The sequence below is a fragment of the Betta splendens genome, chromosome 15 (genome assembly GCF_900634795.4).
Source record: "Betta splendens chromosome 15, fBetSpl5.4, whole genome shotgun sequence".
Classification (NCBI taxonomy): domain Eukaryota; kingdom Metazoa; phylum Chordata; class Actinopteri; order Anabantiformes; family Osphronemidae; genus Betta; species Betta splendens.
In genome coordinates this window covers 7,036,722-7,108,810 of record NC_040895.2, presented here as the reverse complement: position 1 = coordinate 7,108,810, position 72,089 = coordinate 7,036,722, and the positions used below count along the sequence as shown (strand labels likewise).

The window sequence follows — 72,089 nt, the reverse complement described above, 5'->3', positions numbered from 1 at the left end:
TAAGTGTGTGGCCCTCCAGGATCAGTCAGAGCCATAATCCCCTCTTCATTCCCACTGAGGCCCAGAAGGTGCGTAAGTGGACATGGGTGATGGCAGACAGGGAACGGCTCAGCAGCCCACCCATTCACATCAGCCACGACCGAACACACACACACACACACACACACACACACACACACACACACACACACACACACACACACACACACACACGCACGCACGCACGCACGCACGCACGCACGCACGCACGCACGCACGCACGCACGCACGCACACACACACACACAAAGCACATGCAAAAGGTTCCACTCTTTGTTCCTCTATATTACCTCCTCCGTCTCTGTTCTGCCTGCGTTTTTATGTCATGTCACCTTGTAAAAGAGCCTTTATGGTTTCCCCAGACCTCATGGCTATGAGAGCGGTGAGGTCGACTGTGGGAGCTTTAAAGAGCCCCTTCAGGAACAGGACAGTGATAGGGGAGCATCTCCAGACAGCGTTGCCTTGCGAACTGGGAATAGCTTTTATCTGACTTCCCCCTGTGTTTGTCGTCATCACTGGAGGCATAAGCTGACAGCATGGTGAGGTCAGACAGCTGCTCTAGCTGCACTTTGCTTACTAAAAATCCAAAGTAGAGCCACTGCAGGAAAAAGGACCAGTAACCAGTCAATTTTGTATTGGTCTGCATGAGCAGCTACTGTAGATGGACAATCCACATGGCATAAAAAAGAAGAAACCTCTGCTGTCCGTCAATCAGGTGGGTGCTATTTATTAGCACGGTGGAATTACTGTATATGAAGAGGAGCTAACTTCTTGATGCCTCCAGCTTCACTGCCAGTCCCTGTGTAGGCCTGCCTCTATAATGTCTTCACAGAGTCAGCGAGGGGCCTCTGCACGCATTAAATCATGCAATTAGTGCTCAGATGGGGGATTTATACTTTCTGGCAACAGCACTTCTTTAGTTTATATATGGCCGAGGGGATACGAGACTATTAAAGGAATGCAACAATAAAAACACACTGAAAATCACATAATTCATTCAAGGTTTTTAAAGAATCCAAACAAGGCTGTTTTTGTAACTCTTGAAGAGCTTTGGAGCCTCATGGTTTTAACACAGCAGCAGTAATGTGCTGTGTCAGTCCAACCAGCCTAATGTCTTCAAGGACAAACAAACAAGGGCAAATGGACACAATGAACAGAAAGACGTGACCCCCCACCGCTTCTTTCAATTGCGTTTGCACCACGGACGTCTGCACACACACTCGGAACAGAGCTAAATAAACAGCAGCGAGTACAAACACACTGAGGCTCGCCACCGCTGCCTCGCAGTGGAAACGCTGAGGCTGACCACAAATTCCACTGAGTGCCCAGCCATCGCTCACTGCCTCAAAGCCTGAACCGCAAAACATGCAAGCCCACAGAGAATGCACTCTTCTGACACGGATACTACTGGCGTCTGCGTTGGACACGGAGGAGACAGTCACACGAGCATAGGCAGACGAAGACACATTCAGACCTAATTGAATCCTCATAATGACTCTCATCAATCACAGGGAGCATAAATATGAGTTTGTGTTGGAGATGAGCAGCGTCTGATGAATTGGGTAGAATTAATTTGGCACACGTCCTAAAGATGAGTAAAACACATTTGATTTGATTTGATATTAGCTGGATGAAGGTAAGAGAAATGATTGATACGATGTTTAATCTCATAGGGTCAAATTCAGTCTGGAATTAAATAAACCATAGTTCTCAATTAAATGGGTAGTGTAATTACCATGGAATTAAATAAATCCTGTTAATCAGATCAGATTGTTTTTCAGTCACTGCATGATTAGAAGCTGCGGTTTGAGGAGGTGTTAAAATGGAAAATACTTTCTGTTGAAATCTTCATTTAAACCCATGATATATGATGCTCTGCCCCCTCCCTTTCTATGTGTGTGTGTGTGTGTGTGTGTGTGGTTTCCTGTGTGGCATGCTCTCCAGGTTGTACTCTGGGAGAAAAATTTACGGCGGAGGATGTTTGGTCTTCCTCTAGCCACAGGGCAGGAAAGGTTGTGAAATATGTGTATGCAATAAAAAGAACAGCACCGGCGCGTTTGCGTTTAAACATATGCACGGAGTCGATTCAGATGTGTGAGGAGAGAGAGAGAGAGATGAGCCTCAGCAGCGCGGTGAGAGGTGAGAAAGAGAAGGAGTCACTGGGAGATGGAGCCGGTGTCATTGTTGGCGCCGTGCTTCGCACCCTGTTACATTCCTTCCATGAAAGAATGCACTAAAAGTCATTAACTGTGGAGGTTGGCCGACAACAGCCCAGCCCAATCTACCGCCTCGGTCGTAAAATACACCATATTGACCCAAACCGGGCCTGATTTTATTTGTGCGCTGTCGTTTTCCCACTGGCCAGGAGCACATTCCTCTCTCAGGCGTGCGGTTTCGCCTTGTTTTGCTTGTCATCTTACGCCGAGGAGCCGTCGGAGGGCTCAGTCGCCGCCGCCCCGGCGTGTTTCCGTCCGCGGGTGTCGCTGGACGGCCGACGTGTCAGAGTGTGAAACGTAGACGCGTGCGCAAACATCCAGCCCCGCGGCCGCCCGCCTGCAGCGGCGCTCGCACACTGGACGCATTGTTTGCTGCGGTAATGAGCCAGCTGGACGGGCTCCAGTGAAAACAATATGAGGGATGAGATGCTAATCTATTTACCCACAGCTTTAGGTTCTGGCTCACCTCGGCGCGCCGCTGTGAGGGGGGGGTCCATCTCAAAACCGGACCCTCGGCGCTTGTGTGGTGGTTGAGCAGCTCTGCGACGTCTGAACGCACGGAGGAACGCCGGCCGGCACCGAGGCACAGAATGCGAGTCAACGAGTGATGGGAAAGCTCCCGAAATCCTTTAATGGGACTTTTGGAACCGGTGTTGAACCCGGGTTGCCCCCCGCCCCCTCCCCTCCGCCTCCCCCCCAACCCGCGCTGGCGTGCAGCGAAATTATGGCCTCATTAAGTGGGTGGGAGAGAGGAGGGGGCGCTGGTGGTTGGGTTTCAGGGTCTGGCACGACCCTATCTTCTCAGCAGGGATCAGCATCTCGCCCTCGGCCTCCTACCAGACGTGGGTGCAGACTGTTTGGTGCCACGAGGTCCGGAACTGGTGAACGGCCGGAGCAGCTGATGCTTCGCAACGCGCAGACGTCTCCCCGAGTCTGAGAAACCACCAGGTCCAGGAGCCATTCACTGTGTCAGCGGCACCCACAACAAACCGGTTCCTTCATCCTCGGCTCCCTGTCAGTGGATGTTTGCCACAACCCCAAACACATCAGTTCACTTCTGACACAGTCGTGACAAATTACAAACGCTCGCTGTGCTCGGGGTCGCTGGGAACGCCGCACGCAGCGTGTTTGGAGACGAAGGGCTGATGGGAGCCAAGCAGTGACACACACACACACACACACACACACACACACACACACACACACGCACGCACGCACGCAAGCACGCACGCACGCACGCACGCACGCACGCACGCACGCACGCACGCACGCACGCACACGCACACGCACGCACGCACGCACGCACGCACGCACGCACACACACACACACACACACGCAAACAATGCACCATTGACCATATGGTGGCACTTAGTTGAACTCTTTGTCAGCATTATATTGTTTAATTTCTGAATACTGAATACGCTTGCTTAAGAAAGAAATATATTTATGTTTACTCCCGTAATGGAATTTGGATTTGTGCGGTGGATAAATATTTACAATGAAATGTAATTTGTCAGCTTTATGATGGCTTCTTAGGGCGAGCTGGTCTGGATGAGGAGAGTTGGTGGGATTTCTTAAACAAAGTGGTTTATGAAACTGGGTTTTCCTCGAGTAAACCGTGCTTGCTTCATTCTCCTCGTTTATTTCCAGGTGATGTCACCGCGTCTTTATTGCTTTTGCTGAGACGATGACTCCTCGCTGCCGCCCTTCTCCCCTCGAACGCGTCGCACACGCATGGGTGCACTTCAAATGAAATGCGACGTCTCATTCTATTCGCAGCTGAACCGGATCCGCTTTGCAGACGCTGCGGAACATGAATGGAGGCCCGGTGAACCTGAAGCAGCAGCGCAGCAACGGGCTGGTTTTGGATTTCCACCTGGATGCTTCTCCACTGCACTAACAGAGCGCCGATTCACAGCAGGGGGTAAAAGGTGACCAATGGTCCGTTGCATCAGATAAGCGCCCGGCTGGGTGGCTGGATGCTCTCCTCTCAGGAGTTGAGGGTAAACAATACAGTCCTAGTGTCACCGGACGGCACCTGAAAACTCAGGCACAATCGGGGCTTTTCAGGGTGGGCAGCGGGGTGCGCGGGCGGGTCGGCCGGGGGTGAGGAGGGCAGCAGAGGCAATAAAGGCGGCGTGATTAACATGGAAAAAAGCTCCACTGACGGATCTGGCGAGGGCGATGAAGTTGGCTTGTGCGTGTGCAGCGAGGATGTCAGCGGATAAACGGACGCCGCTTAGCGCTGCTGTTGACGGACGATGAAGTAATTGAGAGAAGGTGGGATGCAGATTGAGGTCCAGATGGGAGAAGAGAGGGATGAGGCATGAGAGCTGAGATCGGGACTCTCAAAAGTCCCGGTGTCAGGCGTGAGCGGGGCCGAGGTGATGCTGTATGAAACATCTGCTCAGCTGGAGGCGGTGGAACACAGAGCCAGCGATGTGAGGTGGCATTAAAATGACAGACATGGATGGAGCTGAGCTGGCACAGCAACTGAAGCCTACAGGGAAAGGATCAATAATTTCAGCTCACATTGAAAGAGCTCTCTGCTGAAAAATGGAGGAGCTTTTGTAGCTCCAGTCCTCTCATACCCACATGGTTACGCCTCAGCTCCAGCTGGGAAACTGCAGCTCACTCGTCGGCTCCAACCGTCCGATCCAAGAAAAGGAGAAAAGTGTGTCCTGCTTGTGTTGGACACGGGGTTCGCAGCGGGCGTGAACTCGCCGGGGTGAAAGTGGAAACCCAAAACCACGGCGGCGGCGGCGCCAGCAAGCTGTGAGGTCACACGCGGACGCGGGGACACATTTGCAGGACTCTGCACATCTGGATCAGCGTCTTTAGGTGGCCAGGTGTGCGTCACCGCCGTGCACCCGACGTGGACAGATGTTGGCGCTCAGGCTTTTTTTGGAGATCGTTACCTCATGCTGTGAAATCGCACAGACGGTCACAGTCAAAGCTAAGCTCAACTTTCTCCCTTGTCTCGTTCATAATCAGGATGAAATCACCAGTTTTTTTTTTTTTAATGCCCAGTGAATGTTGTGCTTGGACCAGCAGTTCCACCACCCGCCCTGGGCTGGCCTCCAGACAGCGGTGTGTGTCATAGTGAGGCCTATCATGGCATTCTGTCCCATTATGTCTTTTTGGGCCTCAGGCAAACAGCTCCGCGCCCAGTGACACACACAGCGCTTCCAGAGCGTGTCTTCACGTGAACTTGAAATGTCCTGCTGTCGTGTGAGGATAAGGTCACCGACAATGAGCTGCTGGTTCTCGGGCGCACGAGGAGAAGGAGGTCAGGTTCCCTGCGAACGTGGGAACCCGATCTTCTGTTTTAATAGATGTGAAGGGTGGTCTGAGTCAAGAGAGGGAGAAAAGCCTTTCCCATCCTCACTTTATAAGCTTCAGCGGTTCCTCCTCCATCTCAGGACGCATCTTGGCTTGGCAGCCTCTCCGTGAGCCTTTTAGCTCTAACCAGAGCCCCGATGTTTCCACTTGACCCACAGTGGAAGTCTCTCATTTGGCCGACGGCAGCTCTGGGACACAAGGAGAGCGCCTATCCACATGAAGGCACAGACTTTTACTGATGCCACAAAACACGCGCGCTCTCTCTCGAACACAGGCCGCGTGATTTACGTCCGCCCGTGTTGTCAAGATGCTCCGAACCCGCTGTGCTAATTGATAACAGGGTCGTTTTGGAGAAAAAATGTTTTAGCAAATCGCAGCATGAGTGCATTCGTAAACACACAGGCTTGACATTTTTAATACAAATCCACTTTGTGTTTTCCCACAACACTCTTGGCTGAGTCTAGAGCATCTGATGGGAGCAGCTTCAGAAGCAAAGAGGCAATGAAGAGCAAAGATGGAGGTGAGGGGTGCGTTTCAGCTGTGCTGCGTTGGAAGCTATCATTTAGATTCCACAGCCTGCCGTCGCAGCACACGTCAGGATCAAAACCCACTGCATCCACTACACGCCGGACGGCCTTGATGAAGCGGTGGAGGGCACCTGGCTGATGATGATAGCAGACGCGAGGAGGCGAGGGAGGGAGGGAGGGAGGGGGACAGAAAAACATTTTCACTCGCTTGCACAGTAGATCACTCTCCCCCAGGGGTGTAGTCAGCGAAGGTTAAGCTGCTTTATTGAGTGTCCGGCAGCGCTGTGGGGGGGGGGACACCGATCGCATCCAGTGAGGACTCGTGGAGCATTCATCATCACTTACAGAGCAACTTATTACGTGCAATAAGTAGAATCCTAAATAGAATGATCCCACTTTGTCGAACTTTACTTGACAAAACAAGCAAAGTATGATGTACATGTTTGAGGAGCAGAGCGGACCCCCTCCCTGCTGCAGCCTGCTTCCCACTTTATGTTTCACCTACATGAACGCTTGATGTCACGTCGTTGCTGTTTCCTCTTACATTACCTCACAGCTTTCATGTTGTTTCTCAACAAGCGGCCGCGTGACAGCTCACCTTCCCACCTCTAACTTCACAAGAAATAACAAAAAAAACCCCCGCCACAAATCAAAAACGAAGCAGGTAACCGCACATATTTCACGGAGACGGCGACACGTGGCCTCGTTCCCGCACCCCAACGTTTTTGTTTGTCGATCGCGACAAAAGGCCGACATGAAGCGCCGCGGCGGTGCGGCGTCTGTGAGAAACCCGCTCACACGCGAGCGAGACGCTGGGCTGTTCCAGCTTGCTCAGGGATAAACCCAACAACATGAACGCTGAACAGCGCACGTGCGTCGACTGCAGGGGGAAGAAGCCTGCGAGGCCGGGACGCCGCTAAAAAAAGGAGCAGCTTGAGTGAAGCTGCTATAAGTGGTTTATTTATGATGTGTAATTCTGCCCCGCAGCCACTGCGTCTTCCTGGGAGCAGAGGTCTGGGTCCCTGTCTGTCGACCGCGTCTCAACAGCCCGCCAGGCTTTTCCAGCAGTTAATGAGAACACCCAGTTATGGCATGAAGTCATGCTACAAGTCACAGCACGCGCACACACCAGGGTTTTTTTCTCCTCTGCCTTAATGAAAACTTATGCATCATATGCATTTTAAACAATGGGCATAAATACGTACAGTAGAACTATGACTATGTTTTCATTGCAGGGCCACATTAAATATTACACGTATCATTACAACCCTGCAGAGCGGTTAGTGCCACTTGAAATAAAACTTTTTGTTTGTTTATTTGTATCAAACAAGTGAGTGATGAGGAGAAGACACAAACAATTATTATCAGGAAGCGATTCACTGAGAGAAATGAATGAGGTAAAGCCTGTGGAACCGATCAAAGCTTTGACACGTGTAATAATCAGAGAAAAAGTGATGTGATCTATGTTTATTATAAGGGTAAAGTGTGATACCTGTGCTCAGTGTACATGTAGGTCATGATGATGTAGGGGAGGAGGCGTCTGCTTTATTGCTTTATAGCCAGGTGATGACAGTCATTCTGGACGATGGAGTCACAAGAGAGAGCGCCACACGCACACACACACACACACACACACACACACACACACACACACACACACACACACACACAGACACACACACACACACACACACACACACACGCACACACACACACACACACGCACACACGCACACACGCACACACACACGCACACACGCACACACACACACACGCACACACACACACACACGCACACACACACACACACACACACACACACACACACACACACACACACACACACACACACACACACACACACACTTTTCCACTCAAGGAAACACATTTCACACCAATCTAGCGCCCTGAGATTGTGCCAGACGCTGACGTGGAGATTCAGGTAAAAGAACGGAGAACAAAGACTGAGACGCATTCTTTTAAGGAATGAGGCCACCTCAGCAGCACTGCAGAGTGAAACGAGCACACACTCACCTTACTGTTGGCTCACACCAACGATACATGACAACACAAACAAGAACGCCTTCCAGTGGAGCCTGTAATGATAGACAAATAGGTCTCCAAGCCAAAAAAGTAACAAAGCTGAAGGTCCAGGACTGTACATTAGATACATATTCACCAGGGTCTGTGTTTCACCCTGGATGAGAAATGTTTCTCTGTTCATCCACACAGGAAGCTAAAGTTACGCTGTGACTGATGCACTGTCCCGTTTCCTTCACCGCTTCCAACCCTCTTCATTTCATCTCATCTATTTTCCTGCACTTTTAATCTTTGCTTGGACCACAGCCTCCTCCAATCTTCTATTTCTATCTTGCGAAGCTTTCGAGCTTATCTCTGTCGACCTTGTGGCTAGATTTGAGTTATTCTTGACGTTATCTGCTACAACATCACACCTCCAGTTGGAAATAAGCAGAGCTCGGCAGCTGGTTGGCAAAGGGCTAGTTTACAGTGAGGCTCAGGAGTCACAGAGGGGGGTTATTTGCTGTTCAAACGTGGGGCAGTGGGAATGAGTGATGAGGTGAACTGGAGCGGTGAAACTGATTCCAGACAGAATCAAATCTGACTCCAAATCCCTGCGTGTTCAGATCCATCAATGTTGGGTAGCCTGGAGACATCCAAAGCGTTAGGATGCTGCTGGTTTGCAGACTCTCTATTCGACCTCGGCTCAGTTTTGTCTCCTCCCTTCGTTTCAACATACTGATTAACTGAATACCAAAAGCTTGTGTCTGTGAATCAACACATGCTGGTAGTGGACGGTATTTTATTCCAGGAGGACTGTTAAGAGGCAGACGGAGAAAAGGCGCCTCCACAGCAGCAGCAGCAGCAGCAGTCACCGTGGCCGCGTTCCCCTCCTGACAGAGTGCATCGCTTCCATACGCCCAACGTGTGCTGCTAATGTCACGTAATCGCTAGCATGTGCGAACGAGTAGGTTTTTCTCCTTTAAAGGAGGAGACGTGTGCCGTCACATCAAAACGTTCCATTTGACTCCGCAGGACGTTCCACAGCCGAGGGGCCTCAGGATTAACAGCCCGAGATTCCCACCTGAGGAAGTTCTCAGAAAGAAATAAAAGCATGATGATTTACATTTGACTAAATATGGAGCGAGCTTAAAAAGTGATTTACGTCCTTCACTTCAGAACAAACAGGCAACAATTGGAACCATTCTTATCTCCGACTGTCTATCTGTCATTCCTGAGCAGTTAATCTCGGCTGAACCAAGGTCTGGCAGCGGGCTGCGGATAATTATCTGTGTCTCCAGGTGATACAGGCCAGACTGGGCAGACAGACCTAATGAAGTTCCCTCCGATATAATAATAGATGGCGGGGGCACAAACACACGTCTTGCCTGGTTCTGATGTTAAACCAATACACCGGCGAGGGGAGAGCGAGGCGCTCCATCGGGCGTGAGACTGAGAGTCAAGAATAATTACAGCAAACGCTTTCTACAGCTGATGTGATGGAAAGCAGGTTTCTTTTTGTTTTTTTTTTAAATACATCCACTGGGTGAAGGAGCCGCATACTGAGCCTAAACCGCCTCCAACGAACCTACGTGTGTGAGGTGAGGCGACCTGTTGTTGGAAGCGCTAATCCAAGTGTTTATTTCAGGGAGCGCGTGGGCCGGTGCGACGGGCGCCTCGAGAGGGAAACGCGACTCCACGGCAGCGGCTTAAGTGACAGTGTCCGTTTCGCTGCGCCGACGCCGTCAGCGGCCTGGAAGCGGAACGTCCCCGCGCTCAACGGCATCACTAGGGTTTCCAGCAGTCAGCGCCCTGAGCGCCTACGAGCAGCGAATGCACCGCGAGGCGGCCGCGTTCCCCAACGAGGTGCATTTGCTGCGGACGTGCGGGTTCTGAAGCCGCCGGGCCGGTCCTGGGGGGAGCCACAGAATCGGGCCGGGTAAGCCGATCCACCTGAGAACTGCCCAGGGAATTGTGGGTCATTGTGCGGAGGAGAAAGGCTGGGCCCTCCAGCGTGTGTCTGCTGAATAAGAGCCACTTGTGCCATTTTACGCGAAACACAATAACGCCACCGCAGAGCGAGCCAATCACGTTCAACAGCCCATTCTTCTCCCACTGTGCTGTGACCATGCGAACAAATACCTGTGACTATCACTTCCCAACCTCGGCAGTGGACAATGCAGCGGAGGCACATGAGCACCGCACGCTGTTGTGTGGCTGACCTCAAAAATGTTTCTTCTGGCTCGTCGTGTGGTTGCGAGTGCTGCTGTGTGTGACTGTGTATGCAGATGCTGCAGACTACGACGAGGGCGCACTAATCTAGCAGAGATGCAATTAAGTTGTTTCCTTCAATTTAAATCTTTAGCATTTTTAATTGGTCTCATTTTCAGCTTGCTGCTGTGGGTGGCCCCGTTTCAATCAGACTAATGTTCACCTTCGCGCAAAATGTGATCGCAAGTGGGACAATTAGACAAAGACACGCTTTGCTGAAGGTAAAAAAAAAAACTCCAGCTTGTTCTTTTCTTTTTTGCTGCACAGCCACGGGCAGAAACACCCCCTGCTTTTTTGCATTTCACATGTTTCCATTTCAACCTCCATGCATGTCCCAGTGTCTTGTTGAGACACTTTCAGACGTCAGGGGTCGATTTACAACCAGTCTATAACTGGCAGGCGGGTTCTATGATGGGCCGTTCGGGAGCAGAGGGTCTGAGGGCAAGACCAGACACATGGGTGGGGGTGGGGGAGGAATCCTGGTAGAACAGCATCACACTTTAACATGCTTCAGAGAGATCATACAGTAACAGAGCACCCACTCCACCTTTTATTCAGCGTTTCTTCATGTGTAAAACGCACAGCACTGAGGCAGAAAGTGGAGGAGGGGCCGTCAGCCCCCTGAACATTCCTCCCCTCCTCAGCTTATTAGTCGCATATTAGCCCCGCCATTCGTCTCCGCTCGGCAGAGCCCCCGTGGGCTGCGCGTTGTCACCCGTCGGTGCTGGCGGCCACATGAAACGGGCACAAAGCTGACTCTGTTCCTGCACACGCGAGGCGGGAGCCCGGCGGCGAGCGGCGCCGTGGGCCGCGGCCGCCAGCGGGACGTGTGTGCTACGCCAAGCAGTCACTCACTCCGCTCCCCGCGAGCAGCTCAGCCCCCTCCGAGCCCGAAGCGAGGCCCGCCAACACCTGAAGCTTATTAAACATAAATCTCCACAGCGCCATAGATGTAACTCGAAACCCATATTGACTTTTAGGGGGAGCTTCATAAATCTCTCTTGGTTCACCCCTCCACCTCATGTCAGCATTCCCTATATGTCTCACAGAGCATTGTTTCAAAACGAAAAACATTCGCCGCTCTGCTGATTCATTAATTAATGTTTAATCGTCACGGGCGTCCTCGACCAGCTTGAGAGGGGAACGCATACATAGAAATTCTTCTGTGAAACTGAAGGCGTCTTCGCTGACTGGATGGGACAGATGTCACGGGTTCTCGCATATGGAGAAAATATGAAACTGTTCATTTTGAAGGAATGTGCGAACTGTTCTTATTGTAGTGATGAAAGAGACTTTGGTGTTAAAGGGGAATTGCCATAAAATTACCATATGTTGCTGCTTTGCAGACGTTGATTATTCTGGCTGCAGTCGGAGGGTATCAGTTGTCAACAAAAGGATCCTGTGTTGCCCAAACAAAAAGGAAGACGTTGTTACTTGACAGAAAAACCCAGAAACTATTTCTATACACTACTGTAACATAATATTTATGTGGCACAGCTTTGTTGACACAAATGAAACAGTGCAGTATGTATGAAAGCAGCAGCAGGATGTCCAGGAAGTGGTGCTTAGTGGGGGCCTATAGGTGAATTCAGGGTGCTTTTAAGTTGAATATATGAGCAAGGAAAGGGGGAAAATGGATACCATGACTTGCGAGTAGTCCAAAAGCATTATAAAACATCTGAACATCTGGGTGCTATTCTCATCTAAGCAAGAGACAAAGCAGCAGGATGTTCCAGACCAGGGGGACCCGGTTTGAATTTGTGGCTCCATCGCAGCCTGTCTCTGCCAGAGCGCTGGGCCCGGAGCCGCAGAGTTCACGACACGCTTCCCTCCCTGGAAAGAATGAGCGATCGCTGCCTGCCGTAAAAAAACACGGGCAGCGGTTCCACGCGCGTTTGTACGCGCGTATACTCCGACGCGTCAGCGAGCGGGGTCGGCGGCGAGAAGAGGGCGCAGCGACGAGAAAAAGAGGGGGGCGGAGGTGTTACAAACCCGAGAGCTGCACAAAGGGCCCTGTGTGCGAGGGCGGCCGGCGGGTCGCACGCAGAAACACGGCCCCCTGGACCCCCCCCCACACACACACACACACACACACACCCAGGGGAGCCTGCCATTCTGAGGGCTGAGCTCATAACAAATACCACGACAAATAAGGAAAAAATCATCAGAGTGGAGGAAAGACGTGAGAGGGATGAAGGGGAAAAAATGCAGCGACGGCAGCAGCGACCTGTTGAGCGGAGGTTTGTCTCAGAGGAGGCGTGAAGGGAAAACCGCTGGAGTCTCGTGAGTCAAACCTTTGAAAATGCTGTATACGCGCATTTCAGCCATGGTTTTCACTCCTGCGGAACCCAGAGCCCCAAACTGGTCGTCGCTCCGTGTTCCCGTCCATGCTCAACTGCGCAAACAAACAGGACACGGGACAAACCGCGGGAGAGCGCGAGGCAGACGTGGAGCTGATGTTTTCCGACTCTGCCTGTCAGGACAAGCCGAGCTGCGCCTGTTGCTCTGCCAGACAATTTTTCCATATGGAGCTCCACTAACCCATAAAGATTAACTATCTGATTCTCTCACGAGAATTCCGATGGAGCGCTTTGTGATGGGAAACACACACGAGAGGCGAGATTAATGAAGCATTATCCGGGGACTGTGGCAGCCTCACTAGCGCCTCATTTACCTTCGCTCTTCCTGCTCCCTCTCTTTCCGACACAGTAGGCCTCCATTCAAGAGCGGCGGACGTAAATATTTACAGTAATTAGACGTATGCATGTAAAGACAGGACCTCCATTTGCTAAACTCAGAGGGAACCATCACACTTTGAGAGTGATGTCAGTCTGGAAACCCAACTTTACATCAAAGTGAGCTCCTGCAAAACTCCTGCAACTTATTTCCAGCTGTGATGTGTCAGTCAAATGGCGTTAATTCTTTTTCTTCACAGTTTCTTTGATATTTAATTGTAGTGAGGAATTAATTTTGTTACCCGTTCACAATAGAAGCAGGTGTAAAACCTCAGTTTCCTGCAGGTGAAGACATGCTTGTGGCTCCTGGTTTAATCTCTTTTCTTTCTGGATGAATACACCTCAGACTCGCTGGGTATGCCTCAGAGCTAAATGGGTGCATTGAACTGTTAATTGAAGGTCGGCCTTTGACCTTTGATGGTGCGAGACATGTTCCCCAAGCGCCGCTCGGACTGAGATCGTCATCATCTTCAGATCAGAAGATGTGAACTAGCCGCGGATGCTACACCTGTGAGGTCACTATGGCTGTGTCTCAAAGGCTGACATGAGCGGAGGAGACAGACGCCTTGTAGTCGACCTCCTGGGGAACTGCTCGGCCTTCTGCGTCGGGCAAAGCGCGATCTGCTGTGGTAGCGAAACACGTGTTCCTGGGCTGATGCATGCCTCTGTGCCTCCGTCGCTTTCCTGTTGCCAGGACTGAGAGGAAGCGATGTGGTAGCGCATCCCCAGCAACCAGTGCAGGGCCTCTAACTGACTCTGACATGATCTGGGAGTGTAATGCTCCCAGGTTTCATCTGAGACTGCATGCTTCAACTAAAGATCAAACCGATCTTTCAACATTCAACCTATTTAGAACATACTGTTACTAAATCACATTCTTGGTTGAACACATTATTTATTTTTCCCCGTTATCTTACATTAGTGTCTCTATAGAAACCTGCCTCACGCACTGCCAGAGCACAGGGAACTATCTCTAAGCCCATAAATCAGCTTGTGTTGTTGCAGACACCTATGTCACGAGCTATAACTCTTTTCAATGAGTCTGGCCGGGCTGCTTAAGGAAGACGCTCATAATCAGGCAATGTGTGTCGTCTCCCTTTCACACCTGGACCGGCTCCAGGGCCTGTGCTTCGAGGACCTGTCAGTCCCGGCGATTAAGCTCTCCTCTGCACCTGACCGAGCTTGTGCCGGGTTGTCGCCTCACCCCGGGCCAAACAGCGCGGCACGGACCCGCCCCGCGCCCGCCGGCGCGCGCCAACCGCCGTCTCGGGGCGGGAGGTGGAAAGGGGTGACGACTCAGCTCGCTGAGACGGAGAGCTGGACGTCGGAGCGGGAAAGCGCTCGGACTCGGAGACGCCCGGCAGACGTCTCCGTGCACTCCCGCTGCCCTCGCGGATCTTGGCAGGCTGCGGTGGAGTGAGATACTGTGAGAAAATAAAACATAGGCCTCGCGGTGCTGGACTCAAGCCGCTCTGACATACTCTGCACACGGAGCGCTGCCAGAGCAAACATGGTGGCTGTTATTGTAGAGGACAATTACGCCCAGTTAAAAGTAGACTCATCAGCCAGCACCAACCTGTTAAAAAAACCCACTGTGATGATAGAGGAACAAACACTCTCACTCTCTCTCTCTCTCTCTCTCTCTCTCTCTCTTACACACACGCCGCCACACAGACGCACACGTGCATGTGTGCATTTAGCCCAAGCCAACCGTGAACTCCCAGGCATCCACTTTCACCCGAGCACGAGCGTTCGTCTAGCGACCCCGCTGTCCGGCGTCCAAATGGCACAATTATCTGCAATTTATGCTCAGACAAAACGGATCACTTCCCCAGTAAATGAAATTCCCCATTAGGAACAGCAACAAGAGGGAGGAGATAAGGCTAGTAATACTTTCTGTGCTATGAGACAGGAGGCCGGAGTGCGTGGCCGCGCTCACCCCCCACTCCCAGAATTAAAGTCGTACAGACGAGTGAATGATCAGGTGTTGTTGAAGGGTTGTTGATGTTGGATTTGAAAGAAGAGCAGGGACAAATGCGTTCCAGTCTTCAATGAGATGAACGCCGCTCGCTCTCACACTCGGAGAGTCACTGCCATTACACTAATACCCCAGCAGGAGAGCTGAATGACTTCCTCATAATGAATAATGAGAAATTAAAAAGCGGTGGAAACCCAATGCTTGGAACCGGCTGCAGTTCCATTAAGCTTTCAGTTATCCATTAATCATCTTAATGAGTCTGAAGGAGTCAGTGGCGAAAACAAGAGATCATTGAGACGCTGTTTTGCAAAAGCCAGTGTTATAAGGAGGTTTGGCTCGTCTCCAGCTCTGCCGTATCTGGTTGATTCAATCTGCATCATGTTGACATTGCAGACTTCGCTGGAGCAATTGTTGGTGCAATAGTACAAATGAAAGTATAGTGTATTGGACGAGTTCCCACTGCGAGGCCTGGTTAAAGTGTTATGTATGACAAATAAAACCGGTTCCACTTAAAGGTTGTTATTTTACAAGGCTAAGTGAGGTTGCTCAATTCTTCCCGGAGGCTTAACTAAACTCAAAGACGGCCATTCTCCAACTCTGACATGCAGGACTCTCTCCCTTGCCCTTGCTATGAATGTATGGATCTAAAGACACTTGTCTTTGGGATGCACACCTGAGAAAATCAACATCTTCACGGAGGGAATGTTTGATGAAGACAGATTTATTATAAACCAAAACAGCAGGAGTGATGCCAGCGGCGCATTAGCCAGGAGAGGATACGCTTTCCCTAATGTGAACAAATGACAGATCATCTGCTTTAGCGTTTCTGACCAGGAAGGCTAAAGCAACCTTCTGTCTTGAAAAAGGCAGCGCTTTCATTTTTTCAATACTACACTAACTGGTTCTTTTTGTTGTTAATCCGACACTGACGTACGGTTTCAACACCTGCAGCTGATGTGGAAAGCTTGCTGGCCAGCGTTGGACTCTAACGCACCGTGTAGATATGGATTTGAAGCTGTGTGACACTGAACTGCTGGGACTAGACGCTGGTGTAGGAGTGGGACAGAGTCGAGCGAGATGAATGTGGAACGGTCAGAAAATCAAAGCAAACCCAGTCTGGCCCTTGTTACTTTGCAGATTGTTACTGAATGTGACCTCCCTCACATATCAGAGTCATTAGAAGTAATTGAAGTGAGGTCATTTTCAAGGTCCAGAAGAATAAGACCTACAGTTCATTATATGAAAACAACCAAAATGGTCACATGGGTAATTTGATTTTTGGTAAATACAAGTTAATGGTTTTCATAGAAACTCACACTCGTCCACTCTGCCCTGCTAAAAACACACGTACAGTAGATCCCAAGGTCACCTGTGTTTGACAGACCAGGAGAATGCGTGTGCCGTGTGCAGGTTTAATGACTGATCTGTCATCAGTTTTCACTGGGTGCCCTGGTTTACCAAGGTGAGAGCGTTCTGACTAAGCAGCGCGGAGTCTAATCAAGAACCGCAGATTGTGAACAGGAACAGGGAGAAACTCCGCGAGTGACCTCAGTGAAATTGTGCAGCAGCAGGAAAGAAACCGGTTCCATGTTTAGGGAACGTGCCAAAGCTGCATGTACGCGCACGCCTGGGAAGTCATCGAATCCAGGAGTGTTTTACAAGATGTGTTGCCCGGGCAATCGGGAGGAAGCGATTGTACGTGTAAACGGCGTTTATGCGCCGAAAAAACCCACAGCGAATCGAAAACGAACAGCGGCCTTGGCTGCGGGACGTCAGCGGGAGATGGTGAAGAGCCAGAGCAGGGATCCAGGACAGGAACCAGAGCCTGCAGTCTGTAACCTCAGACGGAACACAAAGCACCGTGAGGAGATCTGTCTCTCCAGCGCAGGAACACGGCTGACAGTGTTTAGACAAGTGCTTAAGTATCCGTTTCCCGCCGCGACGCCGCCTGCCTCCGCTCTCCTCCGTCTCCTTCACCCCCAGGAGGCACTGGAGGGAGATGCTGAGGCCACGGTCACACACTGACCAAGGACAATAGACAGACATGCAGACGTCTTCTCCGTCTCTGGATGGTGCTGGAACCAGCAGCTCAGGTCCGCGCCGCTGTGAACGTTATTTAACACCACTTCCTGTAGCTTTAAAGGAGAAGGTCCTGTAGTAAGTCAAGGGCATCTATGGATTATCACGGCTGAAAATCTGTTTTTCCCACAGCACTGGAAGATAACGTTGGGTACGCTGAGATTAAGTGAGATTCGAGGAGGGCTAGTTCCTTTTTAATTAAACATTAATATCGCACACAAAAAGTCAACAGAAATGATTGATCCGGTTTATCACAGTCAAACAAACACGGAGAGCCATCGGGAACAAAGACTATCCTAAAATGCCCTTTCACAACAGCATTTATTTTAAATAGCTTTAAATCAAATCCCCAGAAACAGACAAAAGAAAAAACACCCCAAGAATAGGCTGCTCCATAAGGTCCAGGCCTGGGCTCCGTGATTAACCGGCCATATGAGTTGCATTCTCTCGCTGCTCTGACCCGGCTGTGTGTGAGCCACAATAACAAAGGCGCTTAGTCGTGGGCCCCAGGGTTCGTTTACACAGTGGCGTAATGTTTATGCTCTCATGGCCCTCGCAGCAGCCGACCACAGCCCTTATCAGGGGCCCCGGCCTGGCCTGGCCTGCCACGGCCCTCTGCGAGGGCTGCTCTGGGCCGCTCTGCACTGTGTGTTCCACCACTGCAAACAACCCGCACACAAAAGGGGAGGAAAAAAGAGCAAAGGGTGAGGAGGTAAAGAGGAGGATGAAAAACAGAGGGATCTGCTGCCTGCCTGGGGTCTTGGTTGCTTTCCATGAAGGGGCCTCCATCCCTGCTCCTCTGGAGGGAAGGAGGAGAGGAGGGCGGAGGGCAGGAGCGCATTCCTCTCTCCCCGTGCCCTGGAGGGGAGTCGGCATTGGCTGCAGAAGGGAATGGAGGCTAGCTAAGCCCCTGCAGACACGCAGGCCTCGGCCGGCAGCGAGCAGGGCCGACGGGGTCTCTGGGTCCGACGCCGGGCCGGGGCCCAAAGACCCAGCGAGCTGAGGGGCTCTCGGCCGTTATGCTTGGACGTACAGCCGTGATTGTGAGAAGAAGTGTTATGGTAAGATCAGCAGGAAAACAGCAGAGGGGGGGTTGATAGAAAACATGTCCTGCTGTGGACTGAGCTGAACCGGTGAGTCACGGTGCCAGTCCGGCCAGGGGGAAAGGACTGCTCCATACTTTCCGTGGCTGCAGCTTTCAGACTGGCACGGTCCCGTCGTTTCCAACTCTGTCCTCCGTCAAAACGCCACGGGGACCAGTGCTTAATGTCACTCCTAAGCTAATTCTGCTAATTGGAAGTATAGTTTCTGGGAAAATCTTCAGACCACACCAGAAAGACAAAAACAATGGGTCTCGAAAAACAAGCAATCCCTGCAGACACAGAGAAAGTCAATCATCATGAAGTGAAGATGATGGCGCTTTGAAAAGGAGCAGCTTTTCACATCCAAACTGAAAATTTTTCCCTTCCTCTGAAGATTAGCCTCAGTTGCGAGATGCCAGTGATTGATGCGGAAATCTCCCCCCAAACCCACCAAAAAAGCCTCTTCCACGCTGTAACCACAAGAGGCCGACCCACAGCTCTCTGACTCACTCGCCAGCGTATTGTTTTCTTTTTTGTTTTTTTTTTGCCCCAAAACCGACAGTAAAATCGGATGCAGGCCTTCAGACTGTTTCGAATTGCACCCATAAAAAGGACAGATGGAGAGACACGGTGCTGCTTTCGAACCCAAAGGACGAGGAATGTTAAGCGTATCCCCTAAGAAGATTAGGGCTCCTCCTGGTATAGACACAGCTCTCCCTCCATGTGCCAAAGGACCCGTGCAGATCAAAGCTGCCCCCGTCATTAGCCGCGGCTTAGGCCCGAACGCTTTCACCCACCGATACGCCCCCCCCCCCACGCGGCCTTCCACCGCCTCAAACACCCCACTCGGTTCGAGCGCAGGCCGCCTTCCTGTCCCATTGAGAAAGTCCCAATCAGTCACACGCCGACGTAAACAGCCCAGACAGAGGAGGCAAAGCACCGGCATCGGTCACGAGGCTGAAATTTACCGTTTCACGTCATTCCGTTTCAGCCGCCGACGCTGATTTATGTAAAATACGTGACGTGCTCAAAGGCACAAAAAGTTTAAACGGAAACTGGTCGGGAATTGTTTGTTTTGATATCACTGCTCATTCTTTCTTTCCCTATTTCTCTTCCTTTGTTTATTCAAGTAAATGTGAATTTGTTAACATTCCTCTTTTGGTCCTTCGCCGGTCTGGAAGCCATTAATATCAGGCTTTGCTTGCCAAGAAGATTATAGGCATATTTATACACTTATAGCTTGCAATCAAAACAAAGCTCAGCCATTTGAGCAGTATATGCTGTTTGAGACTGTTTCAGGGGCTGCAGATGGAATTTATAATCAGTATTCAGATCATTCGCAGAAAAGACACTTCTCAGATTAGATTCATTTATTAGACGGCTCTGTGCTGTGTTAAACCTGCCAACATCCGCCTACCGGGCTCCTATCGCTAAAGTCAATACAGCTTGATTGGGCATGAAGAAGCAGGTTAAGAGTGTCTTTGTTCCACTATTTATGTATACATTCCTCCAAGCTGTAGATCGTTCAGCCATAACGCGAGAACAAGCCTGTCACACTCACATGGAGGGATTTTTTTTTCGCCTCCTCGAAGCATAAAAGCATATAGAGCAAAGCAATCCAAGCATTCAGTGTGTTTGCTGAGGGTGTGTGAGACCCGCCGAGGTCCAGCTCCCTCCCGGTTACTGGGAAGGCCACCTGAGCATGAGCGAGCTTGCACACCTGTTCCTCTGTTTGGTCAGCGGCGCAATCGTGGCCCGGTCACGCATACGATGCTATCGCTAGCAATCTGGAGAGCGACCCGGCGCCTATCTCCCATTGGCTCTGATTGCAGCCATTCGGGCCAATTAGGAGCTTAGGAACAGGCAACAAGTGCATTGTCAATTCCCACATGTGGATGAGTTCTTAGAGGGGGGGGGGGGTGAAGATGAAGCAGAGAAAACCCAGTCATAGCAATGAAGTTATAATGTTTTCAAAATAAAAGCTTCTAATGAGTGGTTTGTTCCTGGATCCCGGGAGGAAACGGAGACCAGGGGGTAAAGCGAAACCTTTTTGAGTCCTGGTAAAAAAAAAAAAAAACAGCAAAAAGAGAAGGGAGCTACAGTACAAGGTGTCAAAGCCAAGAAAGTGGACACTGGCGTTTACGAAACGAGACAGAGGACTTTGAATGCACCTCAGAAAACACACTTGCTGTTGCTCCTGGAAAGACTCGCCGGCGTACGTCACCGGCCTGGCCACGCTGGCTTGTCGCCGTGGTGACGATTTACAGCCTGGCTATTAACACTCCAGGAGAATTGGAACTCTCAACACAAACCCGGCAACGCGCGCTTATTGTCCAAACACGTACTGTATCTCGTCCGAAAACATCAAATCAGACGCGCGAAGGGACAATCGATGGTTTCATGGAGAGTGGGGGCGGAGCTGGCGTGTGACGCCAGCATCACGCCTGCTCACTGACCAGGTGAGTCTAAGAATCACAGGCCGGTGTCTGAAAACAGCCAGGTGAGACAGGTTCACGGAATCAGGTTAATGATTATTTTTTGACAAATAGTCCTGTGTAAACGTTGACGCTTTGGTCGCTCTGCTGACACGTCCAACGAGCCGGGCGACAGAAGCAAACTCAGGGATTAACTGGGCAACGGAGCGTGCGTCACACGGTGAGGAGAGTGAAGTGATTTAAGGTACGATGAAGATGGAAAGTGCATAAAGATAAGACATTGGTCAGTGAGAGCTGGTGACGTTCAGCAGTGACCATTAGAAAACTGGAAGATCGGATCGGTCACCAGTCACACCTGCCCTATCAGGGTCTGACAGCGGGTCAGTAACAGGTCATGGTCGTTCACAATGGATTGAAATTCACGCTCACATAGAGAGAAACTTATTTAAATGCAATTGCCAAAGCATATATGCTCAACACGTTGACTGACGGGTTTATGTATCCAGATCAGTTACAGACATAACAGTCAAACTATAAAAACACTCAAATAACAGAGAATGTCTGAATCAATGAGACGCACATGACTAATAGCTAGCTATGATCTATTAATCACACATCTACTCCCCGCTTGTGGAAATTATTCTTGGATGCTCCTCAGTCAGATCAGACATTCAGGGCACGCTGCATGTGAAAGTCTTTACTGAACCCTTTAATGTGCCTGATGCTTTGTTTCCCCCGTCGGCCTCGACGCTCTGGACGCGCTGCGGTTTTGGCAGGCGGGTGTGGAGTCGTGCCGTACCTGCGACGCCCACAGAGCCACAGTTCGCAGAGCAATTATCATAATTGTAATTTCACCAAACAGTGATATGATATCCAGCGATGCAGCTGCCGCAGCTCTTAAATGCCAGATTGACTTCCTGATAACTTTCTGTTCTGTGGTCTGTTTTAAACACTTTCTTTTTTGTGTTTAAAGTTGTTATATAGTCCAGTTTTTGTTGTTTTATATATATATATATATATATATATATATATATATATATATATATATATATATATATATATATATATATATATATATATATATATCTATATATATATATATATATATATATATATATACACACACATATATATATATGGCAGCATACAGGCAGCAATGAGAGACATAGAAAAGACAAGAGTAATGAGCAGGAAGTAATGAGGCGCCCGCTCGTCTCCCAAGCAGACGGAGAACGGGTACAGTGGTCCCAATGATAGACCAGGCTGACATTCATATCCATCCTTCCTCTCATTGACGTGGAGCAGTGGCCACTAGAACCCGTGACACCGGCCTGATGTTCTGCACAGGCCCAAAGGTCACGTCTGAGGACACTAATGGGAAACCAGCACGGCACAAGGTTATGCATTCACTCTAAATAAGAGGTTTCAGTGAGGTTTTAGTTGAGGGCTCCTCCTCTGTGATTCCTGGCCTGCACTTTAACCCTAAATCATTCCACCGAATGGAACGCATCCGCGATCAGATTCACGGAGTCAATAAGCTGAGAGGAACGTCAAAAATGGCCGAGGAGAGGAATGTCAAAAACACAGATGGAAATCTGCAGCCTCCAAACCATGAAAGTGAAACCAAAACCATAGGAAGGAAAGGCATCGTTTGTAGAAAAAAAATCAACTTTCAATAAACGTCAGGGTTAAACCACAGACAGATGCTGTTTCTTCAGAAATACACAATGCTCCTATTTCATGTGACAAGCATTTTATTTGTTGTTAATATTATTAAAATGTGTGATAGGAAGGACTCTAGTTTTAGTTAATGACCTACAGTACAGTAGTTTTGACGTCCAACCTGATTTTGCTCACAGGTTTTAGATACATTCAGCTAATTTTGTGTCACTATCTCAACAAATCAGTTCATCATTCGTGAACTGTTTTGATTTTGCTGATGAAGTCACTGTATTTGAATCCTCCAAACAGTATGACTTATGTGTGAACTTATGCGTGAACATTATTTGCTGAGCTGCTACCTGATCCTGCGCTCGAACCTTCCTCTCCACAGCGACAAGCAGCCTGTTTTCCATTTGACCACTTAATTTAACTACATAATGGCTTCTGAATGCCTTAATCGACGCAGCTCAAGTTATGTTTCGCAGTTGCTCCCAGAGAAAACAAAAGCAGTTGAAGGTGTTGCCAGGCGCTCAGCTTAAATCCAACTGCACAACAATTGACTCTGGCTTTTCGACTCTCGGTGATTGACAGGGTTTGAGGTGTGGTGCGAGGGGGAGCGGCCCGAAGCGTCTGAAGCCAGAAGCTCCTGTCGCAACTTGCGTCGCGTCTTCGCTCTCATTATTCAGCCTTGGAAAAGTCATTTGGCTGTGAGCGCTGCTTTCTTGTAGCTGAGTAGGGCTTTGAGAAGCTGAACCCCTCTAATGCCCCCCGGAGCACGTGTGTGTGTGTGTGTGTGTGTGTGTGCGACGAGGCGCCTCCGGGTGACCTCACGGGCTGAATGTGAGGAATCCGCCCACGCTTTCTCTGCACACTCGCACCACTTGGCCCTTTTTCTGGCAAACTTAACCTGGCCCAGGTCGGCCTCCCCCTCAGGGGCTGTCAGCAGACCTGCACGGAGGGGCTCCGGGGCCTGCGTGGGGTCACCCAGCTGGCCAGCCCTGCTTTACAGCTCATCTCCAGGGTCTCTCTCCTCCTTCTGTCCAAGTAATCATGTAATGATGAGCCTAATGAGCCTGTCACTCCAGCTGTCACTTGTTCTCACCTCGGAGGAAGCGGAGGGAAAAGCAAGGGGGGAGCGGAGGCGAGTCATGAAAGAGGAATTCATCGGGGAACTGACATGAAAGTTGACTCCGAGTAGTAACAGTACGTTGTAGCGATGCGTGCGCGCCCGCAGCGAACGAGGAGCACCACTTCGTGGAGCCAGTGAGCTGTTTCCTCTGCAGCGGTGAGGGGACGGCTTTAATGGAGGGAGGGAGCCGGGGGGGGGAAACAGTGTACAGTCGTCTGGCAAAGCTAGAGATGATTAAAAGCATATGCCGGGGCCCGAGTCGCAAGCTATGACAGACAGACCGCAGCAGACACACACACACGAACAAAGGCCTCCACATACGAACACAGACCGGCTCCGGGTGCGGAAATACGTTTGGAAACGTGCTGTCGAGGGTATTTACAGGAGAGGAATTAAGGTTGGATCCATAATGTTACATCTGTTCGCGCCAAGCCGAGTGTTACGAGGTACTGCTCAGTGACACACACACACACACACACACACACACACACACACACACACACACACACACGCCACCATTTTGATTTTTTCCCAGTCTTTCTTATGGCAAAATGAGTTAATGATTCCAAACATGCTCAACAGCGGTTCAGGAGAAAAAGGGGTGTGTGTGGCATCTAAGAGCATCGCCGGCCCAACGATGTGGAGAAAGCAAACAGGAGCAGAGAGAGAGAGCGAGGCAGAGCGAGAGAGAGAGCCGAGAAGGAGCCCGGGGACCCAGAAAGAACAGCAAAGTCTGAGCCCAGAGAGAAAACATACACTGCACCCAGGCCTTCAAATAAAATCTGAATATCTGCACAAACAGAGAGCTGGGCAGCGAACCCGGCTCCAAAATGACAACACGCACAGTCTTTTGTTCTCCAAAAGTCTGGCCGGGAAGCCAAGTCTTTGAAGCCCACAACTGACAAACCCAGACAAAAGCAACAAATAGGGGTGAAATCAAGCCCTTAATAAAATACATTTATATATTTCGTCTTTATTTAGACTTTGCGTGCGTTTTGTGTTTGACTGTGATCTCTCACCAGGCTTTCAGTGCGGCCAGGCTCTGGGATATTAAATATTTATGCAATCCTTGGAAAGCATCGCCGAGTCCTTTCTCACTGGTGTGGGTTTCAAAAACACACATGCTGACTAGTTTATTTCTGACAAAACATTTGGAGGGCGACTGCTGGGGCGGGCGTTCCAGGGCTGAAACGCATCCGTCTCTGTGTCAGCGTCGCCTTGACTCAACGGGGATTTCAAATGGGGCGAAGCGTTCGGTCGCCGGCGTCCATATTGGTCCGAACCCAGAAGAAACGGTCCCGTCTGAGGCTGCCATGTTTGTCTGGCTGTCAGATAAACCGGCCGCCCGTAGCCATGGAAACCCTGATAACCCCCAGATAACAAGCTATTTGTGTTAGCGTTGATTAATAGCCTGTGCGCTTGCAATGAGCCGCACGCAGCGGGAACGGACGACCCGTTTAATCTGGAGAGAAGCTCAATCCATCCCCGCTCCCCTGCACCGCGTGGACGCAAAGACGCGTGCGACATCTGTGAAGGAGCTCAGCTGCAGCCAACAGCGCCCGTGAACCTCACGTCTCTGTTCGTTTATCAACATTCACATGGAAGCGGACTAAACGTGGATTTCCGAGCGCTGGCTCCCAAAATGGAGACTTGGGGTAAAAGTTTGGAGATCTCCAGCTGCTCCATGCGAGCTGGAGATTTGACCTAGAAATTGATATCAATTAATAGATTTTACTGCAATAAAAAAAACACATATAAAAAAGCACATGGATTGTGCTCTTTTCTCTTATGCAGTAAAGGCCTAAAATTAAACCAGAAACACATCTGCGAGGCCTGATTTTATTGGCATCTCAAAGCAAAGTGTCAACAAGAGGCTCCTGTGTTCAGAGTGCCCAGCCGGACCAGCCTTCCCACAGTTCTGCCGGGCTCACCTGCCCCGGCACGAACGCCGAGCGCCGTCAGATGATGTGCCACTTTCATCTGGCTCCGCGCCTGCTATAAATATTTTACCAATACATTGCGCAACCATAGCTCTGAGCGAGCGGCTACCAGACGTGCACAGTAAAATTAATAGCTAGGTAGCGCTGCTGCTGCTGCTGCTGCTGCTGCGACACGCATGGAGCGGGAGCCTCAAACGGCTGCAGAGGACGATGCTCGGGTGCAGGCGTGAGCCCATGCGGAGCTCTGTGCAGCCTCCACATGGCTGCTTCGCGTCGGGGCATTCCCTCATTCCCCGTTGTGGAATTTGTCATCTATCATGTGACTGCTGGACTCCATTAAAGCCTGCACCTCCCTCCATCCCTTCCTCTCCGCGTTCGTCTCTAATACAGGACGCAGATAGATGGGAATTCTCCCCGTGTTTATGGATGTTTACTTGTGCACCCCCCCCCCCGTTTTATAACAGTACCTGTGTATGCCCATATCAACTTCCCCTCCACCCGTCCCTGTGCTGTACTAGAAAATGAGAACGCTTATCTGTGGTGTGTAGCAATGCGCATTTATGATAGAAATGTGCATGAGCCCGTTGGCCTCCGTGGACACGATAACGAGCCGGCGCCGCCGCAGAGCTGATATCGCGCGCCTGGGAGAGTGATTGTGGGTGAAATAAAGAACCTGTCGAGCACATGAGTGAAACAGATAACTCCACCTCTCAGCTTGAGCTCCATCACTTACTGCGCCTCTTTATCATCTCCTCGCTAACGCGCCGCCCCCCGTTGCCCTTCCTTTGCTGCCCTCGCTCTCCATCTTCCTCTGTCTCACGTCGAGCTGCGGGGGACCCATCCACTAGACTGAAAGCTGTGCCCAGAGGCCCGTTTCCAAAAGCGCTCTGGCCGATGGAGATAGGTTATCGAGCCGAACGCCTCCCTCCTTTCTCCCGTCCAAACGAAAGGCATGGGAACGGCGTCAGGCCAGAGAGATTGAGCTGTTCTCCTGGCTTGGATAAAGCAGAGCTGTTGGCCTGATGGAGGCTGGGCTGGCTCTACGCGCACACGGCTATCAAAGAATTACACAGTGTCAAGGTGAAACATTGATCACTAAAGTGAAAACCGCGCATAAACGCCTGTCTAGTGATGTATTATGCCTGTTTAATAAGGCATTGTTAGACTTTTAAAGCACACTCATCCATCAGGTGGACGTTACAGCTCTCAGACCTACACTGCTGTTTATTGCGTTTCCGGATCAAAGATGTTTTATCACAGATTCTGATGCAACAAACGTCCTGGAGCAAAAAACTAGAGATTATGGATCTTAAACCTTCTCAGGAGAACAAAAGGAAATACTACATACTACATCATTTAACTTGACAGCAGCAATACTTTAAATTTCCTTTACACGCAGATAAAGATGAGAAGAACAATACTTCAGTTTTTGTTAGAGAGGCTGCAAGTCATAAATTTACCAGCTCTTCACTACACACACACGCACACACACACGCACACACACACGCACACACACGCATGCACACACGCACACGCACGCACACACACACACACACACACACACACACACACACACACACACACACACACACACACACACACACACACACACACACACACACACACACACACACTATCTGTGAAAAAAAAGTCAAAATACACTTCACTAATCTGCTTGATCTGGTAATTTATTGCCGAAGAAAACTTCAAAAAGGCAGAAACCTGAGCCACATGCGTCTCCTTAACTGTGGCCGATGCAATTTCCACTGGCAGGAGGAGGAGGGGGGGGGGGGGGGGGGCACGGTGGGAGGACGGGTGGGTCGGGCTCCATCGGCTGAATCCTCTGTGGCATAAGACTAATTCGGCCTTGATGACAACCCACGGTGAAAGACAAGCTGGCTTCTTTCACCCACAGCTTATGAGCCGGCCTCTGCGCTGCTTTCCCCCGACACGCACCCGTCACACACCTCAGCAACCGCTCCGTTTATGAAGCCACAGCCACGAGGCCCCTCGCGCCGCCCGTTCTCTACTGTTCGTGCTCCATTCAGGATCCCCTCAAAGCTGCGACACATGGGTGAGGAATGACACGATCTGAACATAAAGCTCTATTAATCAAGCTTACCTGTAATTTATTGAACGGCCAGACATGAAAATGAGGATTCAGCGCGTGCGGACAGCGAGACATTTGTCTTGGTTTAGTCATTTATTCGTCCCGTATGGAGCTATAACTTATCAGGGTTCAAAGCTAACCAGCCTGTCGTTAGACTCTATACCCAAAACTTGCCATCACTTATGCGCTCGGCAGCATCATAACTCTTCCTGAAGTCTGAAGAATGAAACCACAGCAACGTTACCGAGAGCCGCGGCAGGAATGTCAGTAACACCTTGTTTGACTCGCACCTCTCTACTGTAGTGGAGTCTGTCAGAGGTCAGAGTGCGGGGCAGGTATGTGACCAGCTGCAGGCCTCTGCTGAGCTCTGGGTGCCCACAGGCCCACAGGCCCCTCACTGGCAACCCCACACACCTATTAGTTCACAGCAAGGGCCTCCTGGGTTCAATTAGAGCCCAGATGCATTATTTCAGATTTATCACTGGCTTGTTTGGCAGTTGCCTTGTTTTTCTCAAAATGTCCCTAAGTGTAATTTATTAGATTTAATAATGCACAAGCCATTTCGTTCTTTTTAAGGGACTGTGCCCAGGCAGGAGGGATTAGGGGCTCTCCAGGGGCCGCCGGCTAAAGCGCCGCAGCGGTGCCCGAGGGAGCCAGGCCATTCCCAACGCGAGGAACGTTACTGGATGTGAAGCAAGTCAACGAATGGGCCGAGGCCCGGTCTAGCAGTCACTCACACCGTCCCAGCATATCAGTGCTCACGGTCCCAGAGGAGCGGCTAAGTAGCGGCACGCATGATACAAGGCTGCCATTTATCCTGCCTGTGTTTGCACAATGACCAGATGACAAAGCTAAACATGGAAATGAGCCACAAACCTGTGACAAATCTAGACTTTCGGACATATAGAGATATCAGTGATAAAGGGGAAAAAATGATCTATTACACTGCTCCGTTTATCTATTCAGCAGTAGTACTTCACATCTAATCTCTGAGGGGCCTCCGGGGGCGAATTTCCTTTTGTGTTCCTACGCCAGAAGCTCTCTGGAGGAGGTCAGAAGACTTGGCGCTGGAATGGAATAAGGAGCGGGGGAAGAAAAACTAGGATTCATCATCCATTACTATAATAGAATTACAGTGGTGAACAAAGCGGGCATTAGTGCACCCATGGTGGCATTTGGAGAGGGCCCATCTCTGTTTCCTCCCTCGTCGCTTAAGAAAGAGAAAACCTAGCCTTTGTTCCCTCGTTCATGAGCCCCAGACTGCAACAAGGGGCTCAACTGACACGCACGCACGCAGGCATTTCTGCACGCGTGCACGGCGCCTCAGCGGACAGCTTGACCGGGCCATCAGAGGGGATTACGTCTACACAGCTCCGTCAGCCGCCGCCCGCCCCTGTCCGCCATCCTGCCGCTCCTCTCGCCTTCACAGCACAACGTTTCATTCACCGCTTCCTTCTTCTGAATGTGGTTTGAGTCTCTGTGTTGGATCAAACCTCAGTCTAAGTCCTTGTGGTAGATCACACACATGCTACTGAACAGTGACAATCACAAGTATTAAATTAGCATTTGAAAAGTCAGGTTAAAAATAAATATTTATCATATCAACATGAGGTAAGTAACCAACCTACTGTAACAAAGTGCATAGAAATGTCATGTTGTCTTGTAGGCGCCTCTTAACAACATGCTACTTAATATTCTAGGAAGTTATAAAGTAGACTGTGGACTGGATGGAGGCCTGATGAATCACCATCGTCCAAATTGGCTCCAGAGATTGGCTGTAGCAGGAAGCTTCATGTAGTTTATGAGTTTCCCAGTCCTCTGCTGCCCCCTACTGGAGTCACACAAATGCAACATTCACTTAAACGGGTGCTTCAGGGGCTCAAGCTCCACTTTTCCTGGTTGTGTCCCCTCAGCAGCAATCATTCCTTTGAGTTCTTGGTATAAACAACTGAAATGGAATGGGTTTCATTAGTCTGATCAGATGGTAGTAGTCTCACTCTCAACTGTACTGTAGTAAACAGTATTAAAACACAGATGTCGCTACTGTTTTTGCTGGAACATTTTTTCTCGACCTATCTGTAAATCTGCCATATTTTGCTGTACACTCAATACAGCCCTGTGTAAAATACTATCAGGCTGCGTTTTTGCATAGCAGGTCAGGGTCTGGTTTAGGTTCTAACACCCTGTAGATGGGACTATTTTGTGATGGATTGCCAGCTCAACTTAATGGCGCAGCGGATGTTTTCCTTTTTAAACCGCAGGAGAAAGACGGAGCCTGGACCTGATTCTTTACTGGCAGCGAAGCACGTGCTTTTCCCCAGGAGTGAAGTCCTGCACGGGCCACAGAAAAACACGCCACCACTCCCGTGCCTCCAGGGTCCCCACGGCCGCGCTCGCGCACACACACACACACACACACACACACACACACACACACACACACACACACACACACACACACACACACACACACACACAGGCCCAGTGTGTCCAGTCAAGCTTCACGGAGAGGAAACGCACATACTCTGCTTGACTGGAAAGAAAAACACGTAGGATAGCCACTCACAGGAAGAGGGCCCGGGCAGTTAAACTGAGATATACTGTACTAACACATATTGATGCATACACAAGCATATAAAGCTCCACAGAAACACAGAAACACACACACACACACACATACACAACCAACAACACAGGAAATAGCTGGGCTGCAGCACAGGTATCCTTTACATCCTCTCCTGGCTCCCACTGTCCATCAGTGGAAGGTGATACCATCGCCTGGCTAGCCGACCGTACGCCCACTTACAGTATAACAGGTCATTTCCTACATAATCATCCCTGCCTTCCTCTGCCCCAATTCCCCAAAAGGATACAGGTGGTTAATATGAGGAAGGCCTCAGAGATCTTTCGTACAGTACCTCATGGTTAGTAGTGTAACTACCTGGTAGAACAGATCTGCTGCCGTCTGCACAAGTCTCACCCTTGTTAGTGAATCACTGCTTTCTTCCTCTTTCTCTCTGGGGATTAGCAGCGTGGACCCGTGTAAACGCCAGCAGGGGCCGCAGACCACACCGCAGCGGCTCAACACGGGCTCCACAATCCCAACACAATGCGCTCATTGATTCCTCTGCGCTAAATAACAGCCCCGACCACACAACACAAGCATGGAAGCCACAAAAGAGCTGTTTTAGAGATAGTGGCAGCTTTTTAAAAAGAATATCCTGCCGGCGAGTCATTACCGAGAGTCGATAAGAGTTTGTCATTGACTGGTAATGTACTGGAGATCCTGTTGTTACCCGCACTGCCCCCGTCTAGACCCTCATCCTTGCTCGACTTTCTCCCGCTCACACCATTTTTTCCCTTTATAAATGGGAACAGTGTGGTGTTGTGAAGAGGTGAGCCCACGGTCCACTGAACACTATGACATTCATCTAAATGGAATCAGATAAAGCAGGGGGCCTGACTGGCTTCAACATAAACATAACCTGGAGTCCCCAGTAGGGGCCCCAGGCTGCTCAGGAGCCAACCACAGTCTGCAAAGTTCAGGGGGGAAAGGAAGCTCAGCGAATAGCAGAAGCTGGAAGGAGGAGGGGGATCAGTTCCAACCAATCGGGAGAGGCGCTGCCAGCAGATATGAGATGTAATCAGTCCTGTGGGTTAGTCCAGATGTGGGCTAGACGAGGTGATGGGGAGGTTAGAAGGAGTTTGTGGAAAGGGACAGAACGTGTAGATCTGATTGTTGTTAAAAACAGACTGGGATCAAGGAACTGTTACAAAACGGAGAAAGGTGAGAAAAACGAGTCCTAATTACGGAAAGTGGAAATGGAACATGAACATGCTCAATTAATACTGCGCCATAATTTCAAAATATTTTTAACACGGGTGAAAAGGTCATTAGTGAAACAGCAATTAACACACCCAGACAAATAATTATCTTCACATGCTAAATGTAGCAGCCACTCAGTCCAAAGTAATTGCACTACCTGGGGCGTAATGGGCCTCAAGAAAGACCCAAAATATGTAGAAAGGCGGCTAAGAAAACAGTGGAAGGGAGGGTAATTACAGAGAGAACGAGGAGACAAACTCTGAGGTAACTCTCAGTGAGGAGAGGAAAACAAGCCCATCACAGATGAAGCTGTCTGTCAACAGCACCGGAGCAGAGGATGCTCCAGGGGGCCGGTCGACCCGCTGTGCTCGACGGTCTGCAGCGGGTAGAATGTGCAGCATAGGTTCGATGTGTGTAGAGGCCTGGTTCCATGTCCACTTATAGAGACGGCTGGGACCGGGTAACAGAAGGACTACTGTACGACAGCGCTTGTTAACTCTCACCGTATTTAGCAGGAAGCAGCGAAGGCCAGTGATTTCCATCTGCTAAATGAGAGTAACCGCTCCTCACAGGATCCAAACACACTTAATCTTGTGTTTCTAAAACTTCTTTTTTTTTGGAAGGGCTACTGAAAAGTAAAAGCCAAGCAGCAGATGGAAACAAGTCTTAGAGGAAATTAATGGAGGTGGGGCGCAGCGAGAACAGGAGCTGGCATAGGGTCCAGGGGGTAGAGGAAAAACAGGGCTTGATAGAAAAAGCAGGGATGAAGCACGTGTGTGTGTGTGTGTGGGGGGGGGGGGGGGGGGGGGGACGGAAGTGACAAGCGAGGACGTCTGGGTGGCAGCTATCAGAGCCACTTGGCTGGATGGGAGGTAGCTTATGTAGAAGCAGAGGGACAATCCTGCAGCGAGGCCCTGCATACTGATGACCTGGCTGCAACGGCTGCATCGCCACTCCGGCAGTTATTCATTAAGCCATTAAAAGGAGCACAATCAAGTCATTTGTGTGGCCTTCTGTCTCAGGCTGTTTTTTCTTCTGAGCGGCGAAACAGAATACGCGCCGATGAATAAATCAGCGGCGAAGAAAAGGGTGAAAACAGTCAGACCTGGGCAGCGAGCTGAGGCCAGCTGTTGGGCCTCATCTGAGCAGAAAAGAGGGAATTAATTGCGGAAGCGGCTCATGCAGGAGCTAATTCACCTCCGAGACAGTTTGATATATGAATGAGCGTTCAGATTTAATCTACATGTGTTGGAATGCGGAGAGGATAATAGCAAGGAGCACTAAACAGAATAGGTCCTTTCTCTCAAAGCGCTTGCATTACACCACAGACTAGAGAGGAACCAGAGCCCCATCTAGTGTCAGCTCAGGGTAGGAAACACACTCAAAGCAAAGGTACTCAGATTAGTTTTATTGCCATCCATAAATACATATATGTTTTTTCTTTTAATATGTATGTAGCATAAAGCATTAGCATCACTCTGTAAACAAGGAGAACAATGAAACCAGGCTAAACTCTGACACAACTACAATGATTTGTTGTTGTTTTTATAAAACATAGGGTCCAATGTTAAAGAACATGTCCTCTTATCTACCACACAGGCCTGCAGGTAAGCAGCCACCACTAATGGAACTGGTGCTTAATCGTAAAAAGGCAGTACAGTACCACAGTACACGACTGGACGACACAGTTTGAACCACAGCTGATCGTCGGCTGGACTGTGTGCGACCCCATGAGGTGGTACAGTACATTAGCGGGAATGTGTGAAATGAATCTACAGGAACAACAGGCCTGGGCTGTCATAGTGGCGCCACACAGGGTTAAGTGTAACACAGAGTACAAACAGCATCGATGTGTTTATGAAACACGATAACACGATAAAAAGGTCCCGTGGAGTTACTGCGTCATTTTAGGACGACCACACACATTACAACGCACACAAGCACTGAAGTCAAACAGGGGATTCACCGTGTCAAAAGACGAGCAGAACCGTGGCAGGATCCACTTCCTCAACTGTGTCAGCTTTTAGGATTGATGTGAACAATAGTGGGAGCAGCAAAGTTTTTACAGAACGATCCATCTCTGGTCCGATTATAATGACCTGCACTACTTTTTGACAGCTTTTAACACCCTCATTATTCAAACATCAAAGAACACAGAGCAGTATCCTCCCCAAATCTTCATAAAAGTCTCCGACATCTAAAAATTCATTTGGATTTAATAGAATGGGGTAATGAACACCCAGCATCTATTTAAGTGAACAGGGCTGAGATACTTCACTGTGTTTCCACGGATAAAGCTGTGGAATATTGTGCAGTGGCAGGCTTTGGTCACTTACTAAAAGCACAGTCTCTCATGTTTGTCTCAAGATGTGTGTTACAGGTGAAGTCGACCTCTGGTCACATCTAAAGTGCAAAACACCTAACGCTAGATCTGAGTGCGCTGGTCAGTAGCGAGACATAAAGGCTGAAATTATAAAAATAAAATGTGGAGCGGTTCATTTGAGGTCAAACCAATTATGCCACGTTTAATGTCAGCAGCAAAAAAGGACACATGCGACTGTGATAATGTTAATACAGGCACGCAAATAAAGCCTAACAAGCACCCGATGCAAAATCAAAGAGTTGAATTCATTAAAGACAAAAACACATTTTGGTATCAAGGGGAATCACAACTTCACTTGTTGTCGGAATGTGAAAACAATTGTGTTTCTTTTGGACTCGTTACATGCATGCACACAAACACCCACTGGTCGCACCAACAGCAAGAAACTAATTACAAACACACAGCGTGACGACTTCAGACGTAGGAAAAAGGGCCGTGACTCCGTCGGAGGCGCTCACGCGTCACTGACAGATGTTGTGTTGCAGACGAGGCCCAGCGTGTGGAGCCGCCGTCCTCTTTAGAACCTCCCGTATCGACGGCGGGGGTCAGTCGGTGCCTTCCTGACTCGCCTCCGCGTCCTCCTCGGCGACCGCGGGGCTCGCCGTGCCCCCCTCCCCCTGGAAGAGCTCCTCCATGAGCTGCTGCCCGGCGCCGCCGGCCCGCGATGCCCACAGGGCGGCCCCCTCGCGCAGGCCCAGCGAGCGCAGCAGCCGAGCGTAGTCCACGAACGCGGCCTCAATCAGTTTATGTGCAAACAGTTTAAGGAGAAGCCGTGAAATTTAATGGGACATAAAAAGGATCGAGAACAAAAGCAGAACTCAATTAAACTGTCGTATATATTTATGGTGGTGTTATGATGCCAGATATCACCTTTACGTGCAAAGGCTATAAAACGCTGGTGGGTTGAGGGGGCTTCAAAATCAGCTCTATTTCTATTCTCTATATTTGTTATTTGATTCCGAAAATGGCCAAGATTAAAAGTATTGTTTGCCAGAGCCGATTCATTCGGGAGGAACAGTAACTGGGTCACCAAGTTAATTTGTCACTCTGTTGCAGGCTCTGCAAGGTAATCTCGACAATATCGCAGTGTGAGGCCGTGTCATTTCCTTTGAGTGCAGTGGAAGAACGAAATAGTGACCAAGCAAAAAACAGAGACCTACCCTGCACCATTTTCACTTGTCAAGCATGGAAACACAAGGATGTTAGATTTTATAATAATAATGTGTGATATGAGTGTGTTATGAGTCAGGAACACAACTGAGCTGTACAATGAGTGTGAGGTTTTGTCTACTAGGAATCCAGGAGTCCCTAAATTGACTTTTATTGTGAAAAAGGTCTTTGCTGTTAAGTGCACATCTGCAGCAGAGATGGTCAGAGCAAGCGGCCAAAGCTAATTGTGGTAATAAAAGGCCCTCGGAGGACAGTAATGGGTTTTCAAAAAGGATATTGGAAGAGTCGTTGGCCTCCATCACCCCAGACTTCAGGCAGGCTTCGATGAAGAGAGCGGCACGATCAAAGTGCCTCATACTGTCCAGAGGATGGAAGGAGGAAGAGAAAGGCACAGGCGGTAGAGAGAGAGGTCAGAGCTATTGTCAAAAAAGCAGCAGCATACCTGCTTCAAAGCCCAATGCTTCTCTAGTCTTCTATGACACTCCTCTGACCACATAGGAATCTCAGAATACAAGCTGTCAAGGAGGAGGACGGGAGGACGATGCAGAGCTACGTTTATGGGCTTCACTACACAATGCAAAGTGTCATTCTATGCACTCAAGATTAAAGGCAGAGGAAGAAACCGAGGATGACGACTGTGAATCGGTACAATAGCCAGGAAAAATCTTAGATTATATGGAGCTCTTGCAGACGCCTCAGTCCTGCTTCTTACCTGTGGAGCATCTCTCCCACTTTGGAAAAACAGCCCAGGGAGAGCAGCACCAGGATGGCCTTCGATTTCTGGTTGACCTGCGAGGAGCACAGGTGCTCCGCCCAGCGCTTCAGCACGTCAGAGCTCTCTGCTGGGCTCAGGCGCACCTGAGGACACACAATACGTGTTCTGGGAAGAGAACTTGTTTATGCGTGTGATGCATCATAATGCTGACGCACCTTGGCCAGCCAGGCGGCTCGGTTCCATTCCCCGTAGGTCTGCAAGTACCGGCAAGCATCCGCAGCCTTGTCAATCAAACACAACAGCTGGACTCCCTCTGACAGAGAGAGGAGCAGAGGATTAATTCACATGGGGTGGTTCGTCGGAGCATAGTCTGGGTTTCAGTACGGCACGAACAGTAACACCACCTGCTAGCTTGCCATTAGCAATCATGTTGGTGGCCACTAGTTTGATGGTGGACTGCGAGGGGCCCGATGAGGTGATGGTGGTCACCAGGCACGCCTTGAGAGAATCACAGTAGTAGCTGGGGTTGTCGGCGCTCGTCTCCAGCAGCAGCTGCACGGCCCGGTCCGTCTGAGGGCGATCACAGAGAGGCGGCAATTACGCAATGAAGGGGGGAAACGAGGCATTAGCGGCGCAGGCAGGTAACCGCCGCGGAGAGCTGGGCCAGAGAGGACCGCAGAGGGAAATTATATTTATTATCTTGCTTTTCATCTGGTGTGGATGAAGGCACGAACTCATGCCGGGGTCAGCTCAGGGTGGCCTCTGCCTTCTGCCTGTTAGAGAAGTGTCCCTCTGACACAGTGGCTGATTACGGCGCGTGATTAGAGGGAGAGTGGTGACACTGAGTGGGGCAGCGAGGTGATTTCAGTCCCCACAGGCCGAGACGCCAGGAGGACAGCACTTAGAGTCTATCTTGCTCCATTAGGCATCATAGCATTGATATCACCTATTTACCATAATGACAACACACATATGCACAGCTAGAGTGTGGAGGCGTGCGTGTGAGGGAGATGCGGGGAGAAAGGAATGAGCCAGACTGCGAAATGTGTTGATATTCAATCAAGTCAATGCAAAATTAAATGAGACGAGACAGGGAAAACAGAAAACTAAATCATTCCAGACATAATTGTCTGTACAGAACTGGGACGGAGTGGTGTAGTACTCACCTGACCCAGCAGGAGGAGCTGGTCAGCACATTTCTTAGTGTGTTCATAGCTGGAGCGCTTCACCTCCTGCAGGTGAACCCGATCCAACTGGAACTTCTGTTGAATAGTCACAAGTTAATTTGCTTTATGTTTCATTTAAACGGAAGGGAACCTGGAGAAGAACAGAAAAAGAGCCCTAAGATTCATGGAAAGATTTGTGCATGAGGGAGAGAAAGCGACAACCGACAGGGAATACAACAGTAACAGTCCAGTGATGGAGAGTATAATTAAAGTGTTTGAAATATTTAGATGTCACACAATGCACTTTTCTTATTTTATTTTGTTATTTGTAATTCAACTGAGGATCTACTGTGTATCAACCAGAGTTTTTCTTTTTTACTTAGTCGTGATGAATTCTTCTGTGATTCACAGCCGTGGGCTGTATCTTTGCAAAGATACCAGTGAGTTCTCTAACTTTATATCCGTGAGCTCCGCATCGGTGTTCGTGATATAAGCAATTAAAGTTAGGCACAGAACAGGAGCCAGAACCCGCTGCGAACTGCCTGGATCAAGACTATGAGAGTCTCATCTGTGATCGCAGCACGACCCCTCATTATGAGGAAGTTAAGTAGAGGTCTGCTCACCACCAGAACAGTAAAACACTGACGCATTTATACATAATTCAGAAAAATGTGACAGGCTTATGAGACCTTTAAATATTTACACTTTTCAATTACATCCACAGAATTCACATTATGTTAATTCAAACGTCAATGGTAGCTAAAAGCTACTTGACATTTTTTCCTAACTATTCATGTTTTATCAGAATGCTACATGTTCTGTTCTGATTCTTTGCTTATATAGATACAAAATAGCCTTGAGTGGGGAAAAAACAGACCAAAAGCCGAAGAAAACGGTGTTCTCGCGTCGAGACGACATTTTATTCAGGTCTCACAATCGTTCTTTGAAATGATTCGACTAAAGTTAACAGATGTACTGTAAGAGCCTGAACACAAAAACAATGCGTGGCATCCAGTCCTTTGCGTTTGCTATGGCAACGTGAAGTTGGATTTCAGCTGAGCGACGCGGGCGGAGGGGGGACCCATCATCTTTTCCCACACACTGTGCTGATCATTAACAAGGTGCAGGGTGTTCTTCATTAGGACCTTGGACCCTTGATCAGCCACAGCAGGCCTTCAGCAAGATGCACTGATCTGAGCAGTGAGGCAACAAAAAAAAGTAGTGTTTCCCACTGTAGGTTAGATTTATTGTGAGGAAATGTTGTGGATAGTAATTGCTAGGAAAGTGACAGATGGTTTTACCTTCAAAGGCTTAAAAGTGTGTGTTGGTTCTCAGAGACCGGGGCTTGTTGAATTAATGGAGGAGGTACACAACCCCATTAATAATAGAGTGTACCACTGTGACCGGGGCCGTGCTGTTGACACTATGGATGACAGGCCAGCAGTGCTTGTTTGTGCATGCTCTGCCTGGAGGATACACACCGTCTGTGGATGAGTCCTCGGGGGATTTATTAAGACGTTGACTGCTCGGATCGAGTATTTGTCTCTATCTGTGTCGGGCTGTCGACAAATCAAAAGGCGGCAAAGACAAAGCGACGCGCCGTCTTCTGGTTTCACTGACCTGAAAGTAGGAGCTCTCACACAGGACGTCGTGGCAGATGTCCAGGTGGTTCTGAGGCGGCGCTTGGCTTCCTTCACTCTGGGCCTGCGTGCCGTCACTTATGGACACGCTCAGCTGTCGAGCCTGCGCGAACGACTGGAGGTAGTGCGAGGCCACTGTCCAAAAGTGAAGGTCTGACTCGTCTCCAAACAGCCTGCAGTTCACCACAGCGACAGATGAGCGCGCTCAGAGAGGGCCACATTCTCCCTGGAGAAGTCTGACTAAACTAAATGCCACAGTCTGAATCGACTGACTACTGTCCTCGCTAATGACCAAAGTTCCTGTATCCTCCAAATCACGTCTTGCTCTTTCAACGAGCCCTCCCCATCATCCTTTTTTATATGTTATCTACAGCACGGGCACACAGCTGTTGCTAGGTTACCTCGCTACATTAACAATGCTGCGAGAACTTGGGATGGGTTGGATACTGTGCCGACACATAATCAGGAGTTCTCTGCGAGACCTCGGACACAGCGCTCACAGAACAAAACGGGTCCCTGGGACTTCCAGGTGAATCGCGGCTTTGATAACAGGATGCAAACAGGGGAGACCATATTGCATCTCGCCACAGTCTAGCTGCTCTAGATTTGTCAGATGCTCGAGGGAAATGAGAACTAGAGCAGAGACGAGATCAGAGTTGCTGACACCAGCTCTCATGTCAGGCTTTTTTTGTGGAGATACAGAATCGTGCCTGTAGAGTAACAGCAAAAAATAAGCCCTGGTCTTCTGGCAGCATATGTGACAGTAGTGAGACTAAAATAATGAGGAGACATTTTTCTCCTCTATAGTACGACTTTATAATGGAGCTCAGCTTACTCATCACACATGATGTAATTAAACAAATACACATAACAGCAGCTCTCAAAATGTACATTGTTATAGTATTGCAATATAGTACTGTGTACATAAAGTACAAACTCAAATATCTACCATCTAAATTTGCTCCTTCGTTTGCTCTCTACAGCATTTTACCTTGTCGTGTGGGTGGGTAGAAAGTAAAGGTGTGCAAACAGGACAGTGCTTATTTGTTAACTTCTACCGCTTTTGTTGGAACTTCCCAGCCATCAGTTCACGGTTTATTATTGTTTGTGTGAACAGTGTTAACACAATAATCAGGAGAAGCCAGGAAATCTGTACAGACGATAAACAGCGTTAACTCCACGCTGGGCCGTAACTCACCGTGAGACGAGCAGGCAGCGCTGAAGCAGACTGAGCTCCGGGTCCTGTAGCACGCTCTTCATATCACTGGGGAGCCAATCAGAGGCACACAATCAGAACGCAGCGAGTGCCAATTACGCTTCTTCGGCGCAGCGGGCCCAGTGTGGCTGCTATGGGAGATACCTCTTATCTGATGGCCCACAGACTACAGGCTCTTTGGGCCTGCTGTTTAAAGACAACACAACCTGGGACTCTAGGTGCATGACAAAGCCAAATGAACACAAAGAAGGATTGTCAATTAGCTGAGATACTGGCAAACATACTGTATACTGTATATATATATGCACAAAACAGTTTGTTTCCTGACGTTCATATGAAGTGCAGCCCTTCTCTGCAGAGCACAAGTGTTGTTACTGTAGAAGACAAAACAATAGTGTGGGATAACTTACTTGGACAAGGAGTTGAGCTGCTCCTGGATCAAACCTTTTATCTCGTCTTTCTCATTGTAGTCTCTGGAACAGAGGGATCAGTCTTAGTCATGCTGCTGCATTATGTCATCCCTAAAACAAATCTCGACCCGAAATTAAGGAGAGTAGCCGCTTGTCGAGAGGAGCGGATCTGCCCGGTGCCCAGCTTTAATAGAGGACTCTCTTCTAACATTTTTACTGAGGTCAGTCCAGATGATCCATAATAGGATGCGCGCTTAATGAAAGACAGCAGCGCAACATCAAGTCCTCAGCGAAATGAGGTGCATAACCATCAAAGTACAGATAAAAACAGGAGGTGGTTGCTTCACTTACACTAGCAACTGGCCTTTTTTTAATGACTGGGTGGCTGGCAGATGTTGTAGTGATTCAGCCAATATCACTATGCTGCTCTGTTCACACGCTCACAGTGTACTGCTTTAAAGAAGCTGATTACTGTATTATTTTACAGTTTGTGTACCCAGCTGCAACTGATTACAATAGACAAAGGATTGGACTAAGCCAAAATATGCTGGTCAGCCCCGATGCTAATGCTGCAGACTGGCTTAAGGCATTTCAAGCACTAAAAATCCACTTATTAAGATGCATTATGGTCCTTTATGTGAATGCTATTACTCAAAAAGGGGTAAAATCTAGGGCTTATATTAATTTTGAGATGAACTGGTTTGAATTATTGACTCTGTCCTTTGGTGTGGATTTATGATGTGGATCTTCACTGTGTTCAGTGGTCATTCCCACATTCCCACTGTAGCCAAAGCTGAAACTAATCCTTAAAGATATAAATCAAAAATAAAATATAACTTCTTAACGTTGGTAATAACATCCGCCCTAACAATCACAACATCATAAACGGGGATGATTTTAAAGTGGACACTTTTATGGCTTCCTCGAGGTTGATACTCACACTTGAGTTATGTCCATGGTGAAGGTTCCTGACCAAGGCTGCAGCAGGAGGAAGGCCTTGAGGGTGAGAGCAGCGCGGGGAAGCAGCAGGTAAGGACACCACACCGGATCTGGACAAGTCCCCCACAAATCAGAAACAACACATTTAGCACCACTATAAAGTTCATTGTTTTGCCTTCCTATTTTATGTCTCTCCTCAAACTCTTGATTTGCCGGCTCACCAGTCAAGTCCTGTTCGTCCATGCGGTAGCTGGCTGACTTCATGGCCATCTCCAGCACTCGGATGCAGCCGTCGTCTGAGGCCAGCACAACCTTGTCTGAAGTGCACCAGTCAATGTCTAGGATGCGGTAGTTGACGTTGCGACCGATTCGCATGCTGCTGACCATTTGGACCTGTAACGGGGAGTGGCATTTTACAGCATGCAACTGTAAACTAATTTACATTGAGGCTAGCAGGAGAATACCGCAGGTGAAATAAACAGCCAATGTTGAAGGGCTCTGAAAAACCCTCTAGATTTTAATGTGGCGGAATCAGAGCCGGCAGAGTGGTGAAGCATTTCGTAAATCTCTCCTGCGCCTCCCTCTCCTCCCTCTCTTTGTCGCGCTATAGCTGCTGCTCGTTTCCCTCTGCAGCACCATCCATCTGTTGTCTGGCATTTATGACTGGGGAGTGAAAACTGTGTCTTATCTCAGTTCTCCTCAACAAAACACATCCCTCCATGAGAGCATCTCAACACCCCTTAACACCCCCCCCCCCCCCCACCCCCCCCCCCCCCCCACCCCCCCCCCCCCCCCCCCCCCCCCCCCGCCCCCACAGCCTAATGCCCCCAAACATCTCTCTCTACCCATATTTATCTGTTCGTCAGCTTTTACCTCTTACCGCTGCTGAGTAAGATGAACAAAATATTGTGACTTGGATACGGATAGCAAAAAAAACAAATACACACAAACACACACAGCTATGACATTAAATCAAATGATGAACTGGAGGCCATGCTAGCTGGGAGCCTTCTTTGATGAGGTGTAATAAAGACTGTGCAGAGAAAGGACTTTCTGGATGATGACTTGGGTAAACAAAGTTAAAAAGTGAGCGAGGACGTTTGCCACATACAGGAACCAGGAGCATCCATCCTGCGCCTGCCGGTACAGTACACGTCAGCAGAAAGCTCTTATGTGTACTTATAAAAGCAGGGTAATGATTTTTTAACGGAACAGGGCAATTACAGCAGATATACTATTACTGCGGTGTTAGCAGAGAGAGGAAATGAGTTAATACACCAACACAATGTTGTAGTGCTTCAGTGATTACTGTACCGTGGAAACAGATTAGCTCTGCCACAGCACATTTGGACAACTATAAAGCTCCCCATCAACCTGCAGCTTCCCTTTTTATTTGAATTATGCCATGTAGTCAGCTGGTGCCTGCTGGGAATGTGTCACACCAAGCCAATCATTAATTTGTCTGATGCGATAAACAGGCAACCGCCCAGGGTTTGTTTGACTGTGGAGCCTCACCTCTTTAGTGTCCCAGACCTCCGCTCCGTCTGTGTACATCACCAGGAGCTTTTGGTTGCCCTTGCCCGGGGCAAAGCGGATCTTTTTCACCCAACCCCGGTGTGTCGGAATTCCCCTGAAAACATCAGTAGAATGGGTCATTTTAAAACAAGTTCATTTCTAGTTTCTGGAGCTGTTGATATAAAGTTAAAAACCTATTAAGACAGAGTGCTCTAATATGTACGCAGGGACAATAGCCCACAGGATTGACAAAGATAATTTTAAAGAGATACAAAAATACAATGTATAAGCTTTGGAGAATAACTACTGTAACAGTAAGTTATAACAGCAGTGCAAAAATACAGGTAAAGTCTAAATACTTCAGGAGTTACCTGGACAAACGAGCCTTGAGGTCCCAGAAGTTAAGGTTGCCATCCACGTCTCCAAGCACCAGGGTGTCGCCTTTCCAGGCAATGCAGGCAATGCTTCCCATGCTGCCCTGCAACACAGAGGACAGACACTGAGCCAAAGAAGAACATGCAGCACAAACCAAAAGAACGGCTCTCCTTTTTCTCTAATTAGGTAAAGTATTTGAAGCCCTAAAGATTTCAGCATCTTGCCAATTTGGATTATTTACAGACACTAAATAATATGATGTGCTATCTACAGTGGGCTACTGTACTGTAGGTTTAAAGTCTAAGTACTGGCATAAAGACTTCAAGGAAAATGATGTCATGATGTTCAAATGTCATGTTTTTAATGCGAGCAACCACTGGGTAGTTCAAAAAAAGCAATGCAGCAGCATGAAAACGACCTTTTCACTTGACTATAAAACATCAGCAGCTCTGGTGCTTTAATGCCTGAGACTGAATGAAAACAGAAAAATAAATTAAAACATCAGCAGCAGCCGCGTGGTAAACAAGCTGGACATCAGGGTTCCAGTAAGGCGGCACAGTCGGTGTCATGCACGACTGGAAAGAAACCTTCCTTTAGTGCCCTGAAACTTCCACTAGCGTAAAAAACTGTAAAACCTTACAGGTATGCAAATATTTAAGCAAGGGATTTGCAGCCGTCGTAAAGATTAGGTTTAAAATCCCCCGGTAACCCTCCAGTGTCTGTAATGTGTGAAGAGATGCAGGTAATGAGTGAGAAGAACACAAAGTGCCTTTATAGTCTTTTTGTACTGTACCTTCTGCTCAGAAATGGACTTCAGAAACTTCAAATATTTCTTTTGGAATACTGTATTATATATAGAAGCATCTGAAATATATATTTAATACCATTTAGTGCTCAGGTATAAACCTGTGCTGTTTGGAAACTCACTAACGAACAACAGAAGGCGGCTCACACAATTACATGTCACATAATGTTCCTGATGCCAAACAACGGTTAAAATTTTATGCAACTCTGGGCAAAACTAATGCTTGGGTAACGAAACATGCTTCTTTAATTAACAAACAAAGTCCTGGTGACATATGTATCAGCAAAGTTGGGAAAACGCTGGTGGCGAAAGCCTCAACTGGGTAACGGCGTGTTTATCTTCCTGCCCATTCTGCCGTCAAAGCAGACTAACAGCTGCTGTATGTGCTTTATAGGTAAACAGAGCAGTGACAGTGAAAGACACATACACAACACTGTGTGGTACAAACTGGCGTCACACACACACAATCAGCAGAGCTGTAGCTCTTATCTTCACCTTGGTTGCTTACTGTTTTTAAGGATCATTCATTATGTCTGCTACATTTTGTTCAGGAGTCAGCAGCTATATCTCTTCCCCACACAAGCCCCACAAAAAAAACTACAACCTGAAAGGACACAGGATATAGAGGGGAAGTAATGGCTTCTACTTTATGGAGGAGGAAATGGAGCAGATGCTGGCTAACACTCAGTAATGAAGCAAGATGTTAACACAATGCAGATATTTGATGAGAGAGAGCAGGGAAGCAGTTGGCATGCAAACGCTGCCAAGGTTGTTGTTTCAAACAGAAGGTGGCACAAGAAGTAGAACACAAAGAAAAATAGTACAAAAGGATTAACTGCATAATATAGTAAATGGAGAGGGCAAGATATGAAGTCCACATTCTGTGGAAGGATCAGCGTAGACGACCTTCAAAACAGTCTGGAAGAATACAAAACAGAAATAGGCTTCTGCACTCACATCAGGGGGAATCCGCGCTCCGTCTTTAACTGTGTTGCCCTCTACAGTGATGTGGTAGACCTGCCCGTCTGTGTCAGTGAATACAAAATGCTCCCTGGCTGAGATGGCTTGGCTGATCTCTGACTTGCTCTCTGCATCCTGTAGGAGACTGCATAGAGAAAACACACACACAAGATTCTCTCAGATAAGAACATGTCAGGATTTCTGCCCAATTTCAAGGGTGAAATGTGTGGACTGGATCTGGACATCCTCAATGTGCTGCTTTCAAGCTGTTCATAGGTTGACTGTGATTTCTTTTGTGCAACTTGACGGGTGCTAAAAGGGGCCCTTAGTTAATCTGATAGGAATGTGGCTGTATAAGGTATGTGTGTGTATATATTCATTAAATCTCATACAGTCGGTGATTGTAGAAGATTGTGATTCATATTTCATTACTGTTTTTCAGTAAAGCTTTAACTTTCAATAATGTGACCAGAAGAAACACAACATTTGACTGATTCACTGATTCACGAGCGGTCAATCCTGGAAAGAAAAAAAAAACAACTCTGATGCTCTATGACCTGATAACAGATGACTCGACGCTGCTCTGCTCAGCGTCAGACACCGTCTGCCGAGCTATTGCTTCCCTCGCTGCAATTTGCTTCTTCTTGAGGCTCTTCAGGTTGTGTGATGGGGACCATTCCTGTTTAAACACACAGAGCTGCAGTTACAGCAACACACTGACACAAAGCAAGATCAGAACAGGAAACATGTTAATACACTATAAAAAGACAAACAGATCAGTTAAGGATGAAGAAGAGAAGCTTGCGTAAATGAAACTGAGGCCCAGATACACAAGAGAGTCATTTTTTACAGCCTTCCTGTCTAACTAGTAGAGCACCGTGGCGCTAGGTGGGTTGACTTGAGGTTGAAATCAATATGGAAATGAGACAGCAGTATGGGGCTGGGGGACGCCGACATGTATTATTAAGGTTACTGGCTTTTTATTTGCAATGTAGAGGATTTTACAGCCTAACTGTAAAGTTTGTGCAGTATAACTCTTCTTTATGACCATGTCTCCAGGCTAATGAAGCCACTTTTCTTTGCTGAGCTTGGGAAAAATTTTCCAGACTAATCTTTTAAATAGCCCACAAGAACACAAGGGATCAAACAGTGCAAGAGACTCTTACAGGACGTATCAGTTTACGGTGTGTTTCCTAAACGTAATTATGCGTTTTATTTTTGTGTGTCACTTGCACCAACTGTACAAATTTCCAGGATTGTTTTTACTAGGGTGCAGAACAGTGGGTACCAGTGCAGTAACGGTGGGGAAGTTCTTCGCCATCTCCCGGAGAAGTGTCCCCGTCCTGATGTCCCATAGTTCCAGGGGTTTGTCCCTGAACACCACCACCAGATACTGTCTGCGAAGGAACATCACAAATACGAACAGGCAGTCTTAAAAAAAAAAACCTGCAGACAAGTGGTTTAAATGCTAAAATAAAACAAAGCAATATAGATCAGAGGTGTCAAACTAATGCCATTCAGCCGCTGCCCTGCTGGTTTTCCACTTCTGCCTTCCACTTCTGATTCCCATGACCAGGTGTGTTCAGTAAATGACAAGCTGGAAAAGCCAACTGACACACCTGATCAAGGTAATCAGCAGAGAGAGCTGGAAAACCAGCAGGGACGGTGGCCATTGAGAACACTTGATATAGATTAACATACATGTATAGAAATGTTGCACATTTAACATTTAGTTTATTGTTCAAAATCTCATTATCACCTGTGCTGCTGTTTGTGTTGTACATATTAAATAGCTGCAAAAACACCAAAGTTTAAACATTTCAAGGGGTTCATCCAAACATTAAATTACATAAAGAGCAGATATGCAGCAATCAATGTAGATTTAGAAGAATACAAAGCTGTAAAAGTAATTAAAGCAAATATTTTGAGCATACATTTTCACAAGGATTAGAAGTGAACAAAGTATTTCTACTTTATTTCCAAACCATCTTTCAGTCTCAGTACCCTACACTTTCCACTAAAGAAGTAAAGTGCCAGAAAAAGGAGAAGATGTATGTATCAGCAAACACATGCAGTAATTTAGCCAGAATAATCAGATTTATTATAGACTTACTAAACAACATAATCTATCTGATCATCAACTGAATGCACACAGATGGCTCAAGACTCTTCAAAGAGCTTAGTTCTGTCAAAATACGGCAGCCTTGAAAATAATGTCGAATTTATGCTGAAATACGTTGAAAGCCACTGAGTACATAAAAACAGCAGTTATCTAATAGCCTTGGCTTTGCATATGCACACATACCGAACTGTAAAAGTGTGTGAGACAGCAAATGCAGGCTTGATTTTTCTGAATATCGCAGTCTGAGTAAAAGCTGCCGTGAGGATAAAATGTGATTCATTGCAAAACTCGGCATGAAACGTAAAGGTTTTTAGGGACTGTAATTAATAAAAAAAACTGTGCTTTCAATAGTTTCACTGAAGACCTTCATTAGCATTCCTGTCTAGTTGTGACAACACGTTAGGGGAACACAAGAAATAAGCACTCCAACCTTTAGAAATATTTAATTACATGTTCAGAGGTGGATAAATAGGGAGGAATACAAAAGGTGAGATTCCTCCAGGCAAGTGGAGGTGAGGGCCTAGTGTCTGTGTGGGTGTAAATTATGTATATGTATATGTAAAGGCACAGTTACTGATTAAAAGTAAAAGCATTAGAGTAATGTGTGGTTGTTGATGTTTGGCTTTGTTCATAGTGGGTAACGGAAACAATGGAAACTCACTTGAGATGAGACACTTTAATCATCTCAATGGGTGGCTCATCGTTTCCTCGCTCACCTCTGAATGCAAAGCATCTACCTGGAAAACACAACAGACCCAGAGAGAAACAGAGTGTGAAGGAGTGGAGGTGATGATGGAAGGCAGATGCTGTATCTTTGCTTTCACCTGTGAAAGAGACGACTTATTCTTCCCACCACGCTAAAGCCTGCTTTTCATTTACACCCACTGAAGCAGACATTATGCAGACCATCAAGGTGTCCCCCTTTAAGCAAAACAATAATGCCCTTCAGGTCTATCGCATTCTGTAGCATTTTCTTTAAGGAGGCACTGATGTAATTTTGCCGAGGACGCTTAGAAAGGTGGCCTGTTTAAAATGTACAACAGGCTGTGATGATCTGGGGGAGGCAAGGTGACCTCCAGCTGCTGCCTTTGAGACAACAGTTTGGACCAGAGGGATGACAGCTAAAGATATACCCTAAGACAAACTTTGGAGACCTGCGTGTAATATAGGCTAATCCAACCCTCTTCATCCTCTTTTGTTTCCACAGCTGGAAGTGTAACATGCCCTGATTACAGAGTGCCAATTATTCTATTGCATTATTCAAATGCATTCATAAACACACATCTCAGGAATATAGTTCACAGAGCAGCAATAAAGAAACAAATAGCTAAGAAATTTCCATAAATTATTAGTTTTGGGGGTAGAAGGTGGCTCACTAATGTGGCAATCTCAGACTTAATGATAGTCACTTGTGAATGATAACTAAGAAGAGCTGCAGACATTGATCACGCTTGCATGATGAGTAATAACCATCTGTTCATATACTGCAAAAGATGATTAATTGTTGTCTATGTGAGGCAATGCAAACTGAGTTATCAACAACAAAAAACGGTTTCATAGATTTCAAATATTTCATTCATGTCCAGCTGCTACCATTGCTGCAGGGTCCGAGTAAGACAAGCGGCGAAGACCAGATTCATTATCAAATCTTATCAGAAAATGCTCCAGCTGTATGAGGCCTGAGGCGCCAAACTTAGTCTATTAGTTTTGTAGATGAAGTAGAGAATCTTGATTTGCAAAACTTTCTCTTCTGTTCCATTCTATCTGAGGACCTGTGTGTACTTTTCCTGAATAAAATAGACAACGGCCTTACTGAATAGAGTCCAGGCTGTCCAGATACAGCTGTTATGTGAAATTATGATGTGATGAACATTCATGGGTTTGAAAATAAAACGATAAATCCTCAAAGGAAACACACATTCTATGAGTTTAATGTGGAAGAACCTCACAATTCACACGTGCATTAATTACTATTAATTTATATACCATTTACTGGTATTGATGTTAAAGCCAGTGTAGTGGACGATTGACTATGAAAACTAAGAAAAAGTGAGTAATTAATTTGCTTTACACTAATTTAATTACAGATTAGCTATCTGACTGCACCGTTTTAGTGACATACATATTTGTTATTTTGTCCATGCTTAATTCATCAAGCCAAACACATTAAATTTAAGATATGAATATATGTGATACAGCAGAACTATAGAATCAGAAAACTTTAAACAAAGCCAAAGTAAAGACGTGTGTGTGTGTGAGCCTCCTACCAGTGGGCAGGTCAACATGCTGCAGTTCATTTCGAACCAGGCCCATGTTGTTGGGAGCTGACGTGGCAAAGGACAGGAAACTGGTGAGACTCACCCATTCAATCCCCCTGTGGAAGAACACATGCACAGTTTTTAGAGAAACGGCTTATTTTACGCTTTGAGGCTTCGTCGTTGTCAGCTGTTAGAGCAGCAAGGTAAATGAAACACCGGGAACTTCTATAAGACTCCATTCACAGGATATAAAAATGAAGCCAGGAAGTGGTAAATATGAATAATTTTGAAAACTCAGCCCAGCTCAGGGAGCACAAATTCCACTATAATGAGATGGTAAATAGCCACATGATTAATTAGTCAATTTCCCCAGTAAATGTAAATGAGATGCTAAGTAGCCAGGCCTCCTTTGGCCTGGCTGTGTGTGCTGGGGCAGGGGATGCTGGGCTCATTTCCATAAGCACCTCTGCTCTCTCCAACACACGGAATTCACAGCTTTGAACTTAATGTTGTTCGTCACACGCTGGAAATAACTGTACAGGAAGAGTCCGCTCTTCCTGTTGGTGCCGAGAGAAAGATGCGATGTGATGTCATTATCTGTCGTGACTTTCAGAGTAACAGTGGAACCCCCGCAGAGACAACTGGTCCCTGATCAGCAGCTTTAATCCACAGGCAAAGGTAGATGCATGTTTGTGCTGCAGAGCTCATTAAAGTTTTGTAAGTTGTCGTTGTATGAGTTTAGCGTTCGTGGGTACTAACTTCTCTCATTAAAGGAAGCCCGGCTCTGCTTGAACGCATAGTGTTTGCGCCCAATCAGTCTCTTAACAGCATTAATTGATTCAATCTTGCACTTAATTAATCCTAGTGAAATAGTTTTGCAGCTCATTAAAGAGTAATAACTAATGACGCATGGACTGGCCTTTGTCGGCTGTGGGAATGTGGTGCAGGGTCCTGTACCCTTTGTCAGTTTACAGCTGAGTGACACACAGCGAAAGCTTCAATCAGCATCAGACAAAACTCTATGGTCTACGGATCTTCATACACACGCACGCGGTATATTTTACTGCTAGTCTCATTTTTAATGTTGTTATCCTGCTACAAGACCTTGGTTGTAAATAGAAGGGGGAAGATTCCTAGAGCCCTGGATCCCAGAGCTGCCCTTTGATGTGTGATTGATAGTTTCATTAATGAGCTGCTGAGACATAAGGGAATAGTTTAAGTATTCAACGGTTAAAGGAACCTTTCATGCTCGGCGCCTTTGGTTCCATTTAGCTTAGAATAAATCAAATCATTTCAAATGAAGAATGATATTTACATGCAGAACGCATTTCACACAGAAATCAATAAACCTTCCTCCCAGAAGACGTTTTGACAGCAAGAAAAAGTGCAACTGCTGTAACGCCGTGTCAACAATGACGCTGGCTGTGGTCTCCTTAGGCACCAAGGGAACAACACATACTCTAAAATAGTGTTATTAGTAAAAGTTGTCTGTGAGAAATGACAGCAACTGGTGATTTGTATCAGTTAACAAATAAGAGCACAATTAGTGTATTTGTTACTACAGAGGATTGAGAAAAATACAATGGCACAGGATGTCACACAGCCTACACAGCCCAAGGCCCCAAACACCCGATGAAGCATCTTTACAACTACGCTCGTCATTGCATAGGGCCCCCTCCTGAAATTTCAGTCTCGGAAGCAAGGAAATTTATCACAGCAGGAGCAAAGATCCAGACAATCCAAGCCATCCAATAAGGGAAACTCCCTGCTGGCTCCAGTCAATCACAGTCAGAATTTCCTCAGAGGAACCTGGAACCATCACAGATTTGTTTTCGTTGTAAATCCAAGTGTTGGAGCCGTTGTTGCAAACAAAGGCTTCTTCCATTTTCCTGTGTCTAAACTTTCTTATGATCATAGATTTCTTTTGCTCCATCACTTTTTAGATTTAATACCAGTGTTTGGAATTCACTAAATTCTGCCACGACGTAACCCACCGTCTGGCCCCCGTGTACATCCACCAACACTACAGGACAGTACATCTTGTACTACCAATTACTGGGTTGTTGTGATAGAGACATTTGCATTTGCATAGTTTAAAAACTGTGTTAGTGCCAATTGCCTCTGCAAGTTCTAATGAGCCCGAAAACAATCAGCCCAAAATCTATTTGCCTCGAGCTTTGAGCGTCTGGTCACTGGCTCTTGTGCGACTTTATTTTACAGATGTGTTGCATATAAACATAATTCATGCTACACCAAGTGGGTCTGATATAACAATGCATTTAAACAGAGAAAAACCTCTTACCTGACTTCACAAGAATGAACGCTGAGTTCCTTGTGCAGGAGACCACTGGTTAGGTTGTAGACCAGTATAGACCCGTTACTGGTACCTGGGAAAAGAAGATTGACAGTAGTTCATAAGAAAAGACATGACAGGAGGCCACACGCTTCCTTAACTCAGCAGCATCTATCCTCCAACAGGATCACAGAGACAGTTTGTCAGCTGACACGCCCGTGTGTTCCCTGTCAGCGCAGTAGGTGTGGAGAGAGGCAGCACATCAAACCCTGTGTCACTCAGCTCACAGCCTGGGAACACAGCAGCATTTCATCTACTGCAGGGTGCACAGCGCAGCAACGCTACCCCTGATTAAATACCTCAGCTGACATTTGACACTGATCAGAAACCCTGAAGGGGTTTGGCGAAGTGATGTTATTTTGATACTGTAGCAGAGAAAATAAAATTTAAATCTACTTTCTAAGTTGTTTTGGATGTTTGCCTATATAGGTAAGCTTTCAAACTATCAAACTTTTAGTAAACTTCAAACTAATGTAAAACTTTTTCTTAGCAATTACAAGGAAACAGTGACCTGATTCAAACAGAGAGTCAACTCGACTGAAGTATAAAAAAATATTTTAAGTCCATTACTGCTTGTTTTGATGTGGATGGATTATACTGTTGTTTATTTTGAATAACCGATGCTCTTAAAGATATATAATGGAAAGGCTTCTTTCAGACTTCAAAGTGATGCTAAACACAAAAATATTACACTGATGCACACGGAATTTAAATAAAATGTGCATCATCACAAATGTGAAAAAACAGGCAGTTGTCAAATAAAAAAAAACATAAACATTAGGTAAACGAATACTGAAAGATGTTGGAAAAGAAATAGTTTAACAAAACTTTGCAACAGATGTAAAGGCAATCAAAAAACAATTCTCATGACGTTCTATAGCATTAAAGAAGGTTTTTATGTATATGATAATCAGAAGCAGCTGCAGCAGAACATTTAGGTCTATATTTATCCAGAGTGGGATGGAACTGGTCTGATGTGCCCAGTCCCTCTTCAAAGGACAGCTCAGTCTGCACTGGGCTTCAGTACGACAGCCACATGCTGACACAACATCTGGGGGTACTGATAGGAAAGGCTGCATGGGTATATGTGTGTGTGTGTGTGTGTGTGTGTGTGTGTGTGTGTGTGTGTGTGTGTGTGTCTGTGCCTGCTTGTGTCTTCCTCTCATGCTCCTTGTGCAACTGATAGATGGCAAGCAGTGGGGATACTGCATAGTCCCATCCCTGATTTAGCACAGCTCTGGTGTTTGTTTACTGAACATTGAACAAGATGCTTAAGATGCAGGACCTCAAAAGGGTTCTAAAGCTGAAGTGACAAGTGTTTTGTTTTTCTTAAGATTCCATTATGATTCTGTGATGGGTATATGAGATATGACAGCAAATACTGCATTGATCCATAACACTAGACACAAAGATCAAAAGCACAGATGATGCTGATTAACGTCTGACGGCTTTTAGGTTCATTTGTGTATTGAAATGAATGAATATGCTGTTTGCTGATTTTTAGCACCATAATAGATTACTTTACACCATACTTTCAATATTTGCCTCTGCTCCATTATAAAGCACACTAAGGATTTCATTACCTACATGAATGACATGTACAACTATATGGTTTCTGTACGAAACCCCCTAACCAGGAGCTTTGACTTTGATTCTCTGTGAACTGCAAAACTAAATAGATTCTTTGACAGACGAGTGGAGCCGGGAATTCAGATCACGTCATTTGTCTGTGTCTGAGATGTTTCAGTATCAGCCTTCGCACCAGAACGCCAATATTTATTTCCCACCTTTTTAATGACAAATGTATCTTTCTGCTGCAAAGCAGGGAAAAAAACGAGAAAAACTATCAGACAAGAACAAACACATAAATCAGGCGTCCCAGCATCAGATGGCCAGAATGACAGTTGTTAAGTTTTCATGTACGCAGGAGTAATTAGGATCTGGGCTAGTACCACTCTAATGGAGCTTTCACATCTTACACAGATTACACACTGTACCAGACAGTGCTGCTTCTGGGTAGCTAGCTTAGCATCTGTAGCCTTTCCTTCAGAGGCAAAGAACAACAAGGACACAACAGCAAAGTTGTTGTTGCAAAGACAGAGACAGAAATCCCTGCCTTTTGTCCAACTGGAACAAAGACAATTTCAAACTCCAGTGCTTTCGCACCACCAGCAGTGAGCACATCTCCTGCATTACTTGCACCTAGTGAAAGGTGTAAAGACTCGGCCTCTATTGGTTGTTTCTTTGGCTGGCAATGTCTCAATGAGACTCGTGTGCAAAGGCACACTAGGTACTGTAGGAGCCGAATACAGGATACTGTAGAGTAGAAAGGAAGAAAGAGGCCGGCATCTGCTGATGTCCAGTTTATTAAACTTCAGCCCTTGGATGGTCTGGACATCACCTCCAACTTTAAGCAGAACTGGTGGATTACCAGTCTAATTATCCCATGTGTCTCACAAAAACTGGAACAAAAGGCACATTTTAATAATGCAGTTGCAGACTGTTGAGCTGCTTGCCTCTGCATGACGACTGTAGGGATTTGACAAATGATGTGCATAGAAAACCCAATCTCACTATTCCAGTTTTAGATTCAGAACAGCACCAGAACCCCAGCTGTGCCGAGCCAACCCCACACCATCTGTGGCATGATAGGCTCCTACTGCACCACGTCCAGACTGACACAATGACTGTGGCGAAATGACACATTTCCATTTTTTTTAAGACAGAAAAGATATTCTGCTTTTAACATAACATATCTGAAAGGCTGTAAATAACAGATGGTGGTCCCCAAGGCTTTTTAGGACTACTGCAGCCATTGCACATTAATGTTTAGTGAGCTTAGGAAAGCAGTGAAAGCTCCCAGTATTGAGGATGTGATGCCACATCAGAGAGACTAAAATACTCCAAAAATGGTTGAGAGACATGTAGGTTGAAGGTGTTATTATTCATCTGCTTGTGTGTGGGTCTAAGGACGGCAATCTATCTTCGAGGTATGATTAATTTATGTGGGATATGTCAGGGGACTGACTAGCCTATTTTTCAGCTTGACAACTAAGCTGGAAGTTTGCAACATTTAGGAGGGAACAGTAGTAAACCTGAGTCCATTGGAAAGCTGTAGTTGGTAGTGCAAACATACTAATAATTTTTAATTGCGAGTTTTATAATTTTATGCATGACTGCTGTGGGCAAGATCAGAGAACAGCTTTCAAAATAAACTCTTCTACTGATCTAAAACAAACAAATCCAAACTTTCACTGCCTCGCTCTCGCCCGTCTCATACTTTAGGCGTCTTCTGCATCGTTTGCTGAGAACGCTGTTGGATTAAACGGACTGCTACTTGCTTTCTCCAAAAATATAATTCACAGCAAAGTCGTGTTTATCACAGACACACTGATGCATGAATTTCAAATCACGGCACAGGATGAAAATCTGCAAAATGTCAAGAAGGTTCAACAAAACAGGAAACAATTCTAAGAAGCCCAAAAGACTCTATATTATTTAACCATAAAAACAGGATAATGTGCAACAATGAAAAACTTCAATGATGATGTTGAAAATTGCTGACCTTCAATTCCGTTTGCCTTAGCAACACTTGCTGTTAACTACCTGGTATGTGACGCTTCAGACCTTGTATCTCATGTTCAGCGCTGATTATGTCTGCATATTTTTTTTTTTTTAATAATCAAGCCACAGATACACACTGATGAAAGGATGTACTACAGATTAAAAGTGTGCAGCTGTAGCAGCATAATCATTCAGGCTGCTGCCTTCCAAATGACTCCTCACACATCGCATATTTGGCACTGTCATCACTGGGCAGCTACATTTCATTAGTCCAACCGTGAAGCTTCTGCTTCTCACTTTAATCTTCGGTGGTTACAGATGATGACATGATGAATGACAGCCGCTGTGACAGAGTACATTTAGATTACAGTGATTTCAACTGTGATGTCGAAAAGAAATTGTACTGCAGAGCTGTACTGAAAATTCAATATTCAGATACTTCCAATACAAAACCTGTTGGTGGAGGCTATACTTCAACTTTTGTCTGCTTTATATATAAATTATTTATTATACTCTTTGTAGAAGACACAGAATAGTGAGACAGGGTCATACATAAATTCATGTAAATGTTTACATCAACCCCACAGTTTAGCACAAGTATAAAAATGATATTATACTCAAAACATCATGCAGGAAATAAATATCAGGAAACTTCAGGCTGTCAGTTTAACTAAAGAGAGGCTAAATCCTCAGCAGGAAAATCACACCTCAGAATCCACTGTGGTTTTCTGTACAGCACACAGAAGCTTTTGTATGAGCCCTCACAGGTCCTACGTCATTTGAAATTTGTGGGTAGCTTCTGAAGACACCATTTCTTTAAGAGTGTAAATTATGTTGTTTTCACCTGCAAAGGCATCCACAAACTGTAACTCCTTGTAGAATCACTAGTGTGACCATTGGTGTTTTGAAATACTATTCGTTATAAACTCTGTAATCTTACTGGCCAGGCAGCGCACTGTAGCATCCCACTGATTTATCATGCTCGTGTTTTGCTATTGTGAGGCTGTGTCTGGCTCCCTGGGGAGCTTTGGGTTTGTGTGAGTTTGTGTGTGTATATTTGTGGCTGTAGTTTTAATACTAGAAGTGAAATATAGCACAATGTTTCTGAATAAGAATATTTTAACTTTGGAAAGAACATAGCTTTCTAAAACATATGAACCATCTGTGTCATAAACTGCATTATCACACAGATGACATGTGTCTGGACTGTGGATGATGCCATTATGTCAGCCAAAAGTCTGCTGGGTCACGGCATCTCCCCACAATGGTCACACACATACGTTTTTTGGCAGTGTGGACACATGGACAAATCTACAAGCGATTGCCTCAAACCCTTGCCAGACTGGTCACAGACCTGAGAAATCAGGGGTTCTGGGAGAGATCTTTGTGGCCAAAATCCTCCGAGCTTCCTGAACATTGCTCCACACTGGTCACAGAAGTAAGGCTTTTGTCCAACATGGATACGCTGATAAACCTTTAAATGACACGGCTGCCTGAAACTCTCTCTTTCTGAAATGCATTACTCATTGGTCACAATGAGGAGCATTCTCTGCAGTGTGGGAAAGCTGATGTAGATGCAGCAGTGAAACTCTCCCAGTCTGTATCATGAGGTTCAGCTTGGGGTTTTTCAACAGATGATTATCAGCAGTGAAAAACGGTACAAAGTGGGAGTGGGGTTTATTTCATCAAGTCTACCCTGTCATAGTTCAAATATAGTACCTATAAAGATTTTGACAAATGATGAGTTTGCATTGACAGAGGGGAATTATTTTGCCCCACTCTATCATTAGTAGTAGATTGGCTTTTAGTGAAAACATATTCAGGAAAATAAAATTTTCAGCTGATGAGACACCAAACACATCATCACATCACAGATATCACACTAGTCATACAGGAGGCTGTGTTCAGCTTATCCATGGCCGTTGACATTTTCTTGCAATTACGCTTTCCCAATTTGTTTTGGCTCTGGCACAGGAACATGTCATTTTTAATCATAATCTTGCCTGAAAAGCCCTGATTTGCTCTGTTCTTTTTATAACCAAGCAAACATGAGACCTATAGTATCTCAATAACTTAAAATATATATACATATTCTGCACGTTCAATGAATTAGTTCACAATGTTAGTGACAGAAAGGTTAAATATTTAAAAACAGTCTTTAGAAACTGGGTTTAATTGGAAATAGCATCTAAAAATGTTAGAGCCAGATTTAAATAAAAAGCTGAGCTAAGTCTAGATGACCTGAACTAAGAACACCACAATCTGACTTAATCTGAATCAAACCCCTCACACTCAGTGGCTCTTCTATCACTTTTTTTTTTGTGCACGTGTGTGAAAAGTTCAGTATCACATACCTACTGCAAGTAGGGGCTGGTAGTAGTTGATGTTCTTGGTGGTAAGAGGTGGGCACATGCGGATGGCAAACGGTGGCAGAGGGAGACCAGACAGCAGGCCAGTCAGCAGGAATTTCAACTGGACCTCCTGCTGAATGGATGATGGAGGAGGAGCCTCACCAGCTATTAGGGTCTGTCCTAAAAATGAATGACGTGGACAATATAGTTTACTATTAAAGGATTACAATTGTTAGTTGGGACATTGTGTGAAAAAAAACCCACAATACAATGATTCTTTATGAGTCTTTCCCAGCCCCTTATGCCCCAATTCCATTATCCAGGCTTTTTTATATTTACAGGATAACACAGGGGTTATAACAAAGACATGATAATGACCCTTTGTATTTTTACCACCTCAGGAATGATGTTTTCGTTAATGTTTTTCATATTGCAAACGATTAAATAACATATACTTCATTTTCATACTTGCCCAGAGATATTATACCAGTGTCTAACAAAGTAACCTTATTTTTCAAAAACACACACACACACACACACACACACACACACACACACACACACACACACACACACACACACACACACACACACACACACACACACACACACACACACACACACACACACACACACACACACACAGAAAACAACAAGCTTGCTTTTCACTGAATTTTATCAGCCTAGAGGACAGTGACAGTCCTTCACAACAAGAGCTTTAGGCAGCAACTGTCAGACAGAGCTATTGCTTCAGGCAGTAGCTGTACCCTCCCCTTATGCAAGTGTTACTATTAGTGCTCCACCTTCCTGAAGCCCTCTGCTCACTGGCAGTGAACTGAAAATAAAAAATAAAAAAACTGAAGTAAACACTATCACACATCAGTTTATATCATGTTACTCCTCCATTCATCTTCAGATAGGCAGCTCTGTTCTTAATCACATAGAGGAAAGACAGAGAGAGTCAACAGAAAGGACCGGCGAGAGAAAAAGCAAAAGGATGAGATAGTGAAGAGACAAAAGTAAAAGAGAGGAATGGCCAAGCACACATGGGAATTTTCCTACAGAGCTGCTCTGCTCGGGGAATAACACTGGTCTGTGTAATGCACAGACGAGAAAGTAGCAGTCACACATCAAAGCAGAAAGTAAAAGAGAGCCCTGAGGCCCACACAACTCTTAGAGGGACAATAAAAGACAGAGTAAGAGTCTTAATGCACATAAACACACACACACACACACACGTACACACACACGCGCACACACACACGCGCACACACACACGCGCACACACGCACACACACACACACGCACGCACGCACACGCACGCACGCACACGCACGCACACACACGCACGCACACACACGCACACACACACACGCACACACACGCACACACACGCACACACACACACACACACACACACACACACACACACACACACACACCCCCACACACACACACACACACACACACACACACACACACACACACACACACACACACACACACTACAGCGCTTTCATTCTCTGGGTTTTCACATTTTCTTTCAGAGTGGAAGCCATTCCTCTATGCAGAGAGCTTTTCAACAACAAAATGCAACATCAGTGCTATATTTTGGTCGTACCAATCATGCTGTTAAGACAGAGATCCTGAATCCTTTTCTGGTTCGGACCCAGAGGAGCTCCACAAAATGAAACAGGCGAGTACAGCGGTGACAGACCCGAACTGACAAAAAGGGGGAGAGCGAATATTAATTAAATACATTCATAAAGCATGGTTCACATTCCTGTCAAAAGCCATGTGGACAGAGAGATGGAAGATATTGTTACTTGTGCAAATGATTATTATGATCTTAATAAATCACTGACCTAGAATGAACAGCAGTATTTGTAGACAATGACTCGAATATTGATTGCTTTTATTGATTAGATGCTGCTGAATAACAAAACAGAGATGATTCCTCAAAATATTATATTTACCTTTGCAGCAAACTTAGAAAGAGCTGAACATACTTGAGCGCGACCAATAATGGAAATGGAACGATAGTGTCTCGTGTTAATTATGAAAAGCATCACACAGACCCAATGCCAAAGACCAGAATCTTTAAACATTTATAAGGAAGCACAAAAATATCAATTTAGTGTTGTGAAAGACAACACCTGAACATAAGCTGAAATGAAAACAAACCTCCAGCAAATACAGTTAAACAAAAAACTGATAAAACAATTCACTCCAGAGCAGCAAAAAAGCAACAGCAACACATTCGTCTTTAAATCAATGCTGAAGATTACTCGTTTGCTACGCTTTTCTCATAGCCAGACAAACATCCGTCTGCTTCAGACAGGAAACCAACATAAGAGAGAAAAACTGTCTCCTCGACAGCAGCAAGGGAGTGCTCCATCAAAGGGAAGCAGAGCTCATCAACAGCAGCTAAACTTCCCCAACCCTCTACTTACACAAATCACTAAAAGGACTAAATCTAGGTCAGAGGATTAGGAAGTTTGAGTTTGAGTCATGGTATGAAGTTTTCCAACTTCTACCTGCTACCTGTCCCCTTGCATTTCTTTTACTACCTGCAAAATTATGATAGAGCTTTGCTGATTGATTTTTTTCCCGTGTGTGTGTGTGTGTGTGTGTGTGTGTGTGTGTGTGTGTGTGTGTGAGAGAGGGGGGGGGGTCTACCTAGGGTTAGCAGTCACCCTGCCACTGTGGGATTTGAGCTCCCATAGCATGACTCTGCCATCGCTGACCATGAGTGCAGCGTTGTTTTCGTTGACAGGGCAGATCACCATGCGATATGGCCGCACTGTCTTGGTGACTCGGATGGCATCGCATTGAGAACGCAGGTCATACACGAGCTCCTGGACACTCTGTTCTGGGTCTGAGGAACACAAAGCCAGATGAAGTATATAAATGTGACAAGAGTAGTAGAAAGGGAGAAATATGGAGATGGCAAGGGAGAGAATAAACCAAAAATAGACAAAGCTAAAAGGATGGAATTTGAAGAAAATTGGTTTTAAATATGCAAAGCAAAAAAATTTTGTAAAACATGAAATAGTAATTAGTACAATAGAGACAAAAGTAAAAGTAGACAATAACACAAAGGCCAACTGAGAGTGAGATGAGTCAAGAGAGACAAGAGAGTCAGACGACACTACATAATGACAAGACCGAATAAATGAGCGTATGGGACAAAGTAAATGGCTACAACAAAAAGAGGCAGATTAGTATCACAGAGATGGCAAAGGACAATCTGTCGGGTTAAGAGAGATTCTAGGAACGAATGGAGTCCAATTGGCCTAAACACTAAGCCTGAGATAAATGAGACCATAAGAAGCTAAATTCCTACTGGAGTGCAGAGAATAGCTACAAGACGTGACTACAAAGCAGTTTGGCTGAATGGGTCATGAGCAAAGCCACAGCAATGAAAATGGGTTATAAGCAGAGTATATGCAGCAGGTGCTGTACATTTCATACCTGATGCTTCCTCTAGAGCGGTAGTGGAGCGACACACTCGGAAGGTGATACACCCATTCTCGTGGAGACAGTAGAGGGCATCACGCTGAGCACAGGGGATCACCTAAAGACAAAGAGACATAGGGTGAGGATGACAGTAGAGTTGAATGTTAAAGAGATGCTGAAAATGTTGATAAGCTGTCAAATTACCAACAAAGCGCAGCTTTTGACTCGCCGCTACCATATAGCCCCAAGCCCACGTCTCACACGGTCTGAGCTGCCTATCTGCTGTTTTATTTACCCTTTAAATGGTCAAACCCCATCTGCAGCCTTTAAAGCAGCCATGATGGTTCCCTGCTCAAGCAGAACGGGGCAGCTTCACTGTGATTTATTAGACTGCAGTGGATGCACATGTATTGCCATGCTACATGTACCTGATAAACAGCACAATACAGATGTGGGCAGATGTATTTCTTGGCTTTTGGAACTTCAACACTTCAGCATGGACTTTGCTGAAGTAGTGTCATCAGTCATGCAAATCGGCTGTGTGACAAGTGCTTTATAACACTTAGAGGAGGGAGGCACTGGCTGGACAGGGCCTGGGCCGCTGAGCAGCCCCCTCCTACTCCTGCTCTGTGACTTCAGGACTTGCACCTTGACTAGAAAGCCTTTGTAATGTTTAACTACGGACGCATTTATTACCACAAGATTGATGACAACTGGCAGAGAGTTTGATTCATGAAAGAACAGTACTATATTGATTTTACCAAAATGTCAGTGAAGGATTTGATAACCTACAGTGAGAAGCATTAAGCTGGTCAGTGTACAGTATGTGCACACAGACATGATACCCTATTTGTTACTGCACAGGGGATATGTCCACAATCTTTAAATTGGGTTAACAGGTGAATAATGATGAATTGTCATTTTATTTATTTCTGAAAGGGCTTTAAAATGTGTGTCCACATTATTTAAACACTGGGAGGCAGGAGAGCAAGAATGTAATAAGTCACACATGGTTTTTCAACACGCTTGTCTCTTTCAACATCTTTTTTATCCTAAAATACTGCAGCCCTACAATGTCAATAAAAGTTATAGTGTTAATCAATAAGGATTCTGAAGGCTGACACTTGCTATTTGCTAAGAGTGGTGTAGAAATGACTAAGACAACCTTGGTACTTTTTTGGCAGCTGTCATTTGTCCTGCATCTGGTAAATGACAGATGAAATCAAACACTGTGACTGTATGTTCTCTGCACAGTTGGTGGAGAAATGGGCTTCTGTACACCACTAAAGTGTCCAACAGCGTTTAATAATTTCAGAATGTTACCATGTGTTTCAATAAATGCACCAGATCAACTTTTGGTTCTAAACTCTGACTCTTTCTTTTTAGTTTAAAATGTGTCAATCTATGAATACATATTTAATACACTTAGTAATCTCTCTCAGAGTAGAATGCTAAAGCCTCTGTAAATGGTTTGATAACCCTTTGCTAATTGATGCACAGGAACACATGCCTCAATGCTCTCGCTCAGTAACCTCCCTTTGAATAATATGGCACTTACTGCAGCATTGGCCAAATTTCTGGCTTCATTTCTTGTTAAATAAATGATGGCTATTGCATGTGACTGTATGAATCCTAATTCTCAGTCAGAAAGAACATCTAAAGAGCTGCAACCCCATCACATCCATCAAATTAGATATAACTGCAGGATTCAGAGTGAAAAAAGTGAGTTAACATTTGTGTAGTTTCGTTAAGAGCCACAACATTGCGTGATTGCGGCTTCTTTAAAAGGATGTGCTGCATTACATGACATTACATATTTTTTGTATTATTAAGGAAATTATTAAAAAGAAAAAGGATGCCTGTAATGACTGTTGTGGTAGCGTGTCTTTCCTACAGAGACACAAAGGATTTAGAGTAAAAGCAGAGGAAAGAGAGCGAGAAATGGCCTCTGCTCCATTATTAGCTCTGCTGCCATAACAAATCCTCTAACACCACAACAGCAGTCATTAATTTCCAATTAGAAATCCAGCCTCCAAAGGAGGGACATTTTTATTCAAAGGTCACCAGTGCTGAATATAACGGTTCAAAGAAGTCAGATGACATGCAGGCGGCTGAAATTCTTTTCTCTAACTAAGGACGGACATGCAGTGCAGTTGTAAGTAATGAGCACTGAGAGGAAGGAAGAAACAGTCAGACACGGATCATTTATAGCAGGAAGAATTGGCTTCTTAGAAGAATAATCCATAGAGAAAAGATTTCGCTAAAATCCAGTAATGTAATAAAGCAGAGTTTGTGAGATAGGAAAGATGGTGATGTGCTGTAGGAAGGAGGTCTGAGCATGACAGCTTAGCCATCCATTCAGTTACAGTATCTCTCTGTTGCCAACAAAGATGTCAGTGCAGGCTTTTCACAAGACATCTTCGCATGCAATTTCTAGATGCACAGCAGGAATGCCTCTCCATCAAATCCCAGCCCACTAGAAATAGAGCTGAGAAAAGTCTGACCTTGAAAGTTTCATGCTGTCGTCAAATAAACCACCTTATTTCCACCAGAAACTGGGTCATGTCTTTTTAGGTTTCCAATTTCCACAAGCTCTCATTTCCCTCGTCTTTGACTGAGCACCTTATTACACAGGATTTGCAACACTTGTGCGCAGTGGCCCACCTGAACGAAGGGCACCCCGGAGCGCTCGATGGCCACCACGCCCACCGTCTGGCTGAGCTCCAGGTCCAGGATGAGGATCTCTCTGGGATAAAGCAGCAGCATGTGGTTCCTCTTGGACGGCAGGTAGGACAGCTGTAGACAGTCATTCAGTGTCACTGCCTCTGCGCTACAAAGGAAGAGGAGGAAATCAGTCAGGTTAAGTCAGGAGGCGAGCGCAAATAATAATGACTACAAATTGATGTCTAGATACAGTAAGAGGATGCACTGTTGGCAATTTGATCAGCAGACACTTCGGTAAATACGTGGAAAGACTACTGTAACAACAATGCAATATGCAAATATTATGCATTTACATCACTGTGATAATGAACTGAAGGCCTTAAAACATGTTTAATAAAACCATCTCATCTGTTTATTTATGTCTTGCCATACTGGAGGCTGAATAAATTAGTTATTCTACAGGCAAATGAGGGAAGAGTTAAAAGCAAATTTAGCCTAATGATGGGGGCTGATTAATTATTTTGGTATTTGCAACATCAGACAAAATCTTCTTTCATTATTTTAGGAGTTGTAAAAATATTAGGATTATAAGTCTGTTTGTCGGTTCTGTGGGATTTTGAATTAATCCCACATTCATGGTTACAGACAAGCTCAATATTTAAATGTGACCAGTCCACAAAACACCCACAAATACAATAGATAATAAGTAACTACGAGACAATCTTCACACAATGTGTGCCTGGACCCACAACCATAACTCATCCCTGCAATTTCATTCCTTTAGGTCACTGGAAGATCAAATGAAGGGGAGGCAAACTTTATAACACAGAGGGGATCATTAGCGCCTTGGGGGGCAGGGAGTAACAGATAAAATAGACTCAACAGGGGAAACCTTGGCGTGCATGAAATAAATCACCCAGTTACACGACCACTGAAGCCAGATGAGGCAGAGCTGCAGATTGAAATGACTTGAGCCACCAAAGGCAAAACATCTCAATGAAACAGCGTGAGAGGCAAAAAAGCAACAGACCTTCGGAGAGAAACAGGATTTAGAAGCTTCAACATCCAAAACGCTCCTCGCAGCTGCACCCCCCCCCCCTTCGTTGTGCATAAGGTAGAGAAACTACAGGAGCGAATCACACGCAGTCCTTGGAGGGACCCCTTTGTCGTGTCAAACGTACTTTCAGCAACTCGCAATCAGCCACAATTGCCAGAACCACCTGCTTGACAGGGTCAGCATGGGGACAATTTGACGTCTGCAACCGTTGGCTGTCAAAACACACGGTGGCTGGCAGTTTAGTGCAGACCGGTCATGCTGATCCACTTCATCAGTGTAGTGAACAGGGATCATCGGTGTCACAAGCGAGAGAGAGCCTGTTTCAACAAACTCTGCAGCCTCAATTGTTTCATCATGATAACAACCCTAAAGGATATTGCAATTAGTTTTAATGTTTATGCATTATGCAGTGAATGCAGCTAGAGCTTCTAATGTGAGGACAGTGCAGCATAAACTCATACGCTGGCGGTAGATAGCAGTAATTATGATAACCTTGATTGCAGACTCCCATAAATCTTCATGATTCCCAAAACAAACTCAAAAATTACAACATAAAATCTTTCCTACTTCTGGCCCTGCACTTGTTGAACAACAGAGACTTTTGTACACTTGTAACATGTAACCATCTGTGGTCGCATACAGTATCTCTGCATTATTCATTAAATGTTCTCAACATTCAGTATGTGGTGGTTTTCATTGTTCGAGGTGGACTCACCCACACAAACTGTTTTGTTGCAGTTCGGTTCAGTGTTAAAGCACCCACAAACCTCACCTCAAGGCACTTAATACTGTTGGGTTCAGACATTACCGAAGTACACACACACGTGCACATGCAAGCACACACACACACACACACACACACACACACACACACACACACACACACACACACACACACACACACACACACACACACACACACACACACACACACACACACACACACACACACACACACACACACACACACACAAGCTTTCATTGCAAACACTAGCGCTGAAGCAAATGTACAGCAGGGAAGCAATCTCCAGCAGAAGCAGACTCAAGTTGAGCATCCATCTGCCTCGCTGGTTGGAGTGAATGAGAAAAGAAGCGATGAAGAAACATAACTCAGAGCCAAGTTATATAATTGATGCTTTGCACTAAAAGCACTTAGCTGGTGATATTTCACATCAGCGGTCACAGGAAACTCACAGGGTCTGTCACTGTGGTTGGTGATTAGTCAACAGCCACAAGAATTTAAATCAATTGCTCACAGCATAATTTTTTTGGCTGTAACACTTTTTGAACAAGTTAGGCACCACAACTTCCAGGAACATCAGGAAACGAACAAGGCTAAAAGTAATAGCCAGGAGCATAGAGTATCTTTCCATTCAAACCTGTTTTTTTAGAAAAAGCCCTTACATATTTCAGCAGGGCAGTTCTAACCTGCATGCTGGTGTCAGAGTAGAAAGTGCTGGACTGACCTGCCTAACGCTCAGACCTTTCCAAAATCAATAATGCAAAATATGAGCAGCAACTCAGTTTGCAAATATTTACAGAACACAATGCGATGGGAGAATTTCAAAATTACCTTTATTTTCTAAAATAATACTTTCTCTCAGTTCAAATATTTAATATGCTTTCTGGGTTTTATTGCGTGTGTGTGGCCAGAGGAGAAGAGGAAGCCAATTTCTGCCATCTTGATAATGACAGCAAAACTGTGCTGCCTAACACCAAGATTAGCAGCTGCATGATGAGAAACTAATGTGCATATTATAGTACTGTATCCAGTGTGTATCTGATAACAGCTAGGCTGAGTAGAGTCTTGTTTAAATCCACCATCTGTCAACCAGAGGCAGACAGAGCCAGAGGGATGACACACTCTAACACAGAAAATGATGAACACCCCAAACCAACACACTGGCAAAGGCAGAGCGAAGAATTCCAGCATCAAGTCAGCAGAGGACACAGAAACGGACACGAGGCAGAGAGAGACGATAAAGGCAAATATGATTAATGAAATATTAGAGCAGTTTGGGTGGGTGGACATAGAGGTCAGCGTGTTGTGGCTATAAATAAGCCTGTTTGACAATCACAACTGCTCAGACACAAAGCTGCCAGAACATCAAAAGGAGCTTTTGGTTCCTGATCCAACGCAACTTTTTAAAAATGAATCCTTTACACAATTTCAGAAGTTTGTTTCCTAATGGCATAAAAATAGGAACGGCAGCTGTTTCAGTCGCAAAAACATCATAATAAATCCATCAGCTGATCAAATGTCTTCGAATGTGTGAAGTGTTTTCATGACACTTGCCTAACAAGCAAACACAGACAGACTGACTCAACTAGCCGAGAGCTTATTCAAAAAGCACTGCTGCATCTACAGTATTACTTTGGAGTTTACACTAACCTAGCGTCTGAAGGAGGGAGAATTGGATTAATTGAATGAGACGCACTGTCCGACAGACATAACATCCCTAATATGTGTCGACTGGTGCAGACTCCCTATGCAGTAGGTCAAGGGCACAAACACATTCTTTATATCAATAGATCCTCAGAGCCAACAGACCGGTCCTATACATTTATCACTTTAAAATCTGAATCACAGTGTTATATGCAGATTTTTTTGTTTAGTTTAGTTTAGTTTGGGACTATATACTATACTGTATAATAGACTACTGTGGAATAGCTGAAGTGTGTTTAAGGTCAAGTAAAATCCAAGGGCTCTTACGTGGGTTTTTCGTTGGTGATGAGCACTTTGACCTTGTTGAGGGCCTTCTTGGCCCCAGTAGGGACCGGGGTTGCAGCTGGTGCAGGTTTGTTATGAGCAGGACTTGCATGGGGACTGGCAATATAGACCTTTTTGCCAGTGCTCCCCGGCGGTTTGGAGTGGGAAAAGTCGGTGATGAACACAATTCCTTCACTTGTCAATACTGCAGGAGAAGAAAGAACAGGTTCTATTAGTTGAAATAAATAAAATCCTATCTAGCACATTTGGCTATGAAAATACAAGAGACAGTATGTATAAAATGTATGTATAAAATGGAATAAAATTGAAAACTCCACACTGTGAATAAAATAATGCAGAGTCAGATCCTTGGACACTGTGCATTCCCTTACACGCCATGTTTGATGGATCGAAAGGGTCAAAGGAAAAGGAGAGGATATTTTCAGCATAGCTCTTTTTCCACAGCTTGGTTCCTGTGTCTCCATTCCACAGCACAATGTAGTTGGGTGGATGGACAGCCAACAGCAGATCACGAGATGCATCCTGATTCCACAGCCACTCCAGGTCTGACAGGGAAAGGAAACAAGACAGGAGAATGTGAGAATGGAAAGCCGCCCTTAAGGCGCTTCTTAACACAAAACAAACAGCCACTGTCAGAATGAGAGTAAAGCTTGTCCCTGGTTTTGCTAGTAGTGTACTGTATCATCCTCCACATGTAGCAGTATCAATGTAAGCCTCCATAACATAGGTAGGAGGATTCTGGAAATTCCTCACCTTGAATAGGTTTAGAGTGCTCTTGGATCTCACAGTGGGCAGTGCCACTGACAACATCCCACACTATGATCTTCCCTGAGGCATCTCCTGAGGCCAGCCGCAGACAGTAGGGCGAACTCAAGTTGTGGTAGTAGTTTTCCCTCGACCATTTTACCTAACAAACGCAAAACAAACAATTCCATTTGTGTATGGGTAAAAAACATTATTAATTTGAAGTGCAATAGATGCAGCTGATCTGCTTCTGTGTTCTTTTAAGTCTAAGTAAATCTTTCACACATGAAGCTGATGAGTGAAAGATACTGTACAGTAACAGAAGACACAGCTTTGTAATAAAGCCATTGCAAGTCCCACGCTAAACAAGACAGATGACTCTATGAACAAACTGCTGCTTAAATAATTAATTGTGCCTTTGTGTTTTCACCTGCTCCTTAGTGTGGCCACTTCTATTTTTTTAATTTCGCAGGCTTTCTTGTGACGGGCTGGGTGGTGAAGAATGACCTGCCTCTGCGGCTCTGGTACTTTACAAGATTAAAGTGTTCTTTGGAGTGAGGAATGAGAACCTCAGATTGAGCCCAGGCCCTGATAATCACTGTGGAATTCATTGCCCATTATTTACAAAACACACACATTTATGTACACACACACATACACAGTAGGGTTCTCCATCAAGGCAGCAGCAACCTTTATCAGTGATGCTTGTGACTTACACAGAGAGCAAGCTCGACTGTTTGCCAGAGAGGGACACAAACTCAGCTGAAGGTCAGACAATACAAATAAATTAATATTTGTATTGTCTGATATTATTCCATCAGCTGGCATGTTTGTGTTTCACCTGAAGATTACACAAAAGCATATGTAACATTCACATACAGTGTGTGAAGAACATACACATACTGTATTATACACGTATTATGATTGGATCAAAAGTCGGCCAAGAGACAAAAGTTCTGAATCTTAGCTTTTATTTGACAATATTTACTCTTTAAAAGTTAAGCTACACAAGAGATACTGATACATTATGTATATACCAGATGGGTTTTCTACACTGCTTTCATTGTACTTCTGTCAACTGCTGTTGATTTCTTGGGCTTACAAGTGTTTATGTTGCTCAGTACACCAATGATGTCTTTCTTTTCAAGAAGTGTTTCTATTAGCAAACACAATGTTAAAAGAATCACTTATTGATTGTCCGTCTCTGTTCTCTGATTAAAAATTTAAAATACTTCTCTTCTATGGGCAGCTCTTTTTTCTTCTCCTTCATTTATCTTTTTTCAAAACAAATGGAGCAAGGAGTAGCTAAAATTGAGTGTGGTCATTTACAGCTATTTATTATTTAAAAATCAATCTCACAGGACACCCCTGGGCAACAGGAAACAAATGTTGATCCTAAATGTGGGTGATTTGATATGAATGTTTATTTTTATTGTCTGCTATTCAATTTATCAAGAAGGATATCAAATAAAAGCCGAAATATTGGATTTTTGTCTTATAGTCATCTTTCAATCTTTGACAGTTAAAAAAACATTTGAATAGAAAAACTCACCTTGACCACGTTGGTTTTGTGTCTTTCGAGAACTTGGATCGTCTGGGCTGTTTTTGGATCAATGATGAGGATACTCGAGTGACATCCCTGAGCTATCAGTCCTTGCCAACCCCTACAGAGCCCAAGAGGCAGTTGGCAAAAGAGGAAATGGAAAGAAACCAATAACCAAGAAAAATGAGGCAGGTGCTGGGCAAGTTGAAGCTTTCCTATTGCAACATAAAACAGTTGGCAAGGCAATAGCGTTGAATAATGATGATTACTGTAGTTAGAATAGGATATTAACAGCCAAACACACATTTGCATTACACTTTCTCCGTATCTACTGTGAGCTGACAATACTCAAATTCCACAAAACCCATTTTGTGTGAAACTAGGTTAAAACAGCAAATTCCAAACAGAATAATGTAAGATATGACTAGAGACATGATTAGGCATGGGGAATATGGTTTCATATTTCAAAGACCTAAAACAAGTCCAAGTCTCGTAACTCTATGTATACCCACCGATAACATTTTGTATTGAACAATACGGTACACCAAGGCAACAGGACAACCATTTTTCAAGATATGTGTAATTCTAAGAACACACTAATTGTGACAACTGCAAATGTCTAGTACTATCAAGTGAGCAAAGTAAGTGAGCAAAGAGAGTTTTGTTAGAAGAGGTCATCAAGTGTAACTCTAAAAAAGTTGTCTGCAGAGATGGAAAGCTGCCAGAAAGATGACCTTAACAGCACTCTCTCACATTAATCAAGAAAGTGAGAGAGTGGTTAGATGGAAGTCACAGCATGTTTGGAGTTTTTCGAATGCTATTTAAAGGACTTTTATAAGCTGAGGAAAAATATTATGTGGTCTGATGAGACAAAATTGCCCCCTTTGGCAGAACTTTAAGCTCTACAGTATGTGTAGCAATTACCAGGCTGTGGTGATCATTTAGCTAATGCCCATGATTAAAGCAGGATGTTGCCCTCGCCACTGAAGGGGCAGAATCATGTTATTTGGGGCTTCTTGGCAGCAGGTGTAGGGAGAAAATTAAAAGATTAATCAAAAAAGGAAGAAGAGCTCTTAAAAAAATCTGCGTGTTGTGACTGGCTGTTGGTTTTGGATTCTTGCTTCAGTTGATTGTAGGTGAAAATGTGAATAGTTCTGTCTGTAAGCGATCAACAGTACAGTACAACATACTATACCTCACCCAGTAATAGCTAGAATATACAACACAATAAACATAAACAATTTTTAATACCCATTCCTCCATTATTAATGCTCTACTCTAAGTGTAGATTATTGGCCCAACCTAAACTTAAACTGGAAAGTCTCAGAGCAGTCGATTCAATATTTATCAAGCACAGCATAGTCTCATGTCACATGACCCAGGACATCCTGCGTGTTAATGGACTTCCTTTTAAAATATATAATATTTTCGACAATACACACTCTCTAACTAAAAATGAATGCTGGAAGACGATAAAACAAGACGATACACTTGTATTGGTGCGTCGCATATACTGACGGATTAAATTGCTACGGTATGAAGCTAGCGCCAGAGATGCAGTACTTACCAATCTACGGCGGTTTTATTCTGCAAATTGAGAGCGCCAGTCAACGTCCGAGCAGCGAGTTTGATGTTGACAGTGTAAGGTATCATTGCTGAAACTAAATGTTCCTGCTACATTGACATTTGTTGACCAATGTCTGCTGATGTCAACTATCTCCTATGGGTATACAATGTTGTGATTTCTAACAGGAAGTGAAATGGTGTTTCTTAATGTAGCACCGTGCGGAAACAAAATGCGCCGAGATCCAGTTCCGCAATTGACACGTCGGCGCTTTTAAATATTTTATTTTTATGTAGTCATTATTTATTTATTGTTTTATTGTAGTGAAATCATTTAGTTTACTAACCGATGGAATATATGTGATTTTGTGTATGTAAAATGTTACTGTAAACTATATTTTTAAAATTAAAAAGACTATGGAAAATTTGATTATTTTTTCAATTGTAATGTGCACAAAATTATATATATTACATTTTATAGTAATTGAAATTAAACTTGAATTATTTTAATTACTGACAAACACAATGTATTTATATTCTTTCCCTGGTTTGTAATATATTGTGCTGCACTACTTTAAAACAAATATCGTCAATCTAGAAGATGTATATTGCTTATCAGCATAAAGTAAAATATGCCAAAAACTGCTGTTGTTTTTCTGGACTGTGTTTTCTTCACCCTATGCACAGTAAATATGTTGTTAACGTTTTATCAAGTTTGTATTAATCAAGCATGTTTCATTGTGGCATCATCAATTTGTTTGGTTGCCAGAGGATACTAAAAATCTTTGTTTTTAAGAATAACATTTTCTGACAACATTTTTAGCACCTTTTATGGGAGTGCAGTGAATGGTTATTGACCATCACAACTCAAATATAAACAGCCTCATATAAATGTTGGCAGTTCAGACCCTTGCAATCATTCTGTGATTTGTTTGGCAGTAATTTATTTACTACAGGGACCCAATCTGGTTGATGTAGAGCACACTGCTAAAAATC

The 72,089-nt window shown here is 45.7% G+C and overlaps 1 protein-coding gene across 1 annotated transcript; it reads right to left on the bottom strand.

The window, feature by feature from the left end:
- Positions 1-32,783: 32,783 nt before the first annotated feature.
- wdr11 (WD repeat domain 11) lies at positions 32,784-71,303 on the bottom strand. The gene is made up of 29 exons (XM_029175898.3): positions 71,098-71,303; positions 69,540-69,651; positions 67,997-68,150; positions 67,615-67,788; positions 67,226-67,427; positions 63,456-63,621; positions 60,807-60,909; positions 60,012-60,210; positions 58,954-59,054; positions 57,336-57,512; positions 51,367-51,451; positions 49,074-49,180; positions 47,468-47,543; positions 45,973-46,081; positions 45,242-45,363; positions 44,682-44,829; positions 42,916-43,022; positions 42,545-42,659; positions 41,251-41,422; positions 41,031-41,139; positions 40,091-40,153; positions 39,663-39,728; positions 38,445-38,637; positions 36,825-36,920; positions 36,063-36,228; positions 35,874-35,971; positions 35,656-35,801; positions 35,221-35,300; positions 32,784-34,521 (listed from the first exon to the last, which is right to left on the bottom strand). Exons 1-29 carry the CDS (start codon positions 71,181-71,183, stop codon positions 34,319-34,321), a joined length of 3,735 nt encoding a protein of 1,244 aa, XP_029031731.1. The 5' UTR covers positions 71,184-71,303; the 3' UTR covers positions 32,784-34,318.
- Positions 71,304-72,089: the final 786 nt, after the last annotated feature.

Bases quoted from the DNA above. Each gene is read 5' to 3' on its own strand.
- wdr11 (XM_029175898.3), bottom strand. From the start codon at position 71,183: ATGATACCTTACACTGTCAACATCAAACTCGCTGCTCGGACGTTGACT. The intron at 67,789-67,996 runs GTGAGGAATTTC...TTTCCCTGTCAG, and splicing joins GCACTCTAAACCTATTCAAG to ACCTGGAGTGGCTGTGGAAT. The intron at 36,229-36,824 runs GTGAGTACTACA...GATCGCCCTCAG, and splicing joins AGCTCCTCCTGCTGGGTCAG to ACGGACCGGGCCGTGCAGCT.